This window comes from Simochromis diagramma, unplaced genomic scaffold, assembly GCF_900408965.1.
Source record: "Simochromis diagramma unplaced genomic scaffold, fSimDia1.1 OVJJ01000802.1, whole genome shotgun sequence".
In the NCBI taxonomy this organism is placed as follows: Eukaryota; Metazoa; Chordata; class Actinopteri; order Cichliformes; family Cichlidae; genus Simochromis; species Simochromis diagramma.
This window is the reverse complement of record NW_024387492.1, coordinates 20,467,697-20,535,663: the sequence shown is the minus strand read 5'-3', so window position 1 is coordinate 20,535,663 and position 67,967 is coordinate 20,467,697. Positions and strand designations below refer to the sequence as shown.

The 67,967-nt window shown below is 38.8% G+C and overlaps 4 protein-coding genes and 2 long non-coding RNA genes across 14 annotated transcripts; all 6 read left to right on the top strand.

The window, feature by feature from the left end:
- Window positions 1-13,431: 13,431 nt before the first annotated feature.
- LOC120724799 lies at window positions 13,432-14,596 on the top strand. Of its 2 annotated transcripts, XR_005694001.1 has the most exons (4): window positions 13,432-13,507; window positions 13,588-13,742; window positions 13,877-14,155; window positions 14,247-14,596. It is a non-coding gene; the product is annotated as an uncharacterized LOC120724799 (long non-coding RNA). The 2 variants fall into 2 exon arrangements; XR_005694000.1 differs by having other exon boundaries at window positions 13,446-13,742.
- Window positions 14,597-28,301: 13,705 nt separating this feature from the next.
- Window positions 28,302-30,716, top strand: LOC120725379. The gene is made up of 4 exons (XR_005694104.1): window positions 28,302-28,745; window positions 28,971-28,999; window positions 29,854-29,922; window positions 30,039-30,716. It is a non-coding gene; the product is annotated as an uncharacterized LOC120725379 (long non-coding RNA).
- Window positions 30,717-34,433: 3,717 nt separating this feature from the next.
- Window positions 34,434-39,773, top strand: LOC120724703 (cell wall protein DAN4-like). Of its 2 annotated transcripts, XM_040017026.1 has the most exons (8): window positions 34,434-34,504; window positions 35,541-35,639; window positions 35,726-35,836; window positions 35,989-36,075; window positions 36,189-36,250; window positions 36,549-36,614; window positions 36,716-36,858; window positions 39,630-39,773. In XM_040017026.1, the coding sequence occupies exons 1-7, from the start codon at window positions 34,444-34,446 to the stop codon at window positions 36,854-36,856; spliced, it is 627 nt and encodes a 208-aa protein (XP_039872960.1). In that variant the 5' UTR covers window positions 34,434-34,443; the 3' UTR covers window positions 36,857-36,858; window positions 39,630-39,773. The 2 variants fall into 2 exon arrangements, with proteins under 2 accessions (XP_039872960.1, XP_039872961.1); XM_040017027.1 differs by lacking the exon at window positions 39,630-39,773 and having other exon boundaries at window positions 36,716-39,122.
- Window positions 39,774-41,889: 2,116 nt separating this feature from the next.
- Window positions 41,890-46,157, top strand: LOC120725440. Of its 2 annotated transcripts, none has more exons than XM_040018351.1 (6): window positions 41,890-42,607; window positions 42,815-43,159; window positions 43,282-43,560; window positions 44,712-44,801; window positions 44,899-44,927; window positions 45,212-46,157. In XM_040018351.1, exons 1-6 carry the CDS (start codon window positions 42,547-42,549, stop codon window positions 45,287-45,289), a joined length of 882 nt encoding a protein of 293 aa, XP_039874285.1. In that variant the 5' UTR covers window positions 41,890-42,546; the 3' UTR covers window positions 45,290-46,157. The 2 variants fall into 2 exon arrangements, with proteins under 2 accessions (XP_039874285.1, XP_039874284.1); XM_040018350.1 differs by having other exon boundaries at window positions 41,895-42,607; window positions 42,812-43,159.
- A 580-nt stretch (window positions 46,158-46,737) lies between these two features.
- LOC120725438 lies at window positions 46,738-54,662 on the top strand. Of its 5 annotated transcripts, none has more exons than XM_040018345.1 (7): window positions 46,738-47,714; window positions 47,922-48,263; window positions 48,386-48,664; window positions 49,896-49,982; window positions 50,178-50,206; window positions 50,642-50,710; window positions 50,845-54,662. In XM_040018345.1, exons 1-7 carry the CDS (start codon window positions 47,654-47,656, stop codon window positions 50,959-50,961), a joined length of 984 nt encoding a protein of 327 aa, XP_039874279.1. In that variant the 5' UTR covers window positions 46,738-47,653; the 3' UTR covers window positions 50,962-54,662. The 5 variants fall into 5 exon arrangements, with proteins under 5 accessions (XP_039874279.1, XP_039874280.1, XP_039874278.1 ...); XM_040018346.1 differs by having other exon boundaries at window positions 47,919-48,263; window positions 48,386-48,652; window positions 50,845-54,661; XM_040018344.1 differs by having other exon boundaries at window positions 47,919-48,263; window positions 50,845-54,661.
- Window positions 54,663-60,998: 6,336 nt separating this feature from the next.
- LOC120725307 lies at window positions 60,999-66,336 on the top strand. 2 transcript variants are annotated; one of them, XM_040018110.1, is made up of 6 exons: window positions 60,999-61,466; window positions 61,665-62,003; window positions 62,152-62,424; window positions 63,294-63,395; window positions 63,475-63,503; window positions 65,362-66,336. In XM_040018110.1, exons 1-6 carry the CDS (start codon window positions 61,406-61,408, stop codon window positions 65,437-65,439), a joined length of 882 nt encoding a protein of 293 aa, XP_039874044.1. In that variant the 5' UTR covers window positions 60,999-61,405; the 3' UTR covers window positions 65,440-66,336. The 2 variants fall into 2 exon arrangements, with proteins under 2 accessions (XP_039874044.1, XP_039874045.1); XM_040018111.1 differs by lacking the exons at window positions 63,294-63,395; window positions 63,475-63,503; window positions 65,362-66,336 and adding an exon at window positions 62,559-63,029 and having other exon boundaries at window positions 61,000-61,466.
- Window positions 66,337-67,967: the final 1,631 nt, after the last annotated feature.

Below are 67,967 nucleotides of genomic sequence, written 5' to 3'. Positions count from 1 at the left end.
AGTTGTCACATAACACCCCTCTATGAGCAAGAACTTGGGAAAGAAAAACTATCTTTTAACAGGAAGAAAGCTCCAGCTGAACCAGGCTCAGGGAGGGGCAGCCACCCAATGGGACCAGTTAAGGGTGAGTGGAAAGAGAACAAAGAAGAGAGGGCGAGAGGATAAAAGGCAAACTATGGAACAGGGAGCCAGCTTTTTGCTATTGAACTGTTTATGTTTACATTTTTTCCCCAATATAGTCTGGAGAATGGCACTATTGAGCTGTAAACTGAAAAACAAGTGGATACACTTTCCTGCTGCATGATTTATTGTTAATGAAATAGAATAGAATAGAATAGAATAGAATAATGCTTTAATTGTCCCACAAGGGGAAATTCGGTCATGACAGCAGCAGAATAAAAGCACATATACAAACAGAAACAGAACAGGACAAAGAACAGAAACACACACAACTTTTACAGAAAAAAATATTTACTATATATATATATATATATATATATATATATATATATATATATATATGTAGTAAATTCTGAAGTGTAGTCGGATGTTAACCAAGAGAGGGAAGGTAGCCAGAAAAGAGGGGATCAAACTACCAGAAGGCAACATTGCAGACATAGAGGACAGTTACAAGTACCTGGGGATCCCGCAGGCAAATGGGAACCATGAAGAGGCCGCTAGGAAAGCTGCAACCACCAAGTACCTGCAGAGGGTCAGGCAAGTCCTGAGGAGTCAGCTGAACGGTAAGAACAAGATCCGGGCTATCAACACCTACGCCCTGCCCGTGATCTGGTGCCCTGCTGGGGTAATAGGCTGGCCAAAGGAGGAGATAGAAGCCACTGACATCAAGACAAGAAAGCTCCTTACCATGCATGGAGGGTTTCACCCCAAGTCCAGCACCCTGAGGCTGTACGCTAAGTAGAGCTGGGCGATATAACGATATGTATCGTGATATAACTTTTTCTCGATAGAAAAATTAAACTATCGCGATAGATCTCACCGCTCTTGTCCTCTTAAAAAAAAAAAAAAAAAAAAAAAAAAAAGAACAGCCAATCCAAATTAAGTAGCGCAGAGCCGAACCAATCACAGCCGCAGCGTCATGTCACGTGACTTGTTACGTACAGCACAAGTGCCAAGCCGCACATGTGTATTTGTTTGGGAAGCAGCCAGCCACCGTACCGCCCGGGTAATGGAGGAAATGAGTGTGCCGACTAGAAAAATCAACCGAGCGTGACCGAAGAGAAAACAGATGATGGTTCCAATGCCGGAGAGATTGTCGAACGGAAGAGCCATAGAAGTTCCGTAGTGTGAAGGTATTTCGGCTATTTCAAGTCTGACAAAAAACAGAGTAGCGTGCACTGTAAATTGTGCCGAAAGCAAGTCTGGAAATACAATAAACTGGTGCATGCTCAGGCTACGTCCACACGTACCCGGGTATTTTTGAAAACGCAGATTTTTCTATGCATTTGCACCTTTCGTCCACACGTCATTTTTGGTCACTGAAAACGAAGATTTTTAAAAACTCCGGCCAGGGTGGATATTTTTGAAAACTCCGTTTTTGCATTTACGTGTGGACTAGAAAAACACAGAAAACGCAGCGTCAAAGGTGTGCGCATTTTTTGACGTCACACTGTGCGCCACGTTATTGTTTCGGTGAAATGAATTTCTACAATACTGTTACTGTTAATTCTACTCTCTGCAGTGTTTAAATGCTTACATATACACACAGTTACTGTCCCTCCACACATACCACTCTGTTCTGCTTCTATGCCCCAGCTTTGTTTACTTTTTCCCCACCGAGGCTTCTAGAATTCTGATTGGCCAACATTTCTGCACGGTTAGGAATCTAGCTCCACCTGCTGCTTTGGCATGTTCATAGCGGCGTTTTCCTTCATTTCTCCCTTTATGTGTGGACGGGATTATTTTTTAAAATGAAAACGTAAAATCTCCGTTTTCAAAAACACCCGTGTACGTGTGGACGTAGCCTCAGTCTCTGACTGGAAGCGCTAATTCGTCATTCGGCTTTTGTCAGACTAAAGTAACTGTTAAAACTGTTTGAAAAGCTAAGCTATACAACAAGGAGAGATTGAGAATTTCCTTTTAGTTCTCAGTTTATTTGATATTGACAAAAGTTAGTCAGTATTGTCTGTTCTTCTGTAAAACAAACTAAGATTTATTTTTAGAATTAATATTTTGTTTCTAAGTGGAATTGACAATTTAGTCTGTTTCGTTTGTTCTATTTTGAAACTTAAACGCTTTAGCGGCTGCCTTTTGTGTAGTTTGCAATATTTGCCTTTATTTATCTGAAAAAGTCTCATGTTCCTTAAGTACATCTACCCTGTTGAACTTATTATGGGAAATAAATATTTAAATAAAAACAAGCTGCTGATTATTTCACATTTTACTTGTGAGCAACGGCACATTTAAATCTTACAAATATAGTTATTTGGCTTATATCGTGATAGATATCGTTATCGCCTGAAATGAAAAAAACATATCGTGATATGAAAAAATCTTATATCGCCCAGCTCTAACGCTAAGCGGAAGGAAGGGGGCCGGGGACTGGTGAGTGTCAGCACCACAGTCCAGGATGAGACAAGGAACATCCAAGAATACATTGGGAAGATGGCCCCAACTGACCGAGTGCTCAGTGAACACCTCAGGCAGCAGAAACCCAAGAAAGTGGAGGAAGGCGAGGAACCATCATGGAAGGACAGGCCCCTGCACGGTATGTACCACCGACAGATAGAGGAGGTGGTTGATATCCAGAAATCCTACCAGTGGCTGGACAAAGCTGGACTGAAAGACAGCACGGAAGCACTAATCATGGCAGCACAAGAACAAGCTCTGAGTACAAGATCCATAGAGGCTGGGGTCTATCACACCAGGCAAGACCCCAGGTGCAGGCTGTGTAAAGATGCTCCAGAGACAATCCAGCACATAACAGCAGGGTGTAAGTAAATGGTAAATGGCCTGTATTTGTATAGCGGTTAGTCCCTTAGGACCTCAAAGCGCTTTACACAACCTGTCATCCACCCATTCACACACACATTCACACACTGTAAGATGCTAGCAGGCAAGGCATACATGGAACGCCATAACCAAGTGGCTGGCATAGTGTACAGAAATATCTGTGCTGAGTATAACCTTGAAGTCCTGAGGTCAAAATGGGAAATGCCCCCAAGAGGGATGGAGAATGACAGAGCTAAGATATTGTGGGACTTCCAGATACAGACGGACAAAATGGTGGTGGCTAACCAGTCCCAGCCATTCACCACCTGAACCCACCCATCCAAGTTTTTTAATTCAGTTTACTGAAACCCACATAAAATGAATGAAGCAATAGGAGACAGTGAGCAGAGAATATTCAACCAGAAAACTGCATCAGTAAAACTTTTTTTATTAAGTCTCCTTGGCAGACACGTAGTGTAAACACACATAAACTTTAGCAAAGATGGAAACAGTAGCAGGTTTTTTTTGTCTGTGGTTAGTACATTTGGTCTTGAGCCAAACAGGGCCTGGGAATGCACTAATCTTAAAATAAACACCTCCGGATGGCGTCTGTCTGAAACCTTTGGCACAGATATCCACATTAACTATATGTCATTGGTGAAGCAGAGGCTCAGCTCCGAAGCGGCTTCTGTCTCTGATCAACCTAAAAGCCTCTCATATTGCATTTCATGTGTATGAAAGCTACACAAGGACAACCTGATTGTTTTTAGGAGATATAATTTATTTTAAAAGTGTGGGACTCCTGACTCTGTTTGGACACTTGCTCAAGTTGTTCAGCTTGCCAAGTGCAATATGGGCAAGGAATAAACACATAAATAAGTACAACAGTATTTTATTAATATAACTACACTAATAGTCTGCAACTACTTGCCAACAAAAAAAATAGGCAGCTGTGCATCACTGTTAGCCCTCGTGGCTTCATTTGGCTTTTAAAGGATGATGATTTTGCTTAATGTTTAAATATTAAAATCAAGGTCCAGTTCAGGTAATTTAATTTAGCAAAAATAACACCAAGAAGAGAATAATACAGCACAATACAGAAAGAAAAGAAAAACAAGAAAGAATTAGCTTGTAGCTAATTGCTGTTATGTTGTTAAAAATAAAAGGACTACAATTTGTTTAACTAAGTGATAGAAGATGGGGAAACAGAGATTTTAGAATGTGTTACTCTACAATTGTGTAATATAAGGGGGTCCAGAAAAAGAAACTAAAAGTTATGATACAGGAATACTGGGTTAAATCACCAGTCAGTGACACTTTGTTACTTTTATGGAGGAAAGTAAATTTAAGATGAGCATTTGTGTTATTTCTCATGGGACACTATTTGAATTTACTTTTGCAGCTCTCTGTTAACATAAACACAAAACACAGTAACCACTGGTGCAAGTGTTGCTATGAAACAATGAAAAACACATTCTGCAATAGCAACATGACTTTAAAGATAGATCATCCAAATACTCTGGATAATATTCTGGAGGAAACAGATATAGTTCACATTGGATCTGCTTCTTTGACGAGATCTGTAAAACAAACAAACAAAAAAAAAAAAAGGATGATGGAGCTGTTAAATCAAAATCTCGAGTTTCCTATTAATTTCCTCCTTCATCTACAGGTGCATCCAGTGAAAACCTGTGACACCTTTTTATCAGTGATCAAAATGTGAAACACGCCTTCATCCACAGCTTTTGACACAGTATGCACACTGTGATTTGAAGAGTGTGGGGCCAAATTGCAGTTACAGTAGAGCTTTTTGACATGCAAGTCGAGTCAGCTTGACACAGAAAGTTGTTATTTGCTCGCGCCACAACTTTGAGATCAGTGGTGAAACTGCCTTAAAATCTTGTATTTCCCATCATTCCAAGGATTCAGGTAGACATTATTTGTCAAAAAAAAAAAAAAAAAAGTATATTAGATGTGATTTTCTTGGGTTTTTTGTAGTGTATGTATATTGTCCGTTCTATAAACATAAATTGAGACACACAAGTATTTTTAATTTCAAGTGCTGAATGTTGCATTTGTAAGTATATACAGAACAATTCTCTCAAGAAGTGGATGCTTTACTAGTGTGACATACCCCAGAATACCATAAATTATACTAGAAAACAAACAAACAAAAAAATCCCAAACACTAACACGACAGGAAATGGATAGAAAACTGTGATCAGATTTTTTCTTAATTTTGAGAATATCTCAATAATTTAATTATATTTGACTTCCTTGCTTTAACAGATGTAACTGCATTGGTCTAACAGTGAGAAAAGTAGATTTGAATTTAAGTGAGACATTTGGACATTTAGGTAAATGATGCTTTACCCTACTGAAATAACTCTCACCCCTGCTCCCTTGAGCGAGACACTGAAGTCCATCTGTTCCTCTAGAGCTGCCCTGAGGTTGAACTCTGAGTTGTTCTGCTCTTATTTAGATTTTTTGATTATAAAGATGACAGTTTGAATGCTTGAAATGTCTGTGACTGTGGAGTGTTGTAAAACTGAAGGATCGAATCAAGTCTCATTGACTGTAATTGTGTTTTAATATTTACCAAACAAGGTTCTGAAGCAGGCATTGACTCTCTAATTTCATTTTCTGAAGTATTTTTAGCAGTTTCACAGGGGTGAGGACCCAGACGCAGGGCACAGAAAACTGGGAACAAGTCCAAAATAGATATTTTTATTCAAGAACATTCAGTGTTCATGTACAAAAAGACAGGCAGCATTGGAAAAGAAAACACAAACAGAGCAAGTAATTAATATATCATTCTAAAACAATACACCCATTTGTACTTACCTTTCATCAAATTTTCATAAAGTCTACATTTTAATTGTTTTTTTTTTTTAAATATTCTTTACTCTCAAACTCTTAAACACTACCACAGCTGTCATATGCACATCTAAACATTAAGTTTATGTAATAACAATTGTAATTCCTCAGATTCCCCCTTGTCTTAATGATAGAGCTGTAATACCAAGAATTCTGTTGACTTAAAATTTCCATACAGCCATACAGTGTTTTTAGGAGTAAACTACTGTACAGTACTTTTCTTCTTATGCACAGTGACACGGTTGATTTTTCTGCAGCAGCTGTATTGTTTTCAGATTGTATTGTATATTTAAACTCTTATTTTTTATTTTATTTTATTTATTCTTTTTCAAATTTTAAAGTTTATTAGCTGCACATTTAAAGTAGACTTGTCATGTTTGATTTTGAGGTGACAACATTAAGATGTAAACAATAGAAAGATGTACATGGGAGTCTGTTTCTTGTTGTCTTCCTGACATGAACTGTCTGTAGTTGTCCTGACAAACATCTTGATGTGTAACCTTCTTTGTAACCAGACCACAGTTTGCTTTAACACACTGTCTGTCTGATTTAGTTTCGGCTCCTTTGTCAGTCTGCCCATGTCCAAAGAGTGGTACTATTTCTAAACTCAGTGAAGAGCCATATAATACTGTCACAGTTATGCTGAGCAATCATCACGCTGCAAAGAGTCTTCATCACCATCTCTAAACAGTGAAAAAAGACTGTTTCCCAGATGCTGCTGTTGTCAAAAATGAAAGAGATATTTTACCAGCAAATTAATTATGTTTTTACCAGTTTGTGTCTCATATTTGGTTTAAATTTTAAAATAATGTGTGCTGTATCTCTCATTACGTGTAATTTTCAAAATCATTAAATGGAAAAATATATAAAGAAATAAATACACTGAATTCACCGGAATGTGATAATAGTGCATTCTCTCTTTCCCACATAGCAGACAGGTCTGGCCCAGATCTGGTGTCAAGCCGGCACTGCTGGCTGACTTCTGGCATGGTAAGCGGTCCGTCATCCAGATATAGGCCAGGCCTGGCGTAGATGGCACTGTTTATGTGATGGCATGCAATATCTGGCCCGATTATGGTTTGGTTTATGTGGCCCAGGCTCATAGAAAACAGGTCTTCCCTGGATCCGGCATCAAGCTGGCACTTCTGACTGACTGGTGTGATGGCAGGGTGTATGATAACCAGATGTGGGCCAGGTCTGGCAATGATGGCACTATTTATGTTTATTTTAGGAACATAGGAACATATAGTATTGCAACAAATATTGCAGCCAGCGTTTCAAACGCAGGTTTGACAGGTTTGTGAGTGCACACTTTATCCAAAACCTAGTGAGGGTTTACTTACAGTTACCACTGGGTGGCTGTAGCTCAGGAAGTAGAGCAGGTCCCCTACTGATTGGAAGGTAAGTGATTCGATCTCTGGCTCCTCCAGTCTGCATGTGAAGAGTGTGAATGTGTATGAATGTAGGTAGGAAGCACTTGGTTTGTAGAAAGTGTGTGATTGGGTGAGTGTGGCATATGGCACTTTAAGTAATCCGGGAGAGTAGAAAAGTCCTATATAAGAATCAGTCCATTCAGTGTCTGAACAGAGTTTTGTCATGGTGCTTTTGCACAATTATGTTCCGGCACATGTTGTTATTACATGGCTTGAGTAAGGTACACATTAGGCTGACATCTGGGGCCAGAGCTGAAACTGTTCTGGACCAGCACAAGACCACCAGTGTGTCTGCAACTGGCCTTGTGCTGGCCCATGTGTGGGCCACATCTGGCAAACCAGGTCTGGGCCACCAAAGGGCCATCAATGGGCCATACCAATTTTGCTATGTGGGTTCAGTCTCTACTCTAATGACGCATGTCTAAAATTTCATCTAAAGATATATCTGTGTTGCATGAGTAAGGAGGTGTCACTTCCTCATACTGACTTTAGTCATTTTGCTTCTGTTTCCAACATTTGTTGAATTAGTTGAAATCATCCATTTAATGTATCACAATTTAGGGTTAAACACAAACATTTTCAGTGGTCTGGTAAATGATGTAAGACAAAGTTGGAGATGTTAAGTTACTAGTGAAGATATAAGATGGCCCTAATGTGGCTGTCAATTTCTAGAGTCCATTTCTTGTCAGAAATTGTCAAGAAATTGAGTGTTAACACTCTGATGAAAGCTGCTCTAGCACTAGGTCCCCCTTTTTGAACATATAAACATGTTTCTGTTGTTATGAAATGGTTGATAACAGGTCTTGATGCATTCTCAATCATGCAGGAAAGTAAATCTCCAAAAGTTGATTCTGCTCATCGGGACGTAGCGTTTTGTGGGAGAAACGTTTCGTCACTCATCCAAGGTTCAAGGTTCTTTATTTGTCACATGCATAGTTATACAAGTATAACACACAGTGAAATGTAGCCTGACACGCTCCTCGACATGTGCAAAAATGGGGGGGGGGGGGTGTGTGTAGAGGAAGAACATATATATATATATATATATATACACATATATACATATATACACATATATACATATATACACATATAGTATATACACTGGGTGAATGTGCAGTAGTAGCAGCAAGCAGGTGAATTCTGTACATTAATATGAATAGACATCTGACTATTTTACAGGATAGACAATATAAACATATTTAAAATTAAAGGAATTTGAAATGTACATTGTGCCTTGGTTTAGAGTGTTTGGAAGAGAGTCCTGTCTCAGTCAATTATAGATGATGTGAGAGGGCGGGTGTGTGTGTTTAGGGCACGGATGGCTTGGGGATAGAAGCTCCTCTTGAGTCTCTCTGTCCTTGCCCGGAAGATGCGGAACCTTCTACCAGATTGCAGAAGTTGGAACAGTTTGTTGCCAGGATGGGACGGGTCCTTCAGTATCTGCGCTGCTCTAGTCCGGCATCTCCTGGTGTAGGTGTCCTGAAGCGGGGGGAGAGCAATCCTGCAGCAGCGTTCTGCTGTACGGATCACTCTCTGGAGAGCTTTTTGGTCCTTCACACAGCTGTTCCCAAACCACGATGTCATGTTCTGTGTGAGGATGCTCTCCACAGCGCCTGTATAGAAAATCCAAGTGACTTCTTCAGTCTCAGCTGACTGCAGGTTTCCCCAAATCTTATAAACAGTAAATTTGCATAGTGACTGAAACCAGCCCACTGAAGGAACAATTGTCACGAAGTGGGATAGACTCAAGTGCAGACAAGGCAGCTAGAATACAGTTCCGTTTATTACTATACAACACCAGGTGCAAATATATACAAGTGAGAGGGCGGGGGAAATCTAGGGCACAGGGAAATCCGGGAAAGGAGCTCTTCACACACACGAGGGACTTCACAAAAAACACAGCACACCAGCAGCCCGCACACCAAGGGTTCCAGGGAAACGGAATTCCTGTTTACAGACAACAAATGATTAATCCAAAGGGTCAGCGATACAAAAAGGCAACAAGAGACTAGTACTCTGGAGCTTACTACCGAGGTTACTCAATAGTCCAGCGACGAGATGTTTCCAGCCACTGCCTTAAGTAGTGGATGAGTTTAGGTGATGAGCCACAGGTGTGTGATTAACTTCAGGTGCGAGGGCCAGGGGCGGGAGCCCGCAATGAGCTCCGCCCTGGCGAGACACGGCAAGCGTGAGAGAGGTAGATGTAAACAAGAAACATATGTAGCCAACCTGAGTCAGCCGGGCAGACACGGGGACCATGACAACAATGGGCTGGGAGGTCAGTTCCTTAATCTTAATTATGCAAATTCTCATGACCATTGGTCAACAACCACTGACCAAAACCCAATGATCAAAGACCACTGATCAATGGCCATGAGTACCATTCACAGAGAGTTGAAGAGAGTCCCAACATGAACCTCAGAAATAAAATTTTAAGTAAAGAAAAACAAACATCAATTGTCTAAAGTGCCTCATTATGAATAATTTAATATCGACAGAAACAAACTGGTGCAGGTGAGTATTTATTGAACAGGAGTAGATACAAACAGAAGTGGTGGGTGAACATGAAACTGGTAAACCTAAACTGGGCAAAACTGACAAAACAAACCAGAATGAAGATGCAGGAGGGTACGGAGAGACGTAGGGAGACTGAGGGGAACAACACAGACAAACCAGCAACTAACAGAGGCAGACACGAGGTTTAAATACACAGAAGGATAACGAGGGAATGAGACACAAAAGGAGGGCACGGCTGGGAGTAATCCGACCTGACGAGACAGGGGAAAAGTAAATTGAACACACTGAGATCAGACACAGACCTCTAAAGTAAAACAGGAAACACATACACGTAATGACATAACACACCAACCTAACACAGACTGGGGGACACAGAACATAGGAACATGAACCATGAAACAGAAGAGTACAAACACCCAAGGTAACCAAAACCACAGAATAAAAATAAACTAAAACATAAACACGGAGTCACAGACCATGACAGGACCACCCCCCCAAAGGCTGGCTTCCAGACTGCCCAACAAGAAAAACAAAACCACCACAAAAACAGAAAACAACCCGACCAGGGCGGGCGGCGGGGATCCAGGAAGGAGGGCTCGAAACGAAACAAAACAGGAGCACCACGAGTCCAAAAAGAAAACGTGCACGACAAACACTGGCGCACAAAGAGCAGTTCACTAGTAAGCCAGGGGGCCAACCATGTGGACGGCAATGGCAGCAACAGAGAAACAGTTTAGGGGGCAGACCCGGAGGCCGCCGGCACAAAAGTTCAGTCAAACGGTCGGGGGGCCGACCAGGTGGGTGACACAGGTGACAGAGCTGGTCTGGAGGCCGGCCGTGCGGAAGGCAACGGCGGCGACTCAGGCACTGGTCCGGGGGCCGGCCGTGCGGACGGCAACGGCGGCGACTCAGGCACTGGTCCGGGGGCCAACAGCCTGGAAAGTGGCCGGTTAACTGCAGACCCAGACGAGGCAGGACCAGGCGACACGAAGGCAGGACCAGGCGACGCTGAAGGCGAAGACACGGAAGCAGGACCGGGCGACGCTGAAGGCGAAGACACGGAGGCAGGACCGGGCGAAGCTGAAGCTGAAGCTGGACCGGGCGAAGCTGAAGCAGGACCGGGCGACGCAGACGCAGAAGCAAAGGCTGCTGCAGGCGAGGATAATGACTCTGAAGGCGGACCAGACGAGGATGATGGCTCTGAAGCCGGACCAGACGAGGATGATGGCTCTGAAGCCGGACCAGACGAGGATGATGGCTCTGAAGCCGGACCAGACGAGGATGATGGCTCTGAAGCCGGACCAGACGAGGATGTCGCTGCAGGCGGCTGCGTGAAAGCCGGAGACGGAGGCGCAACAGGCTGGATGGATGGATCCCTTGGACCCTCCAGCGACGACAGGAGACAAAGGCCAGAGCGGTCCATCAGACCCTCTAGCGGAGGCCAAAACAAAGCCAACAGGCATGAAGTCCTTTGGCTGACATAAAGGCAACTGGCGCTGCACTGAGCACTGGCTCTGCCCAGGCAACGCTGACATAGTGCAGTTCTCAGGAGCCTGCTTAAACTTCGGGGTCCAGAATCAGCTGGGGACTGAGACCTAGCCTCTGGGGAAGCCCTGGAGTGGAAAACTCTGCCAACAGCGGCTAAACCATGACAAACGCACTGAGTAGAAACAAGATTTTCTCCCTGCATGGAGTGAATGAGTGAAACTGGGGACTGAACGAGTGACGGGGCTAGCGGTGACATAGAAGCCTGAGCTGAGGGTGACACTGGAGGCACCGAAGACTGAGCTACGGGTGACACTGGAGGCACCGGAGACTGAGCTACGGGTGACACTGGAGGCACCGGAGACTGAGCTACGGGTGACACTGGAGGCACCGGAGACTGAGCTACGGGTGACACTGGAGACACCGGAGACTGGACTACAGGAGACACCGGAGACTGGACTACAGGAGACACCGGAGACTGGACTACGGGTGACACTGGAGACTGGACTACAGGAGACACTGGAGACTGGACTACAGGAGACACTGGAGACTGGACTACAGGAGACACTGGAGACTGGACTACAGGAGACACTGGAGACTGGACTACAGGAGACACTGGAGACTGGACTACAGGAGACACTGGAGACTGGACTACAGGAGACACTGTAGTGTCAACAGAGCGGAAGTGAACAGCTGACACTGGAAACTGAGCTGAAGGCTGCTGGGCAGCGGATAAGCAGTTCTCATTGCCGTCTGCTGCACAAAACACAGCCCCTGAATAAATAGTCCCACAGTTCGAAAAAGAAAAAGAGTCCTCACTCACTACAGCCGGCGATTCAGAAGTCCCAACGTCCGGCTGTGGGGTGACGCGCCGGCGGCGCAATCGTCGTTTTCTCCCCGCAGACGGCTCCAACGGGCCGGGCAAAACCAGACCAAGGGGCGCAACACAGACGAATCAGCAACTAACAGAGGCAGACACGAGGTTTAAATACACAGAAGGATAACGAGGGAATGAGACACAAAAGGAGGGCACAGCTGGGAGTAATCCGACCTGACGAGACAGGGGAAAAGTAAATTGAACACACTGAGATCAGACACGGACCTTCAAAGTAAAACAGGAAACACATACACGTAATGACATAACACACCAACCTAACACAGACTGGGGGACACAGAACATAGGAACATGAAACAGAAGAGTACAAACACCCAAGGTAACCAAAACCACAGAATAAAAATAAACTAAAACATAAACACGGAGTCACAGACTCCGGACCATGACACACAGTGCCACAACATCACGATGTTAATGTTTTTTTCTAAAAATACTACGCTCTTCAAGCCTCCAACTTCCTCTTTTATTAATAACCCCACAACTGCAATTTCTAACCCCACAATAACACAATTCTCAATTACACAGGATTAGAGTAAACAAATGTATCCAATAATAATAACGTGTTAATGTTTAACTTTAAACTGTGATAGATTAAACAGATGATCGCAACTAATTTAGCAAATGCTGTTGACTGGAAGAAAATGATTGAAGTCACTAAAAGGAAGTGACACGTCATTACTCACAGGAAACAGATTTATTTTTAGATATCTTTGAGGAGAATCTTCAGAGATGTGTCATTAGATCAAGAGCAGGGGTGCCCAATCCCAGTCCTCGAGAGCTACCGTCCTGCAGCTTTTAGACGCATCCTTCTTCTGACACACCTGAATCAACTGAATGCCTTGTTATCAGGCCTTTGCCAAACTTGATGGCATGCTGAAGAGGTAATCATACCATTTGATTCAGCTGTGTTGGAGTAGGGATGCATCTAAAAGCTGCAGGATAGTAGATCTCGAGGACTGGGATTGGGCACCCCTGATCAAGAGAATAAGAAGAAGCACAATGTTTACAGTCAGACGGATTCAGATGGATAATCTGCTTTTACTGATTTGTTTGGTTGCAGGTAAGGATACAAATGACATAGATTTTAAACCAAAGATGACACAAAAACTGGTGTTTATTTAAAATGGTCCTCAGCAGTGTTGGTCAAGTTACTTGAAAAAAGTAATTAATTACTGTAACTAAATACTGATTATATTTAGACAAAGTATGAACAACACAGCCGTACTCTGAGTTTGCTGGTCACATTTCTCTTTCTTTCTCTCAACAGCAGCAAGTGGGCAACATTCATCTTTGATTGTCAGAATTGATGATGAGGCTACTTTACCCTGTGAAAATGTGAAACATGGTCAGCATAACTGTGACAACATTGAGTGGCTCTTCAATGACTTAGAAAGAAACACTGTAACACTTTTTGAACATGGACAGATGCAGAAAGAAGCAGACAGACTGAATGTTACAGCAGGCTGTGCTCTGGTTATAAAGAAAGTCACAGATCAGGATGTTGGTCGTTACACCTGCAGGTAGTTCATATCAGGAAGCCAACACTCAGACTCTTTTGTTTTTTTTATTTTTTCTTCACAGTAAGTATTTACATCTTAATGTTTTTAACTTAAAGTGTCTTTAAAAAAATTGCTGAAGCATTACATTAATTATAATTACTATGGCTCATTTTCTTTCTCTTGGTGTCTTTCTCTCTCACCTTCATTATCACCAGTGACTGAACAGACGGACAATGATAAACTCATCTTGTCCTGCAATGTGTTCCCACATCAAAACTGTAGTTACACAGTGGAGTGGCTGTATCAGGGTAAAGAGGAAATATCTAACTCAGATATGGAGATATCACCAGGTAACTGCAGTTCTACTGTCACATTTAGATCATCTACCTTTAAGCAGACAATTTATGAGTCACTGAAGTGTAATGTGACAAATAAAGGCACTAAATCAGCACAGCTGTTTCCCTTTACCTTGAAGTCCTCGGGTGACAAAACAGGTGAGAACGGTGCTGAACTAAAATTGAAATTCATAATTACAACAAATATATGTTCATCTTATGTAACATGGTGTATATTCTCATTGTACAGGTGGAGATGAAAGAACAGCAACAACAAAATCAACAACTACAGTTATGCCAACGTCAGCTATAATAAGTGGAGGGACTACTTTAGAGGACAGAACCACATCAAATGGAAGTTACATAACATTTACAAACAAAATAAAAGAAAAACGAGGTAGTGACTAAAACCACAAATACGAATGTCAGAGCTGAAATAGAATTCATTTGATTCAGTGTGTCTCACAAGGCTTACAACATCCAGCTCATTTCACAGTGGCAGCGACTGCGCTGATTTTATTCTGTTTCCAGGTTGGTCATGGTGGTTCATTGTTGTTCTTGTGGGTTTGGCAGCACTCACAGGGATTGCTGTAATCATAATCAGACAGAAGACAATGAAAGGTGAGACCAATCACAGATTGAAAGGTAAATTAAAAACGTTAATTGTGTATTTTCAATGTGTGTAGAAATATGTTTCATTTTGAGAGTTTCATGTATTTTGCTGACTCATTTAAGGCAGTTTCCAGACAGCTGTTTCCAGGTGTTGCACATCATAAATACAACATAAATAAGAAGACTGTGAGATTCTTACTCCGCTGTCCTGTATTTGTGCAGAGCAGAACTTCAACCCTGCAAAGGTCACATACTATGCCCAGTACTCACTGCTGTATGTGCTGTGTGAAATGTGTCTGTGTGAATGAAGACAAATACTTGAAAGCTGACAGTTGATGAGCTGATTGTCATAATATTGCAGACTGAACCTGGTGTTTCTTATGCTTCCATCAACTTCACCAGGAAGAGTAAGACGAAAGCCCAGGTAAAGTATATTTCTATCCAAATCATGACCAGTATATGTTGTTTTAAATTATAAGGTATGTGGAATTTAGCTTTCATGTTTTCTTTTAGGTTCTAGGTGATGGTGCTGATGATGGTGACACTGTGACCTACAGCACTGTGAAAGCTTTCTCCACTTCTGGAGTTTTCTGTGATCCCAGCAGCCTTTACTCCACTGTAAACAAACCAAAGAAATAAGATATTACTTACTGCATGTATGACGTTGTTTAAAATGTTGCATATATTGACTGACTGATCATCAACTAAGATGCAGGTTAGAGTAAACAGGGCTATAAGCATGCTCTAAAATAGTAAATCTAACTTTGTAACTGCTTGAAACTTGTTGTCTGTGGTCATGGGCACAAGGTATGATGCAGCTCATCTTATCTCATTGCTAGCTTATGCAGTCTTTATTTGATATAATCTCTGAAGAATTATTTTGTAGTTCAATAATACAATAATAATAATAATGGATTGGATTTATATAGCGCTTTTCAAGGCACCCAAAGCACTTTACAACACCACTATTCATTCACTTTCACATTCACACACTGGTGGAGGCAAGCTACAGTTGTAGCCACAGCTGTCCGGGCAGACTGACAGAAGCGAGGCTGCCATATCGCGCCATCGGCCCCTCTGGCCAACACCAGTAGGCGGTAGGGTAAAGTGTCTTGCCCAGGACACAACGACCAGGACAGAGAGCCCAGGGATCAAACCGGCGACCTTCCGGTTACAGATGCGTTTCCCAAACCCCTGAGCCACAGTCGATTTAGGGGTGATGAAACAGACAATATCAGATCTTCCAGGCATGAAGCCACTGAGAGAGCTGAGACTCCCTCTCGAGGTGGACAGTGTGAAAAACATCACCTAAAAATGAAGGTCTTGTAGAATTAGCTGCTTTGTTATTTTAGTTTTTCTGTTAAAAATAATTTGATAATTTTCACATCTGCTACTTAAATGAGTTTTTGTCATTTTTGTCTTTATTGTTTATTATTATTAGTACCACAACAATGCAAGTTTATATCAGTGTAAAGCTTAACACAATTAAAGTGAAATCAGTCTCTCTTATTGGTCTGCTTGTTTAATTTTTTGGCTTTGTTAATTATCTTTTATGTTTTGGGGTCAATAAAAGCCCATTTTTGAATTAAACATCTGTGTCCTCTATGCCTTATTGCTTGGTCCCTGACACTTCACTAAGAATCTTCACACCTCCAACTTCCTGTTCTGTCACTAACCACACAGGAGTACATGTAATAGCACAATAACACAATACTAAAGTACACAAGCTTAGAATAGGCAAACTATAAAAAATAAATTTTTACTTTTAACTCTAAATTGTAACAAACAGGTGATCTCAACTAATTCAACAAATATTGGTGATTGGAAGAGAAAGACTGAAGTCAATGTGAGGAAGTGACACCTCATTACTCAGAGGAAACAGATGTATTTTTATATGTCTTTACAAAAAAGGTTTAGAGATGTGTCATTAGAGAGGCGACCTGGAGAGCGTAAGAAGTTAATATTAAATTATTTCCTTATACTGATTTGTCTGCAGATTTTTCTGTATATACAGCAGAAATAATTTTACATTTTAAACCAAAGCTGAGACACACAATTGTATTTAAAATGGTCCTTATATTAAGTATCCATGAAGCAGTCATATTATTATTGGTAACATTTCTCTTCCTTGTTCTCAACAGCGTCAACAGGACAACTTTTATCTTTGACTGTCAAGTGTTGGTGATGAAGGCACGTTGCCCTGTTAAAGTGTAAAGGATGTTCAGCATAATTGTGATGGTGTTGTCTGGATCTTGAATTCTTTAAGGGGATAAACAGCAGTAGCACTCTTTGAATATGGGCTAAATCATTAATTCTGAGTCTTACTGAGTCTTATAAACAAGGCCATAGATCAGGATGTTGGTCATTACAACTGCAGGCAGTTCATATCAGGAAGACAGGAAGTATCAGACTCTCATGTTCATCTATCAGTGAATATTTAGATCTTAATGTGTCTCAAAGTGTCTTAAAGTTTTTAGAACAACAGACTGAGATTTTATATTGATATTGATTACAGTTTTGAGACTAATTTTCCTTTTAATGTCTTTCTCTTTCAAAATATCCGTCACCATCATTGGCCAAAAAAAAAGGACAATGGTAAAGTCACCACTCTGTGAGGACACATTAGCCTTGTAGACACACTGTGGAGTGGGTGTATGAGGGTAAAGAAAAAATACCCTCACAAATGGAGATAGCACCTACTTCCTGTGCTTCTGCTGTGGCATTAACATTTTTCTTTGATCAAAAGTCAAAGTTTGGTGTGTAGTTTGTTGGTAATTTTATTTTTTTTGGTCAACATAGGACAGTGACTAGTGCCGGGTTTGTCACTCATGTATTACACAGTACTGTTGTCTAAAAATTAATCTAATGTAATTAAACACCAGAGAAAGTAATTTGTTACAGTTCTCATCACATTACTTTTACATAACCCGTAACATAATCTAAGCTACCAATTATTAAGGCTACAGTCCCACAAACTCACACAGATCCCAATCCTAATACAGCTATGCAGAGTAATTCTACTGTAGAAACATGTACAGATAGAGCTGGATGTTGCACTGTTATACAAGTGATTGATTTGTTACCTGTGGAAGATCAGGATTTGGTTGCTGGGCTGGGGTTGGCATACACTCAGTTTTATCATTATATTATCATTATGTTAGATTAAAAAGGTTATTCAACAAATGTTAGAGTTCAGAAGAAAAAGACTGAAGTCACCGTGAGGAAGTGACACCTCATTACTCACAAGAAATAGATATATTTTTATTGCCATCTTTATTCTTTTTTCCTGTCTCTTGCATCTTACTGTTGCTTTTCTCTGAAGTTGTGGGCTAGATATTTTTGTTGGGCCCAACTGCTGCCAGAGCGCCTTACTTCAGCCTTCACAGCTTTTTTTAAATGTCTAATCAGCAGTACTTGGGTCCTTACTCAAGAAAAGTCATGTATTGCACATTTTGCTTGTTCCTTTAAAGAAAAAAGTATTGCAGTGCATTACTTTTGAAATTTGTTACACCACTTGTTTTGCATTGTAACATTAACACAATTTAACAGCATGAACTTATAGGTTACACACACCAACACAAATACCCATCCAAATGGGGGGACAGATACACTCTTTGTTTTAGATTTTAGGAATAAAACAAAGGCAACAATGCAAAGAAAAGATAAAAACATTTCAGTGATTTTAGTTTAGAAACATGAAGAGGTAGACAAGGCTGCAAGCCTGACTCCTCATCACTGCTTTGGTTGAAGTCCAGGGTCTGGCTGCTGGGACTGGGTATAAAATCAGCTTTATCATCACTCTGCTTTCCTGGTTAGCTTTGCATTTGGATGTTGTCAGTGCAGATGCTTGCAAAGAGCCAAAGTTGTGTTGGCAGCATAATGCGGTTGCTTCTGTTCTGGATGAAGTTTCTACTTTACTATAATTCTCTTCTGCTTTTGTGAATTAAAAAAATTAATAAAAGTAATGTTCATATTTTCACTCCCCAAGGCTAAGGTAGGGTTTCCAATTCCAGAAAGACCAGCAGCAGCTGGCTGATTTCATCATTTGTGTGTTGGTTACATAGGGGAGAAAGTTATGTCAGAGACAGACAAGATGCGTCACAGCACTGACGCATCTTGTCTGTCTTTGTTCCAAGTTACTGTGATGTCACCATGTTGGACTGGGGGGGGGGGGGGTTTACGCTCCATGTTAAACATCTCAAAGACTCTTCTTTTTTCTAATAATAACACAGTCTAACAGAAAAGGATTTGCATTTCTGTGAACAACTTATCTCAGCTGATCGTCTCTGCATTAATATTAAATGACTTCCTGTAATCTCATGTTGGCTAAGTGAATGACGTGAGAAGACGCAGACGTTAAGTCGTTATGAGGATGTGACACCTCACAGACCACAAGAAGCACATGTTGCATTTGTGTTTCAGAAGAACTCTCAGAGACTGCATAGTGAGCGTTACAAGGAGACACCAAAAGGCACGATGTTTCCAAGCAGATGGTTTAAGATTTCTTTTTTCATGATGATAATGCTTCAGTTTGCAGGTAAGGACACATATATGCTTAAATGCCATGCCGTTATTGATTACTTGAATCTTGAAATCTAAAGGTGAGACATCAGTTTGTTTTTAATTTCTTTTGACTTTCAGACTATTTCTCAACAGCAGCAACTAAGCAAAAACTGTCTGGTCATGTTTACATGTAATCATATTACTAAAACCCATCTTTGTATAAAGGACCTGGATCCCATTTTAGAGACTTTTTTTTTTTTTGCTCTGAGTGTAGAAAAGACAACCAGACATGTTTTCATTGTGTCCTGATCTCTGTAGAAATGTTCAAATCCATCAGCTCACAGAGACGAGACACTGATATCTATTGGAATCCTATTCTCTTTTACTTCAGTGGGGCATGTTTGTTCAGTTCAGTTCAAAAACAAGTAGGACCGTAAATAAGTGTAGGGCTCAGTCCCAAACATGTATGGTGAGCATTAAATGAAAGAATCGCAGGTTTTGAAACAGGTTGATGGCTCTAATCCTAATGGCAACTATTACAAATACATTTCAATACATCAAGAGCATATTTAATACATTGAATGTGCTTTTTTTCCTTTCAAAGATATGCATGACATAAATAATTTTAAACTGTAAACCAAATCTGAGACAGAAATGTGTAAAATGCAGTGTATTTAAAATTATCCTCACACTAAGTACTGTATTTAAAAAAAACCTGTCAATTTATCACACACTGAGGTTAATTATGGAGTTCCACAGGGTTCAGTGCTAGGACCAATTCTGTTTACATTATACATGCTTCCCTTAGGCAGCATCATTAGAAGACATAGCATACATTTTCACTGCTATGCTGATGACACCCAGCTCTATCTATCCATGAAGCCAAATAACACACACCAATTAGTTAAACTGCAGGAATGTCTTAAAGACATAAAGACCTGGATGGCCGCTAACTTTCTGCTCCTTAATTCAGATAAAACTGAGGTTATTGTACTCGGCCCTGAAAAGCTTAGAAATATGGTATCTAACCAGATTCTTACTCTGGATGGCATTACCTTGGCCTCCAGTAAAGCTGTGAGGAACCTTGGAGTCATTTTTGACCAGGACATGTCCTTCAACGCACATATTAAACAAATATGTAAGACTGCGTTCTTCCATTTGCGCAACATCTCTAAAATGAGAAATATCCTGTCTCAGAGTGACGCTGAAAAACTAGTTCATGCATTTATTACTTCCAGGCTGGACTACTGTAATTCATTATTATCAGGATGTCCAAAGAACTCACTGAAAAGCCTTCAGCTAATCCAAAATGCTGCAGCAAGAGTCCTGACAGGGACTAGAAAGAGAGAGCATATTTCTCCTGTTTTGGCTTCCCTTCATTGGCTTCCTGTTAAATCCAGAATTGAATTCAAAATCCTGCTCCTCACATACAAGGTCTTAAATAATCAGGCCCCATCTTATCTTAATGACCTTGTAGTACCATATCACCCTATTAGAGCACTTCGCTCTCGCTCTGCAGGCCTACTTGTTGTTCCTAGAGTATTTAAAAATAGAATAGGAGGGAGAGCCTTCAGTTTTCAGGCCCCTCTTCTGTGGAACCAGCTTCCAGTTTGGATTCGGGAGACAGACACTATCTCTACTTTTAAGATTAGGCTTAAAACTTTCCTTTTTGCTGAAGCATATAGTTAGGGCTGGACCAGGTGACCCTGAATCCTCCCTTAGTTATGCTGCAATAGACGTAGGCTGCCGGGGGATTCCCATGATGCATTGAGTTTTTCCTTTCCAGTCACCTTTCTCACTCACTATGTATTAATAGACCTCTCTGCATTGAATCATATCTGTTATTAACCTCTGTCTCTCTTCCACAGCATGTCTTTTATCCTGTCTTCCTTCTCTCACCCCAACCGGTCGCAGCAGATGGCCGCCCCTCCCTGAGCCTGGTTCTGCCGGAGGTTTCTTCCTGTTAAAAGGGAGTTTTTCCTTCCCACTGTCGCCAAAGTGCTTGCTCATAGGGGGTCATATGATTGTTGGGTTTTTCTCTGTATCTATGAAGCGCCTTGAGGCGACTTTTGTTGTGATTTGGCGCTATATAAATAAAATTGAATTGAATTGAATCAGTTTGTTGATCAAATTTGTCTCTGTCTCTCTTATTTCAGCAACAGCAACCTGGCAACATTTAGCGTTTATTGTAAGAGATGGTGATGAAGTCGCGTTGCCGTGTAAAAATCCAGTAGATGGTCAGCGTAACTGTGACAGTACAACCTGGATGTTCATGAATTTAAGAAGTGCAAAAACAGTAACACTCTTTGAACATGGTAAGTTTCACAAAGAAGCTGGAGCTAAGTTAGGTAGACTGAGCGTTACAGCAAACTGTTCTCTAGTTATTCAGAAGGTCACAGATCAGGATGTTGGTCTGTACCAATGCAAACGGTTCATATCAGGAAACCAACAAGACTCACCTGTTCATCTTTCTGTTATTCGCAGTGAGTATTTGTATATCAGTGTTGTCAAGTTAATGTGTTTTGTTTTGAGCAACATACTGAAATATTACAAAAATATTCATTAAAATGATGAGGCTAATGTTTCTGTTGTTGTCTTTATCTCTCGATATCTCCATCATCACCAGTGACTGAACAAAAAAGCAACGATAAAGTCATCTTTTACTGCTACCTGTTCTCATATGAAGGCTGTAGGCATTCAGTGGAGTGGGTCTACGAGGGTAAAGAGAATATATCCTCAGTCATGGAGATTTCATCACGTTCCTGTAATTCCAATGTGGCATTTGCGACATCTCACTTTAATCAGAAGTCAATTTTGTCTGAATTACTGTTTGTAAGGTGTAAAGTGACAGATGAAGACAAAAGAGTGCAGCTGTTTCCCTTCAGCCCTCCGTCCTCGGGTGAGAAAACGTAAAAACTGTAATTGACCTCAAACTGTTGCTTATAATTAAACCAAATATGCGCCCATGTGTTCCAGGTTGGTCATGGTGGTATGTTTATGTGACTGTGGGTTTAGCAGCACTCTTAATTATCATAGTGATCATCTCATGGAAGAAAATGAAAGGTAGGACCATTCACAGATTAAACATTAAAATTAAAAAGTTAAATGTTTCATCTTTTGTCTGTATCATTGTGTAGATCTTTGTATAAAAATATTTGATGTTTCAGCGTTCATGTTTGATGTGTTTTGCTGACTTTACATTGAGGAAAACAGTTTATGGCTTGATGATAAATACAACTGAGAAAGCTTAGCAACTGAGCATAGTTTGAATTTCAGCAGGCAAAGACGTGAGATCAGCAGATCACCTGATCAGTCATTTGTGCAAGTGTCTGAAACCCACTTCTGTGTCTGACTTATGTCATATCTGTTGTTTTTTCCAGGAAATAAAGAACAAATGGAAGGAAATAAGGTGAGTTTAAACACTACAATGTTTATTAGTACTAAATATTTGTACTGTCGCAAAAACCGATTTATAGGGACTGCATAAACAGCAGAAAAAGCATAATTTGAGTCACCTATGTTTCTGTGCCTGTGCAGGAACCAAGCTTAAGCCCCAAAGAGGCTCAGTCTGGTTCAGAAGCCAGTCACAACACTGTGAGATCACACACACTACACCCAGTTCAAAGTTACACTTACTGCTGTATAGGGATGGGTACCGGTATCCGGTGCCATTATGGCACCGGTTCTGACATAAACGGTAGTAACCAGACCGAAAAGCAGGGCACATTTCGGTGCTTCATTTCGGTGCTTTTTTTTCCCTGAGATGTCATACACTTTGGATTCTAGCCAATCATTTTACCTTTGCAAGTGTAGTAGGCAGGCCCAGGTACGTACGGTCTTTTAGAGCAGAGCTACAGATTAAAAATGTCCAAGGCGAAGCGGTCAAAGTCTGGCTGTACTTCACAGCAAAAGATGCAAACTCAGCAGCCTGCAACAAGTGCTTTAAGGTGATACTGTGCAAAGGAGGTAACTCCTCGAATCTGATGAAACACCTGGTGACGCATAGCGTTTTTTTAAAGGCTGAGAAATGCACCGTATTTGATAGCTTGCTGCAAGACCTCACACCGTGCACATCTACTGCGAGTGTGGTGCCTGTTATCGACCCGGAGTTAGCAACATGAACCCGAAGAGGAGAGTCCTGGCCCCTAGCCCTGCCAGTGTAGCAGAAATGATGACGGATGATGATGGCAGCAGCAGCCGTTCTTCTCTGTGTGAGTAGCTTAATGTTGTTCGTGTGTAAGCTAACCACGTTATTAAATAAATGAATGCATGTAAGGTGAACTAGCAAACACTGTTGTAGCTACATGCGTCTGTCTTCTTGTTTGATGGCAGATACTACCTTCACCCTGGCCAAAAAGGCTAAAATGACCAAAGAAAAAGTGGGAAACAGCTAAACATGAGAGGTTCTTGGACAAAGTTGGTGTTTTTTTTCCCCCCATTGTTTAAGCACTGCTTCCAACCAAGAGTGATACCATATATACCCTATAGCTGCAGAAAAGGCTAACATTGTTATCTTTTATACAAAAAACAGCTAAACATGAGAGGTTTTTGGACAAAGTTTGTGTTCTTGAATGTGTGAATGTGTGTGTGAATGGGTGGATGACTGGATATGTAAAGCGCTTTGGGGTCCTTAGGGACTAGTAAAGCGCTATATAAATACAGGCCATTTACCATTTCTTGATTCTTTAAGCACCGGTTCGAGCACCGTTTAAGCACCGGCACTGTTTCAAAAGTACCGGTTTGGTACTGGTATTGGATAAAACCTAAACGATACCCATCCCTACTGCTGTATTTGTTCATTCTAACATGTTTGTTTAAAAAAAAAAACCCAGTGCTTGACAAAGGTTTTGAATTCAAAATAATTTTGTATTCATTATAATGTCTTCAATGTATAGGCTGAACCTGACGACGATGTTTCTTATGCCACCATCAGCTTTGCCAAGAAGACCCAGAATAAAGCCAGGGTAAGATCTGTAATCAGTTACAATGAAGATGTTGGCATCCAAATCATAACTATCAAAACTTCTGACATGTATGATTAATTAAGGTAGGAATTTATTATTCATGTTTTCTTTAAGGTACCCTGTAATGGTGCAGATGATACTGTGACATACAGCACTGTAAACGCTTCCTTATCTTCTGCTGGATATTCTTCTTCCAGTGACCTCTATTCCATCATCAACAAACCAAAGAAATATACGAATGGATTATGATTTCTTTTCTTGTGCACTATATTTTATATTTTATTGTTCTTTTGTCTGTTTCTGAGAGTATTAACATCATCATTGCTTCTCATTGTGTCCTATTAGAACATAAAATGGATATTTTAAAAATAATTACACTGATGAAACTCATTTCTGTCTTGTTATTTCTAAAAACTGCTTTGCACTCAGTTTGCAATTTTGTAACACACACTTTGCAAAACTGTAGGCACAATTCACTGCACAACACTCAATTACCAAATTTCCAACACACTCCTAGCAAAAGTATACACATGTATGGCTATCATTAACACTAATGTGCCAACTGTCTGGCACACTTTCACATGTGAAAACTTTTTTAGATAATTAGTTCACTTTGCAATCAGCCTAAGCACTATAATACAGGTAAGCTGTGTGTGCGGAGTACAATGGAGGGAGCAGAAAGAGTGAGAAGTAGAGGAGGCCGAGGAAGAGGACGTGGAGGTGAAGAAGTAGGATGAAGAGGACGACAAGGACAAGGAGGAGCAAGAGGAAGACGAGGAGGGGGGAGAGGAAGACGAGGAAGGGGGAGAGGAAGGGTAGGGAAATAGAATTGCTGATGACATCAGAGCTACAATAGTGGACCATGTAATCAACCGTGGAATGACCCTGAGGGTAGCTGGCCAACGGGTCCAGCCTAACTCGAGCCGCTACACTGTAGCAAGTACCATAAGGACATCTTGAAATGAGAATCGGTTAGTACAGTCACTTCGCACAAAGATTTGTAGCACTGCCATATGCCAATGAGAAACACACCAATACCATTGATGTAAAAATACTGAAATTGTTACTTTACAGAATTGCTAGATGACCAGATGCTGGGGGCAGAGGAAGCATGTTCACTGCAGACCAAGTAACCCATATAGTCATTATGGTGATTGCAAATAATCCTATACTTGGAAATAAACACTTGTGTTTGTTTTGATGTGTTTGAATAAACACCAGTACTTGAAGTTTGGATCCCTCTATGCTTATGGATCTATGACAGAAGTATGAGCTCAAACTGACATAGCCTACCTTGTGCGCATTGTGTGCTTAGTAGATGATGGCTTGTGTGTACTGTTTGATACGGAAACACCATTTTTACGAAGGTGTGAAGAGTTAATCTAGCTGTGTTTGCTTTTGAAAGAGAACTACAGAGGAAAAATAGTTGAGTACACAAACATTTATTCTTACACTCATACTGACAGTATGAAACATCCAAATCTGAGCTTGTTCTGCTTTGGTGAGCTGATGTTGAAGTTTTCAGTCATTCTGTGAAGTCTGACAGAGGGAGAAGCCTTCAGCATTTTCAGACACCATCACGACATCTTCATGATCACAGATATAGGAAAATAAAAAAGCTGGGACATGGCTTTTAGCACCATTGCCACCACCTTCTGGCAGTCATGGGGCATCACATCCTACCAGTCACAAATAAGAAGACAGCAACTATACTCTGTATTTTCAAATAAAGATAATTCTGTATTTGATTTTTTTAATACTTTAATGACTATTTGAAAATTCAAAAATGTATTGTACCAGAACCAGAGGACAGTCCACTGAAGCACTCAGTCGGTCATGTTCTTGTCTTGAGCCACTAATCAGTGAGTTAGTACTGCCACATTTTTTAGTGTATGTGTGGCATTGCCACAAACAAAATATTACGTCCAGCTCTTACTTTAAATATAATGACATTATGACGACATTTTTTTAAATTATTAAATTAAATACAGCGGCATGTAAATAATAAATATGAAAGTCAGCACATCAGTGAGAGGATCATTTCATACATGTAAGTTTGTGTCTTATATTTGAATGTGGGTGCAATATGTCTTCCATCTTGCAGTGTATTATGCACAAAAACCATCTCACAGTAAAGTTGTCAAACATATCATTTTCAGTCATGGGAGAGTATTTAAACTAAAACATTAAAAAGAGCAGATGTGGGTAACCTAATTTGTTAAACACAAAGTAATATTTAGTTATATGATACAAGGTAACACATTATGTTTAACATTTAAAAAGTTTTAAAAATAAACAAGGAGATATGATACAATTTCCATTTACTCATGTTAACACAGAGCATAAAAGCAATAAATAGTATGTATAACGTATCTTTTTGTACTCTGTGTTGGTGGAAACTTTATGAATGAGGAAATGACATAAAGCATCACTCAGCTTTTTTCAAATGCAGAAGGAGGGGAGAGCTCAGAGGTTGTTGAAGAAAAATTGCCAACGAGGGACTAAGTTGTTCAAAGTTTAAGTAAACTCTCTCTCTGGAACTTGGAGTTTACCTCATCCAAGGGTTGACAAACCCACAGTAGTATCTTCCTACCCAGACACATAAAAGCCCTTAAACAGGGCCCAGAGCTCTGGTGCTATTGTATCACTGTTTTTACTAAAACACTTTCCCATTCACGTCAAAGAATTCTTCATGCAATGAAGAACCAGCAGGTCGCAGACCACAAAAGCATCTTATTTGTGTTTCACCACTGTGGCATGGTAGCTGCTACAGGATGCCTACTTTTCATTGCAAACATTTCAGTTTTTAATGCTGATGAATTATATGAAAATAATACTACATTGTCATATTCATATTCCCCTGTATACTCTATCTTAATGCCATTTATGATTCTAATTTTAGATTCTCCGTTGAGGTAAAAACGCACCACTGTCTACTGTGAAAATGCATTAAAAATATGAGAAAAACAACATTAAATGAAAAACTGTCTCTCTACTCATACGTACACTAAATTTGGTTAAAAATTAATATTTTTTAACAAATGATAGGTGTGCAAGAGGCAGACTAAAGTCACTATGACAGGACAACACCTCAAAAACCACATAAAGCAGAAGCTGTGTGTAACTTTAAGAAAATACAAGAGACTGTGTCATTAGTGAGCACGAGAACGAGAAAGAGATGGCTGAATTCGGGAGCGTTAAAATGACTGTATTTCTGCTTCTAATGCTTCAGTTTACAAGTAAGGACAAGTTTTGCTGGCAACTTTGTTTGACGCAATGAGACTACATTTGAGACCAACTTGTTTCGTATCAAAAATAATCCTCAAACTAAATTTGCGCCAAGTCACATTTGTGTTATAGTTTACGTGTCATATTTCTCTTTTTTTTCTCAGCACCAACAATTCATCTACTACACTCTGTCTCTATTGTCATAGTTGGTGATGACCTCACTTTGCCTTGTGAAAATGTGACACATGGTCAGGATGACTGTAACAGTACTACCTGGGCCTTCAGTGGTTCAACAGACACGGCAGTAGTGGAGTTGGCCACTCATGGGCAGATTCACAAAGATGTTAGAGCTAAGTCAGCCAGGCTGAGTGTTAGTGAAGACTGTTCTCTGGTTATAAACAAGGTCACAGTTGAGGATGCTGGCTGTTACACGTGCAGACAAATCAAATCAGGAAATGAAGTTTCAGAGTTTGATGTCTATCTGTCCGTTATTAACAGTGAGTATTTCATTCATAATTTTTTCAGCTCCAACTGTGCGTGAAACATTAAAATATTCAATACTGTGATTAAACTATTTTTTCTCTCATCTTTTGTCTTCACCAGCGACTCAACATGACAACAGTAACAAAGCCATCTTGAGCTGCTCCTTGTTGGCATATAAACCCTGTACATACACAGTAGAGTGGCTCTATGAGGGTGAAGAGAACATCTATACAGACATGAAGATATTACCAGGTTCCTGCTCTTCAGCAGTGACATTTAAATCTCAACTTAATCAGAAGTCAAAGATTTATGAGTCTCTGAAGTGCAATGTGACAGATGAGTCCAGTAACAAAGTGAAGCTGTTTCCCTTCAGCTCTCAGTTGTCAGGTGAGAAAACAAGCTGCTATTACCTCAAAGTAAAGAGTATCATTAAAAAAAGCTTCATCTGTAAATCTTTTTAAGTTTAAACAGCCCTTTCAGCCATAAATATGATACATGTTTTTGCCATTGATTGGGGAAAAGGAACATAAAACACATTTTCATTGTACAGATTTGATTTGGCTGCTGTTTTGTGTTTTCAGGTGAGAATGCAATGACAACAAAAAAATCCACAACAGCAAAAAAGTTAATAGTGACGCCAAATCCAGCACCGGAGGCAGAATAATTAAAAAACAGTAATGAAAACAGGATCACTCACAATAATTAGATTTTGCAATAGGCTACATCAGAAGGGAAATACAAAAAAAGTGCTAAAATTGTACTCATCACCACTATGATTTGAAAAAAACAAAAACAATATGTGTCAGTAAAAATAAATATTAATCCCTAGATTTTTTAAAAGTAAGTTCAACATGGATTAATTTTCTTTCCAGGTTGGTCTTGGGAGCATATTATATTTCCTGCTTTAGTAGCAGTCTTAGTTGCTGCTGTGGTGATGATCACAAGGAAGAAAACTAGAGGTGAGAACAGGACAAATGTAAATCAGCGTTTTAACTGTTAAATTTAATGTGTTTTGCTGACTCGTGACATGATGAAGTTCAAGTTATGTGGACAAGTCTTAGATTATTAAATTAGACAACCAGTCTTTACCAGTTTAATCAGTTGAGACAACACTGTTTTCTATAATAACTATAAGAACACAGACTCAGAACTAGAAGCGCAACTCAATTTTTTCCTCTTTGCAGGGAACATGGAAATGGATGGACAGAACAATGTGAGTTTCATCCATTAATCATTCTGATCTGATTCTTCAATAAAAAACTGAGTTTTTGGTGATTGTCTGTTAAGTTCTCTACACTTGTATGACCCTAAGAAAATAACAATTTTTAATATAGTGAAAGTAAAACTTTACAGAAAAAGTTGATTTAATGTGGAGAATCTAAAAATGAACAAACCGGGCCTGTAGTTGTCTGTGTCACTTTGTGACTGGTTGAAAAGGAGTGTGGTAATTTCAGCCATATTTCACATGGAAGATGTTGACTTGTCTACAAGCAGTCACCATTTACTCTCTGACATGTAGTGAAACTTTAAAAGTGCGATGGAAACTGCCATCAGAGAGTGTCCACCTTCAAATGAAAAGTTGTGCCTTATAACTATAAACTACACATTTCAAAAGGTGCAGCTTTTACTTCGACAGAGAAAATTCTCTGCTCCCGGTTTGTGTGCTCTTTTCATATTTTTACCACCACTTGCCCGAGTAGTTTGCAAGTGGTAGCCAATTGTTGTCTTCTATCCAAATTGCTCATGGAAGCAGGAACCTACTAGTGACCAAAGCAATTGTAAGAAGGTTTTTGGTGCAGTACTATATACCACTTTATGAAAAACGTCATATTATCCGATGCCAGCAACTCCTAACAACCACTCTCCAACCATTCACAAAATGCATATATTCAAGTTTCAGCAGAATACCTACACTTAATTTTATAAGCTGTGTTTGTGCAGGGACCGAGTTTAAACGCGGCAGAGACTCACATTCTCTGAACTGTGTCTATGTGCAAAATACTTTAATACTTAAACCAAGGTTTGGATTAATGTGTTAGCAATCATTATGTGATCGTCCTTATGTAGACTGAACCTGAAGATGACATTTCCTTGGCTTCCATCAGCTACACCAAGAACACTAGAGAAGAAGGCACAGTAAGCTTTGTGATGGGTTACAGTGAGGATGTTAATATCAGTTCTGTTATTATTGTTTTTGTTATTATTATTATTGTTTAAGTATTATTAAGTATAAAATTATTTCTTCTTCTAAGCTCTAGGTGGTGATGATAAAGGTGACAGTGTGACCTACAGCTGTGGAAGCCTTCTCGTCTTCTTCTGGAGTTTAATCCTAGCAACGTCTCCTCCACAGTCAACAAATCAAAGAAATAAATTCAGTCATGTTCACTCAACATATTTGAAAATGCTTTGAATGTTGCCTGATTGTTTAGTTATCGATGATCTAGATCTAAATTAAAGGGGCTAGTGCTATTATTAAGTAGTAAAACAATGATTTTTAACAACCTGACAATTGTCTTTACTTATCTCAGTGTTATATTATGTAATCTTCCTTTAATGCAACTTTTAAAGGATAATTATGTGTTTTTTTTCTACACTGAATAATGAAAACACATCCTGCTTTAGTGTTGATAGAGCAAAGCAGTTGCAAATCACCTCTCACTGTATCAGCTCCGTCATCCATAAAGCCACAGAGCAGAGACTCCCTCTAGAGGTAGAGAATGTGAATATATTGGGTCCTCAGCATTAGGAAATAAAATTATGGCTTTCAATATATTTTTGTGTTATTTACATCTACAACAATAAAAACCAAATAGGTCTCAGAAAAGAAAAAAACATCTTGTTTCATGTTTCTTGTTTGGCATGCTTTGAACATAACCACTATTAAACAATCAAAAAGTAACTGTTTATTTCACTGCTTTGTTGGGTCTCTATCTCCATCTTAGCCATCTCTTCCTTGTTGAGGCGAGGGATTCTGGTTTTGTGGCACAAATATAACGGTGTACAGTAAGAGTTGAGCGAGCACGGGCAGAAATGTTGAGAGCGCGAGCAACACATTGCGAGCGAACGCAAGTGCAAAAACTGAGCGAGAGGGGCTGCTATTGTGTGTGTGTGTGGATAATAGCAAACACTGAAATACATTTTTTGCACGCAGCAATGAATTTTGTTCACTCAAATTTAGCTTTTCTTCGCTCAAAATAAATTTCTCCTGAAAATGCAACACTTGCACCTGCAAATTTTTTTTACGTGCGCTCAATTTTTTTTTTTACGTGCGCTCAGACTAGTGGCACAAAAATAACGCCATAACATCCCTGTAACTAGTGGGAAACAGACAAATTCTGCCCTCTGGTGGGAAAAGGTAAAATCTGCATTCCACAATAAAAAGCAAGTGTATAATCATTGGATATTGTACTCTTAGAAGCTTCAATGTCAAAGCATCCTACACTTACAAACCGGGCTAAGCTGCAAAACAAAAAAACAAGCAAAAGGAACAAAGTTAAGTGATATGTAAAATAAGGCTGGCAATCAGATTGGCAACCTGTCCAGGTTGGATCTCACCTCTTGCCCTCTGGTAGCTGAGATAGCCTCCAGCCGCACTGTGACCCTGAGAAGGAAGATAATGGATGGCTATAAGTTAGATTTATACATAATGTTTATTTTAACAAACCATCTGACAGCAACATAAACAGACAAACAGGTCTGTCTCAGTTTAGTGATCATAAGTTTCTAGTGTTTCTCGGGGCCCCTCTCACGGGGGGGGGGGGCTATACCTTCTCCCTCAAAGAGAGAATTATGACCTTGTTTTCTGCTTGGCTGTCACCTAAGGATTTACATCCCTGATAAACAGAAGGAGTCTCACTATCTGTTTAACGTCTCCCATTACAATGGCCTCACTGTGTTAACATTCCCCATGCATGCAAACTAGTGACAGGAGTGCTCTTACTATAGTAAAGAGAGAAAGTGATATTACTATAACTAATGTGATATGATTAAATATGCGATTAATAAATGAGAAAAGAAATCTGCCACCACAACATTCTCTAGTCAAGAAGGTGAAGGTGGAGGGAGAGCTCCAAAAGAAGAGACTAAAGTCACTATCAGGAAGTGACACCTCATAGTGACTAATTTATGTCAGAGGTAAACACCCCTTAAAGCTCCCAGGCCTCTGGTGTGTAGAGAACCTTTTTATTATATTAAACCCTCTTTATTGTAAAGACATTTTTCCTGCTCCAGCTTTGATCCTCGGAACAAAATTCCTAACTTTCCCCGCATTCAAGTTGGCCCCCTGAAGTGTTCTTCTGCTCTGCCTGCCCCCCTCCAGGTCAATTCAGTGCAGTTGAGTTGTATTTATATAGCACCAAATCACAACAACAGTTGCCTCAAAGTGCTTTATATTGCAACGTAAAACCCTTCAAATGCCCTGAACTTCTGAACCCCCGGATCTGTCACCTGCTCCGTCTCCTGGTATTTGACTTGCATTTTTTTTTCTTTTTTTTTTTTTGCCTGTCCCATTTGGTTCTTTAGCCATCAGAATTGTTGTCTGAAGACCAACAAGGATACCCAATGGATTTACTTTGCCAAATGGATCATCGTGGCATTGCCGTATTGGTCCATTTGATCGACCTTTGTTTTTATTATTTATTATATTTTATTTTCAGATGTTACAGACGGGACAGACATGAGTGAGGGATAGGAAAGGGAGAAAGAAAGAGGAAGGAAAAGAAAAACAGAAGGGGAGAGGGACAGTGAGAAAGGGGGGGAGAAAAAAAAATCTCCTGGATCAACTGTTGAGAGAAGAAGAATAGAAAACAAGCAAAAAAAACCCCAAAGCAATATACTAAACACAACACCATCACATTAATCTAGCTAAGTGTAAACAGCAGTAAATACTAAATATTCAATGTTGTTGTGCAGCACGCAGGACAGACAGCGCACAATGTGCTTTGAAGTAGCAGCCAAGAAAGGTGTAATTTAAGTCTACGAGCAGTGAACACCCGTGTGCATATCTGTGTGGATCAGCGCGCTTGTATTCAAATGGTTTCCACATGTAATGGTCTGCAGGAGGATGTAGCGAGCCATAGCCCCGTCCCCCAGGGCATGAAGCAGGCATGGAGGAGATCCAGGCCCCAGACATCCAGAGGCCCCAGAATGCGAGAGCCCAAGGAGGACCACCGGAGGGGCATCCGTGCCACCCTCATGGGAAGGGCTGAGGATCCCCAGACGAGGCGTCACCCAGTAGCCACCGAGCAGAAGCTAGAGGGGGCTGCACCGGCGTGCCCGCCGGCTCTGCCGGCAGCCAGCTGTGCCAGAGTGAACCGAGCCGCAGGCCCAGAGGCCGGAGGCCCGAGGGCCCCCCGCACCCCGAAGGAGGCATGACCGAGCAACAGGCGCCAGGCCCCTGCCAGGTAGCCACCGGGAGTGAGCTGGTACATACCTGAGCGCCCAGCCCCGGACACCAAGAACCACCAATGCACCGACCCCTGAGGGCATCAGTCACCGGCAGGGAGTGTGGTGAGGGGAGATAGGCCTTGGAGGGCCTGGGAGTTCCCAGAGAGGTGGAATCTAAGACCCGACCTGACATATAGACACAGACAAACAGGCACACACAGACACAAACATGCATTCCCACCCTCATGCACACATATACAAACACTCAGCACTCACCCAACGTAAGGATTGACATAAATGGACATGTACACACAATCACACTCCCCAAACATACTCTATACCCCGGGTCCAGGTACCCTCGCCCCCAGAGGGGGAAACAGAACCCAGACCCAAGAGATGTTACCCTTCCCCCCCGGGGTGGAGGCAAGCAGACTGTCCCAGGCTCCGCAGCAGCAGGGAGGCCAATCGGACAGCCAACATCTCCTCCCAGCCCCCCCGCCCCGATGGCTAGCAGAGAATGGGGGTGTGTGAAGACCCCATACCTCCCTCCTCCCGCTCATGTGTAGTGTTGCTGCGTGTTGTTCTAAAGTACATTTAAAACAAGGGAGAGCATGGTGCTGCTGCCAGAGAGCAGCAGGTGTTAGCATTTGTCTTGCATTTGACCTTATTTGCTTATTGATTTTTATTTTGTCTTGAAGAAATAATTTTTGCAAAAGTTTACTTTCACAACAAAATAAACGGACATAATATGATGGGAAAATTGTAATTTTATCATGATGTTTATCTCAATAAATGCTCTTGTAGCCACATTCTCAACAAAACACCTATTTTGGTACGCAGAGAAAATGACATCAGACTTCTAAAGAGGTTTCAGACTACTGACACTTGTTCTGATGGCATCATTGTTTTGCATCAATGATATTAGGAGTTAAATTTAGGTGGCAGAATAAATGAACTCTTTATGTCAGTTAATATGCATTCTCAAACATCACAGTGAAACCTGGTTGTGTTTTTTTTTCTAATAATCACAAAATAAAGAGAAATAAAAGAGAGCTGCATTTCTCATTGTACTTATCTCAACTGACAATCTTCACACATTTGACTTCCTATAATCTATTGTTGGCCAAGATGAAGGCAGACGTGACAGAGGAGAATGAAGTCACTAGCAGGAAGTGACACCTCGCAAACCCCACACAGCACAAGTACTTATCTTTAACAAGTCAAATCTTTAGATGCAGTGTCATTAGTGTGTATGAGTACAGAAGAAGCACCATGGTCCTATTCAGATGGATTGAAGTGTTTTTATTCTCTCTACTAATACTTCAGTGTAAAGGTAAGGACTCATATTAAAATACAAATATTGCATCAACATGTAATATGACTTTACCTATGAAGGAGTATTATGGCCACATTAAGGAAAAAATATTGATGATTTTGATAAAAAGGAATTTCCAGATTCAAGTCGATAATCGATTTTTGATTTTTTTGAAAAAAAAAAGTCAAAAAGTGGAGATTACGGTTGTTGTTTGAAGACAAACTGCCACGGGTGCTATACTCTCTGCAAAAAGCCTTGTTTAGATGAGTTAGTGAAACAAACCGATCAGCTGTCTTGTGATGCAACATAAATACTCTTTATTGAACGAGTCTGTAACCACTGATAACCTTGCATCTATCCACTCCCATCTGTTTCATTTTGTACAAATCCACTCTTCCACATTTGTGTGGTTTTTCCATCTTACAGATTGCAGCTTTCTGCACCATTTTTTCAACGTCCTTATACTTATCGCCACACAGTGTTTACGTGTTAGAGCTGAGATAACAGAGAAATTATGACGAACTACCTCAACTTGATGTATATAATTACTCGACGTATTTGAGTTACAATATGATTTTTTGGTTATTGAAAATGTTTTTTTTTTCCCCATCTTAAAAATATAAAGTAATAATTTACCAGTTAAATAATGCACCACCTTTTGGCTACTGTAGCTGTAACATTAATATGTAATTGTAATCATAGATCTGACACACTGGTCTGGTATGTTTGTATACTTGGGGAGTGTTTATCAAGGCACTACACACATATGGCTGGATGTTTCTGTAAACAGTTCAATAACTTCCCAGTCAGTTATCAGTGCGCACTCCTCTCTCAGGTCTCTGGCTTCACTATATATAAAGAGAGAAACCTCATCAGTTAAATTAGCGCTCCAGTCTGTCCCTCCTGCCTCTTGGCTCTGCTCCCTTGAGCTCACTGCCTCACTCCTTCTCTGCAGCTGAGCCGGGGACCAAACCTCTGCCACGGTAATATTTTATGTCGGACAGTTTGTTGCATGTATTTATTTAATTATCTGCATTTTTTTTTATTGTTTCAGGCAACAATGTAACAACAACGCAGACAGTAACACACACATCACAAAATACAAGTATTATTGAACCTACATCAGTAAATGGAACAGTAAGGACTTCACCAGGTAGCGCCTGTCTGTTGTTACAGTCAACATTTGGGCAATAAAAGCCGAACTAAAGTTTTTTTTTTAATACATTTATTTTATTTAAGGTTACCACACAACAACACCAAACCCCATAACATCAAAATCAACAAATACAACTACTGTATCACCATCAAGACAACCTACATCAACAACAACTGAAATAAATACTTTATCAGGTACTGACTGCATCGCTCGCACCTTTTTTAAGCCTAAGGTCTGAACTGTAGACTGTAGACTCGAGCTGTGGCTCAATCATAAAGCTTTTTATTGCTCACAACATCCAAAGCTCAACATTACCAGTGATCGTGGTTTTAATTTTTCTTTCCAGGAATTTGGAAACGGGTTATCATTGTTCTTGTGGGAATTGTGGTACTAATACTTGCTATAGTCATCAACACATGGAATAAACCTAACGGTGAGTTAAAAAAAAAAAGACAGCTATAGTTGAAAGTATAATTGAGAACCTTGGATTTGAAATTCTAAACTGAAGTTTGTTTACTTTTATCTTGTATTTTCATCTTTTTTTAGGAAGCAAAACACAGGTGGAAGAAGCGACTAAGGTGGCGAGTGAACGCAGCTGCCAAAAAAATGTATGTAGCTACTTTTAGAAAACTCCCTTATTTGAAGTCCCAAAATGAGAACAGCTTGCACATATTTAAGAGACTGAGTGTAAACCCTGATATGACCCAGTCCAGCAGCCAGTCAGAACAAAGTGAACAGACATTATTCTCACAGCTACTGCATTTATTCTTTGAAATGTATTTTTATCATTTATAAGAATGGATGAAAGACAAATAGGACAAGAAAAACCCCAAAAGGACTGATACCTGTCAAACTGACTCCGCATATGCATTAGTGAGCAGTCTACATGTTGTCTTCACTCTTCAGGCTGATGCTGAAGATGTCTCCTATGTCTCTGTCAGTTTTATCAGGAGGTCCAAGTGTAAAGCCAAGGTAAGGTTCTCAAAAGAATATATTAACATTAAGATCGTGAATTTTAAACTTCTGTCACAGGTCAGAAAAAAATAATTGTGCTCCATCATATTTCATTCCAGGTCTGTAATGATAATGATGATGAAGATGACACTGTGACTTACAGCACTGTGAAATTTCCTTCCTCTTCTGCTGGCGTTTCCACTGATCCCAGCAACCTCTATTCCACCATCAACAAACAAAAGAAACACGTTCCAGCCTGAAGGTTACATTTTTTTATGATTGATTGTTTGCATTATATGATAAATATGTGAAAAACATTTTTAAATTTTCCTTTAACTAAAAAAAAAAGAAAGAAAAAAATGACCTGCATTTGATAAGATGACACACGTGATTGACACACTGGCTAAAGTTTCCCACCTTTTATTTAAGTTGAGTTGTTGTTAATATCTATCATATGTCAATGATAGTGATCTCTTTGGTATACAATTGTGAAAAAATTTGCTCTTAATGTACAATCATGAATACAAACAGCACCAAGCTTTCGAGGTAGTGAAACAAAGAAACCACTGACACTCCCTCTAGAGGTTGAGGTTAACGTTTTATACTGTGTGCTCATGTACTGTAGGCAAAGTCAATATTTTATATCTCTTTGCCTTTTTAATATTGTTACTTTGTTTTGGAAATGTAACAAAAACTTACTTGTTTAAGTCCAATTGAATTACCTGATCTAACTGTGTCTATGATATAATATTAATTATTACTCCAACTGTAAGTTTTGTAAGTTTTGCATCTACTAATTAAGATGTTTTTTGTGGAAAAAATAAAATAAAATGTAAAAAAATCCCCCCAAAAACATCCCTGCTTTTCCACATTCCATTAAGCTGCTATAACACAAATGAACACCTAACTATCTGCATATAAAACCAGAAAGTATAACATCTATGACTTAGTTTAATTTATACTGATGTTTTAGCTTACAAATAAATAAACACATGATTCACATTGTAACAAAACCTGAGCTGAGGAGAGTAAAATAACTATTTAGTAAAACTGTCGAAGCAGAGTGCTTCTAGGAAGCCAACAGAAGAGGCGAAACCCTTCAGAGCAATGGTACTGAAGAAGAGCATGGGCAGGCAGTCACAGGTTAGGAATCAGATGGCTGAGGCCTCATCCATCTTAGGAGTAAAAGAATGAGAAGCACTAGCTCTGGTTCAGATGCTGTCACTGGAAAGGGTGTGTCCAGTCACGACTCTGGATCAGAAGCTTGGGAGGTTGATCCAAGCAGGAACTTAAAAGCTAGACATGCAAAGGTTAGCTGTGACTTTGATACTGGAGCAGGCTGATGTAGGAGGCAGGCTGTAACACTGAAACTATGCAAACACCAGCTGACTCTGGAGCATGGGTGGCACGTTTGAGAGCAGTCAGTGGCGATGTTGGGAACAAGGCAACTGGTATGACACTAGCTTTTGGCTAGAAAACCTCTGTACAAAACAACAGTTGCATTGCTTTATCGTGTATCACTGTCTCATGTGCTGTCCTTGATTAAATAAACTCAAACAACTAACCAGCTGGGCGGAAAAAGACTTGTGAAAGAGAAGAGTGGTTTCTGAAGTGAAGACTGGACTCTATTGAGCAGAGCAGCGATAAATCAGCAGCAGTAAAAGCTGCGTGTATTATTGCCACTTCCCCTTCCTGTTATCTCATCACTATTATTAAACCTCTCTTGTTTGTACTAAGCTCTGACATTTCACTGCATACCTGTATATCATTTTACTTTAGATATATTATGATTCTAATTTTTAATTTTAGAATTTTACAAGACACACAGCAACTTTTCTGGTTGTAAGGGAACAATAAAGACTCAGAAACTTAATCTGTGACAATATATGTTAGAAAATGCTTATTGTTTGGGACAGATCTCATAAATAATCATGTAATTTATGTCACGTTAAAGTCATGCATATCTGGTTATTTTCAGAGGGCCTAGCCTCTGGTCATGTACTGCTTAACTGTCCTTCAGACTCATCTGTTCCATACCCAGTGTGGTAAAGTACCATTATGTCACATATACCAAGAGCCCTGTTTGCAGATGGTCTATAAAAGAAAAGAGTTCATAGATATGTTTGACTTCCTCTGTGCTATTTCAGATCAAGAAATTACTTTACTAAACAGCAAATGACAATTATTAAGTCTGAATTAATGAAGACCAGTGCAGTTTTGAAATTGATTAATCAAATAAAAAAAAACAAGCGCAGATGACCTCTCACATTTTCACCTGTGTCATTGTCCTGTCATAGTGACCCAGTGGTTATGTTTTGATTATTAATATTCTAAAATTTAGTGGATTTTCATGCTTTAGTCTTTTGTATTCTTGGCTCCCTTAGTTATTCTTTAGTATTTTGTGATTTCTAGTCTCTTGGTTTCTGTCTCTGTGCCTTCCGTCTGTTCCATGTGTCGCGTCTAGCCAAGCCCCAGATCCAGCGTCAAGTCCACCTCTCAGTCTGTGTCTCATGTTTCCTGTTTTATTTTGATAGTTCCTCGTCATGTGTTTAGTGTGTTTGGTTTTGCTTCCTCGCAGTGTTGTGTGTGCATGTGTGTGTGTGTGTGCGCGCGCGTGCGTGCATTTGAAGGCATTTTTGAGGCTCAAAATGTGGTTTTAGTGTCAGGGTTACAATTAGGTTGTGGTTAGGTTTAGGCTGAGGGTTAGAATTAGGCATTCAGTTTTGATGGTACTAAGATATGAAAATGAGTATGTGTGTGATTAGTCCCAGCTGTTTTTCTTTCCTGGTTCTCATTTCTTTGTTACCCTTTTGTGTATTTAGTCCTCTGTCTTGCTCTGTCTGTTGTCGGTTCATACAGTAAATGTAGCATTTATTGTATATGTTTTGTTACCTCCATTTTAGTCATTCTTTGCTTTTGTTTGTTGTCTTGTTCAGCCAAAATAACTGCTCAGTTTTTGTTAATGTCCACCTCCATCCCCCTTTGTCTGCATTTGGATTCGCTCTCTCATCTCCACGCTGTCTGCCTTAACAGACATGATATTATGAGACATGAAGCTACTGAGAAAGCTGAGACTCCCTCTACAGGTGGAGATGGTGAAAAAGGAAGGACGCTGACATAATGTGAGCATTACACCATGCCTCTGATACTTAAATAAATATTGCTTTCTCTGTGCAAAGTTTGATCGCTCTAGACATTTTTATGCATTCTCATATACAGTCCCACTAGACTTTAAGTTCACTTTATGCTTAAACACCTTTTAACCAAGGTAGACAGTTATTAATGCACAAATAAATGCATATGATCATCTGACCACAGACAAAAACTGGTGAAGGTAAACAAACCTTCCTGAAGGCCTGCCCATTTTTTAGCAAGATCAACTAAACATTCAGTCCAAACTCTGCTGGAAGTTTTCTTCCTCATAATCAAACAAGTGACCTCAAAAACACATCAGATTCAACTATTTTCTGTCAGAGTTGGGGTGGCTGAAGTTTTAACAGTGACAATGAAGAAGAGATCAGAGCTCTGCTGCTCTGAGCGGGCTGGTCAGTCATGCTTCTTTGCCACATTAAAATGGTATGAAAAATAAAATAAAAGGTAATATTGGATCTCAAGCATTTAATGTTAAGTATTTTTTTCTCAGATGTAATTTATTTTTTATTTTTTTGCATTGACTTTATCCACCCCTTTGTGACTAAAAATAAAATGTTCAAAGACAAACGTGCTGATGAGGAAGTCACACCTTAGTATTCACAGGAAGTACATACTGTTCTAGTCTGCAAAAGAAGCAAAATTTCAAACTCTGTCATTGATGAGTGTGAAACAAAAAAAGACAAAAACAGGGACAAAGAAACAAGATGGTTGAGAGCAGATGAATTAAAATGCCTGTAACTCTGATAGTCATGCTTTTGTTTGCAGATAATTATTCATATAACACCTGTTCAATTTTTTGAACACTGCACATAACTCCCTAAAAATAAAATAATTATGCTGGTTATTAAATTCATCTTAATGTTTATTGTGTGTTATCAATGCGAAAAGCTAGGAAAACATCTGACCACACATTGCTAGCATGATAATGTTTATTCTTTTAAATGCCATCTTTATCATAAGTATTGGTATTTTCAACAAACAACCAGTTAGAAATTTTTTAACAAAATCTGAGACACACAGAAACTTGAATTTTAGTTAATTTAAGCTCTTGCAAGGGAGCATTAACAAACACGGAGCTTATTGCTAGTTCTCATAGGGGAAAACCCTTTAAGTCTATTTTATACAGATATTACATCTTCATATTTGTTTTTTTTTTTCTATATTTGTGCTTTGGAATGTAACCAGATTTCTTCCAGAATTTTCTTGCCAGTCAGCAACTATCTTGGTAACACCACTTGAGTTTGTGTGTTGTATGCTAACATGCTTACATCCTTATCATGTATGTAATAATACTCAAGCTTCATCTTATAAATATCACAGTTACAATCAATAATGGTACGTGCAAACACAAAAAACAAATATGGCTCCTCCCTGCAGGGTTTTGTGGTATGTTTATTTATGCTTCACAATGAAAAAACAACTTCTTGCTTCGCAGCCACTGTGGCCATATCCTCACCATTTATTTGGGCAGTTAAATAAACATACTGTGAGAGTCATACGTTTAAATACAATACCAGCCAAATCTGATTAAAGTAAATCAATAATAAATAAGGTAAACAATGTACTTTTAAGACTTATCTCAAAACGTATGTCAAAATAAGTTTAACAACATTAAATCTGAATGTCATGGTCTTACCTGCAATATGTTTAACTGTCCATCATGGCTAATAATGAGACTGAATAGTGACAAACAAATAACATGTGAAAACGTTTTTGTATTAATAATTACTATTTGTGTATTTTATTTTATTTTTTTATTAAAAGCATGGTTTGTACAAGGTTGTATTTTTCTCTTATTTCTCCAGGCCTGTCCTAATCGGCTTACTCAGTCTGTATGTATCACTAGATCCAATCCTGCTCCCCCAGCAGACAAAAGTAAGGGACACCGGAGATGTCATGTCTTAGTTTGCTTCAAGGCCATTAGAGGGTGCTGCCATAAAACTATTCATCCATCCATTCTCTTCCGCTTATCCTTTTCAGGGTCACGGGGGTGGCTGGAGCCTATCCCAGCTGTCATAGGGCGAGAGGCGGGGTACACCCTGGACAGGTCGCCAGTCTGTTGACTGGGCTAACACACAGGGACAGACAACCATTCACACTCACACTCACTTGCACATTTACATCTATGGGCAATTTGGATTAACCGATTAACCTATCCCCACAAGCTGCATTTCTCATTTGTGAACATTTAATCAGTCTAAGTAATTTTGCAAATTCAAAACAAAAAAGGTTTACTCGTGTGTGTCATATAATGTGTGTTTTTGAATCCACAGCTCAGCAAAAATAAAATGTTGAGGACTTAAAGGCAGCTCTGTTAGTCCATCAGTGTGTGACCAGTGCAAAAGCAGGCGCATTTGTGTTTCTGATGTTTATGTGGTCAAAATTAGTCTCACACCTCCAAAGCGTTGCTGCTGCTGTACCCACATTCTCACAGAAATACTTCCCCTTCACTTCTCAGAAAAAAAATGACTTCATAAATACAATGATGCACAACAGGCCTCAGACTACTAACACATCTTATCTGTGTCCTTATCCAGCTGCTGCAGTATCAACATGTTTCATTGTGGCCATCAAGACACAAATTCTTGTTAAAAGCTCAATTATTCATTTTATGAATGAAGAGAGAGGGAGGACAAAAACATTTGAAGGCTGTAAAATAAATAAATTCAGAACAAGTGATGGAGAGTAAACCACTGATGAGGAAGTGAGCAGGAAGTTGAAGCTGTGTTCATGTCTGAGACTGTCTCATTTGTGAATGTGAGAGCAGAGAGTAGAGACAGACAGACAGAGAAGTACGATGGCTGCAGTCATGTGGATTCAAATGTCTTCATTCCTGCTGCTGATGCTTCAGATTACAGGTAAGGAAACACAGAACACACACACACAATAGTCTGTTCTTCCTTTAACTGAGAGAGACGTGTTTGCTTTGTAACTTTGAGTTTTCTGGACTCTTGGAAAGAAAAGATGAGAAATAAATGATGTAAAATAATCCTTAAACTAACTGTTAATCTAACTGCAGTGTTCATGTTATAGTTGGTCACATTTCACTCTCCTGTCCTCAGCAGAAACAACAGGACAGACTTTGTCCTCCTTCAGAGCTGCCAGAGCTGGACATGACATCACTTTGTCTTGTGAAAATGTGATAGATGGTCAACATGACTGCAGCTATACTACCTGGACGTTCACTGATTCAAGACAGACACCAGCATCAGTAGAGCTGGTTGTTCATGGACAGATTAAAGAAAATGTTAAAGCTGAATACACCAGACTGAGTGTTACAGCGAACTGTTCTCTGCTTATAAAGAAGGTCAAAGCTGAGGATGTTGGTCGTTACACCTGCAAACAGTACAAAACAAGAGGAGGACAACAAGAAGGTCCAGGCTTTATGATTGATCTGTCTGTTATTAACAGTGAGTATTTACATCATAATGTTTTTAGTTCAAACTTGGAACAAACTGAAATATTACAGCAGTATTTATTACAGTGATGATGCTCTGTTGTTTTTCTCTTTCCATATCTCCATCTTCACCAGTGACTGAACATGAGAACAACAATAAAGTCATTGTGAACTGCTCTGTGCTGACACATGCACACTGTAGACACACAGTGGAGTGGCTGCATGAGGGTAAAAACAAAATATCAGATGTGGATATAAAACCAGGTTCCTGCTCTGTGATTGTGACATTTAAAAGATCTCACCGTGATCAGAAGTCACAGTTTTATAATTCATTGAAGTGCAAAGTGACAGATAAACACACTAAAGAAGAAAAACTGTTTCCCTTCAAACTCAAGTCCTCAAGTGAGAAAACAGGTGAGATTATGTTCAAATCGCTTCACAGTGATGAGCAGACGTGTTTAACTGATTTGATTTGAACAACAAAATCTTCTCTAGAATCCAAAAAATCCTCACAAGGTAGTGACATCTGAAATTTGCTTTATAGTTCAGACCCTTTAAATTCTAGTTATCTGGTAATAAACTGTTAAGAATGTGTTCAAATCACCTCACAGTGATGCTTTGACTGGTTTGATTGTTACATATTGCACCTCTCCACATTATCTATTCTTTTAAAAACAGCTTGGTGTTTATTTTTTTCTTACAATCATTCTTTATTTGATTTTGTAATTACATTTCTTTAGGTGAAAACGTCACAAAGTCAAAATCAACAACAAATACCTGAATATCCGACTGACACTTGGGTGGAGACATTCAGTGACAGTTGTGATTATAAAACTTAAATTCTGAATGTCAGGGGGACTCTGGGCTTTGGGTGGACATTTAGTTAGAGCTCTTTCACACAGGCCTGCAGACTGTGAGCGCTGACAGGAAGAGGTCCCTACAGGAAAATGTGTGTTCACAGCTTCAAGGTGTACCTGGTTGCAAAGAGGTCTGCGGTGCTATGCTGAAAAACCTCATTGTGATTGCTTTGGTCACTAGCAGGTTAACACAGTTGGCCATAGTTTCCATAGAAGATGCAGACATGTCTGCAAATGCTTGCTTCTGTTTGTCTTCATGAAAACTGTGAGTGACCAAAGAAATCAGCAGGATGGTTTTTAGTGCAGCACTCTCTTTGCAAGTGATCTCACAAAATTACAGCCAGAAACCACTGAGGCAGATTTGTCTCTACAAAAACTGATTATCACTCTAATTCTGTGAACCTTGATCAACATCACTTTTTCAGCATTTTTATATTTTTGTTTCATGACAAACAATTTGAGATAAATGAAACAACAAAAAAAAGAAAAGAAATAAAAACTTTAAAAAAGAAACTAAATGCAAATAAAAATATTTTTCAGTGCCTTGTAAGCACATTTAACTTATTTATGTATTTGATTATCGGTCCTAAGAGCAGGCTTAATATTTTAATCTAATAACAAAAATATCAAAACTGAATGTTTTCATCACAACATTTATTCTTTTCACAGAACAAAAAGCTGAAATCTAAATGGTTTCATTGTTTTTAGGTTTTCTGTTCAGATGCATCATCGTGTCTGTGGGTGTAGCATCACTTCTAATATCTGCTGTTACAGTCAACATGTGGACAAAAACCAAAGGTGAGAACTTCACAGATGAAACGTTTATACAAGAAAAGCTTTGATAAACTTGCAGGTTAATTATTTCAGCTCTCTTTTGTGATTTTTGTCATTTCAGGAATAAAAACACAGATGAAAGGAAACACTGTGAGTTTAACTTTGTTATAACTTCACAGAGCAAACAACACGTTAGTGATATGTATTCGTTTTTAACTGTGGATGTACAAATGAAAGAAAACAAAATACACAGTTTTAACCAGGTTGCAGAAACACTTATAACCTTTTTTTGTTACTGTTATTGTTTATTGAGAAATGTGGAGAACTTTGAGACTAAATAATAAATAATTAATAATAAGATAAACCATCAGAGAGCTCATCAAAAGTAGCATTTCAAAGAGTGAATCTAAAGTGTGTAGTATTGTTTTAAACAGGTGCATAACGATGAAGATGATGACACAGTGAACTATGAAAACGCTGCAGACTCTCCTGCTTCTGTCAGACTCCACTGATCAACAACTTCAACATCAACTCATCACAAAAATGAATCATAATATCTTTAATATTTCCTGACATTTACTTTTTGATTTTATCTCATATGTAGGAGCAAAATTCTTTTCTTTGTGCACTTAGCTTCAACTATTAAGAAAAATAACTTCAAATAATCATTTATTCCTTTTTCATGATAATCATTGTATGTACACAGAGGAATCACAGAACAATCCACTCAGCCAATAAAACCCTTTAAGCAAACTGCACACGAGGTGACAAGTCAGAGAAACAGATCAGGAGAAAAACAGGTGGCAGTGATGTCTAAATGAAGCTTTCTGAAGTGCACACAGTCTTCTTTGGTGACATCTGGTGGACAAAAGTTTGAAGAGCAGCTTGAATCTACAACTGTTTCATCATGACTGCTCACTCTACAGAGCTCAGCTGACAGCTTTTGTGTGATATCATAAACTGTTCTGTTTTAACATATACAGGGTGTGGTCTCTCTTTTCTTTTTACTTCTTGATATTTGTAAACAAAATAAATAAAGAAAAAAAACATTCTTCAAATTAATGTACAACACAATCCTATAATAGGTTGGGAATAAAGTTTGTGAGGTCCTACCTCCACGTGTTAAGGAAATAAACCAGTTGACAGGCACATTTATATATAAAATATTATAATGTATGTGTAGTGTATTTTTATGTATGTTTTGACCTGAGATGTAGAATAAATTTACTAATAAATGGGTAAAATAAAATGATAACACACATAAGGTTGTTCTATTTGGTTTTTGTTTGGGAATAAACAGAACCTTCTCTTCCTCGCAGGCTCCATGTCTCTCATTACGTCGCATAAAATCACCAAGACATGTGAAATGTAATCAAGAGAAAACAAGAAAATGGGAAAGTCAAACTACATTTTTTCTTTGTTTTTAAATGAATCTTCTTTTAATTGAAGAGAGAAAAAAATATTTGATTATCTTCTTATTATTAGAGTAACCTCCAGATCAATGTAAAAATGAAAAACACATACTTGGAGCTTGAATGAGGGAGTGGTGCATTAAATCCACTGTGTACTTAAGAAATGGCAGATTTAATAACACTCTGACAGGGTGGTGATGAGAACTGGACAGACTGACCACGTCCTCATCACAGTCACCCAGGGAAGACTGAACCTTAATGAAGAGTGAGTGATTACTGATGTGGCACAGATGTGCACACAGTGTACGAGGTTCCTCCTATCAAAAGGTGCCTTCCTCACTCTCTCTCTCTCTCTCTCTCTCCCTCGCTTGTTCAGCTGGGATGAGGAGCCACGTTTTGTTGCTCCATATTAAACCATTAACATTATGTGTTACACTTTAGATGTGATGACTATCATTGTGTTTTGTAGTGCTGTCTCTCTCTGACACCTCACACACACCACAGCATTGCAGTGCTGACCACAGTACAAGTGTGCTTCTATTATTCTCCCCAGTATAACTTCCTGTTCTTTCATCTCCATATAAAACATTGACTCTACTAGTTTAAGCTCCTCTGTTTGTACGGACTGCTGACATTTGTCTAAATAACAAACAAATTCATCTCCTCTCACTGTTCCTATCAGATGATTCCAACTTATACTCACACAATATTAAAACACCTTGAAATGAATGTAATGAATTTGTATTCTAAAAACTGACTGATTTAAATCAACTTTCCACACGTTTAAAATGACGGCGACAATAACAACAGTCACTCTCTCATCAGTGTGTTAACATTTGTCATTTGTGAACATTTAATCAGTCTAAGTAATTTTGCAAATTTAAAAAAAATTTGACACGAGTGTGTCATATAATGTGTGTGTTTTCAAATCCACAGCTCAGCAAAAACAAAATGTTGCGGACTTAAAGGCAGCTCTGTTAGTCGATCAGTGTGTGAATCATTTGTGTTTCTGATGTTTATGTGGTCAACATTAGAGGCTCACACCTCCAGAGCGTTGCTGCTATGGTACCGACATTCTCACAGAAATACTTCCCCTTCACTTCACTTCTCAGAAAAAAAATGACTTCATAGGCACAATGATGCACATCAGGCCTCAGACTACTAACACATCTTACCTGTGTCGTTATCCAGCTGCTGCAGTGATGTTTGCTGCAGTATCAACATGTTTCATTGTGGGCATCAACACACATTCTTGTTAAAAGCTCAATTATTCATTTTATGAATAAAGAGAGAGGGAGGACAAAAACATTTGAAGGCTGTAAAACAAATACATCCAGAACAAGTGATGAAGAGTAAACCACTGATGAGGAAGTGAGCAGGAAGTTGAAGCTGTGTTCATGTCTGAGACTGTCTCATTTGTGAATGTGAGAGCAGAGAGTAGAGACTGACAGACAGAGAAGTACGATGGCTGCAGTCATGTGGATTCAAATGTCTTCATTCCTGCTGCTGATGCTTCAGATTACAGGTAAGGAAACACAGAACACACACACACAATAGTCTGTTCTTCCTTTAACTGAGAGAGACGTGTTTGCTTTGTATCTTTGAGTTTTCTGGACTCTTGGAAAGAAAAGATGAGAAATAAATGATGTAAAATAATCCTTAAACTAACTGTTAATCTAACCGCAGTGTTCATGTTATAGTTTGTCACATTTCACTCTCCTGTCCTCAGCAGAAACAACAGGACAGACTTTGTCCTCCTTCAGAGCTGCCAGAGCTGGACATGACATCACTTTGTCTTGTGAAAATGTGATAGATGGTCAACATGACTGCAGCTATACTACCTGGATGTTCACTGATTCAAGAAACACAGCAACAGTAGAGCTGGTTGCTGATGGACAGATTAAAGAAAATGTTAAAGCTGAATACACCAGACTGAGTGTTACAGCGAACTGTTCTCTGCTTATAAAGAAGGTACAAGCTGAGGATGTTGGTCTTTACACCTGCAGGCAGTACAAAACAAGAGGAGGACAACAAGAAGGTCCAGACTTTATGATTGATCTGTCTGTTATTAACAGTGAGTATTTACATCATAATGTTTTTAGTTCAAACTTGGAACAAACTGAAATATTACAGCAGTATTTATTACAGTGATGATGCTCTGTTGTTTTTCTCTTTCCATATCTCCATCTTCACCAGTGACTGAACATGAGAACAACAATAAAGTCATTGTGAACTGCTCTGTGCTGACACATGCACACTGTAGACACACAGTGGAGTGGCTGCATGAGGGTAAAAACAAAATATCAGACGTGGAGATCAAACCAGGTTCCTGCTCTGTGACTGTGACATTTAAAAGATCTCACCGTGATCAGAAGTTACAGTTTTATAATTCATTGAAGTGCAAAGTGACAGATGATTACACTAAAGAAGAAAAACTGTTTCCCTTCAAACTCAAGTCCTCAGGTGAGAAAACAGGTGAGATTATTTTCAAATCGCTTCACAGTGATGAGCAGACGTGTTTAACTGACATGATTATTAATTATAACAGTGCTCTTTTTTTGTTTGTTTTGTTTTGTTATTTCATTTCTTTCTTTAGGTGAAAACACAAAATCAAGGACTGCAAAATTCGCCTCAACAACAACAACAACAACAACGAGAACAACAACAATGAGAAAAACAAAATCTCCTCTAGAATCAAAAAAATCCTCACAAGGTAGTGACATCTGAAATTTGCTTTATAGTTCAGACCCTTTAAATTCAAGTTGTCGAGCAATAAACTGTTAAGAATGTGTTCAAATCACCTCACAGTGATGCTTTGACTGGTTTGATTGTTACATATTGCACCTCTCCACATGATCTATTCTTTTAAAAACAGCTTGGTGTTTATTTTTTTCTTACAATCATTCTTTATTTGATTTTGTAATTTGATTTCTTTAGGTGAAAATGTCAGAAAGACAAACTCAACAACAAATTTCTGAATATCCGACTGACACTTGGGTGGAGACACGTGTTTAACTGACATGATTATTAATTTTAGCAGCGCTCTACATTATCTATTGTTGTAAACGTAGTTTGCAGGCTGTTGTATTGGAATACTTTTGTTTTATTTTGTTATTTCATTTCTTTCTTAAGGTGAAAACACAAAATCAACGACTGTAAAATTCACCTCAACAACAACAACAACAACAATGAGAACAACAAAATCTTCTCTAGAATCAAAAAAATCCTCACAAGGTAGTGACATCTGAAATTTGCTTTATAGTTCAGACCCTTTAAATTCTAGTTATCTGGTAATAAACTGTTAAGAATGTGTTCAAATCACCTCACAGTGATGCTTTGACTGGTTTGATTGTTACATATTGCACCTCTCCACATTATCTATTCTTTTAAAAACAGCTTGGTGTTTATTTTTTTCTTACAATCATTCTTTATTTGATTTTGTAATTACATTTCTTTAGGTGAAGATGTCACAAAGTCAAAATCAACAACAAATATCTGAATATCCAACTGACACTTGGGTGGAGACATTCAGTGACAGTTGTGATTTTAAAACTTAAAGTCTGAATGTCAGGTGGACTCTGGGCTTTGGGTGGACATTTAGTTAGACCTCTTTCACACAGGCCTACAGACTGTGAGCGCTGACAGGAAGTGGTCACTTCGGGAAAATGTGTGTTCACAGCTTTAAGGTGTACCTTTCTCTTTTCAGGTTTGTTATTATGGCTCATTATCCTTCCCGTTGGTTTATCAGCACTCTTAATAACTGCTGTGGTCATCAGATGGAAGAAACATAAAGGTAAAAGCATTCCCAGATTATAGTTTAACAAAATATAACTAATGTTAAGAATGTGAAAATGGTGAATTAATGTGAATATAGTCAATAAAAAGATTTCTTATTTTGTAGATTGGGATCATTAGCAAACAGGCAAAAAAAAGGATTTTTAATGTGAAACTAATCGCAGTGTTTTTTGTTTTTTGTTTTCCTTTTCAGGAAAAGAAAGGCAGCTGGCCGGCAACACTGTGAGTTCAAATAGTTCCATTGTTTCATATGAGATTGAGCTAATAAACTTTTAGAGGTGACTTCATGCCTCTAAATGACTAAATAAAATACAGGATTTATCATCAGAAACAGAACATCTGACAAAGCTGCAAGTGAGCTGAATCAGCTCCTCACTGACAATGTTTAATTATCTAAGTAACATTTAGATCTTTACACAGTTACTCTTCTGTTTGTGAGCAGGGACTGAGCTTAAACGCTGCAGAGACTCAGTCTGGACCAGGAACCAATCAAACCAGGCTGAGGTTGCACACTAATCTCAGTATAAATTTGCACTAAATATTTGTTTCATTTTAACAGAAAAGTCATGGTTATGATGATGAGGAGGAACCAGAACTGAACTGTATTAAACCAAACTGACATCACTGAGCAGATGTTATTTTGTCTTCACTGTGAAGGCTGAAGATGATGATGGTGTTTCCTACATCTCCATTAGCTTGCCCAAGAGGATCAAGAGTAAAACCCGGGTGAGATTTTTAATATTTGTGGGGATGATGTTAGCAGTAAGACCATGATTTTCAAAGATCCTTATGTCTTGTCTTGTTCTGTAATGTTTTTTTTGTTTTGTAATGTTTTTTTGTTTTGTAATGTTTTCCTATAGTCCCGTGGTCATGATGAAGGTGACACTGTGACCTACAGCACAGTGAAAGCTGTCTCCTCTTCTGCTGGAGATGATCCCAACCACCTCTATTCCACCATCAATGATGTAAAGAAGTAGGATGATGCTCATGAAAAGAGATATGGTAGATGCTGTTTCACTTTTTAGGTGAGAGAGTGAATGTGAAAAGTCATGGGTTAATTTTTACAGACACCAAACTGAAAATCATTTATGTTTCAAAAACAGACATGTTACCACACATATATATTTCTGTTTTGACCTAAACTGTTTCTGCCAGAGGTGTATGTGTTGACGTTTTATTCCAAGAAACCTTTTCTGTTTGCAGCTGCTCATAAAAGTTTAACTGATAGCATCCTATCACAGTACATGACATCATTACTGTCTAAGGCACAGCTTCAAATGCATCCTGAACAGTGCAGAAAAAATTAGAAAGAATAAAAAGTACTAATAACATTTTTTTGCCACTGTAAATAAATGCTTTAAATAAAGGATCCAGATACTTTATTCACTTTAAGAAGAAACCGCTTTAAAGCCTGTGTCATTTTGTTATAACTGCACATATATAAGTGTTCACTGAAAAAAAGATAATGTTGGATTTATTTAATTTAATAGTGGACATTGGATAAACACAGATGTTTTGCTTTGGCAGCAACTTAAACAATCAACTTAAAATGAGGTGTTAAATATGACAAAGATGCTTACATAAATCCAACAGATGGCCAGTCTCCTTTTTTCATTGTTGGTTATAATAGTAAGAACACTAAAACTAATAGAAATGAAAACATTTTTAATTATTTTTCAGTCACATTAACCAGTTGCAGGACATTAGAGGCAGTGGTTAAGTATTGTTTAGCCTGATTCACTAAAACCTGTATGAAGAAAAACTGCTGCTAATCTGAATTTTGAACTGTAGTGAACATTTATTCAGTCTTAGCAATTTAGCAAACTCCAGAAAAATGATGAGGACCTAAAGACGCTTCTTATAGACTACTGGGTGTGTTAACCATTTATGTTTCTGACGTTTATGTGGTTATCATGAGAGGCTCAAACCTCCAGAGCTCTGCTGCTGTTGTACCCACATTCTCACCAAAACACTTCCCCCTTCACTTCTCAGAAAAAGATAAAATTAAACTTCAGAAGTGCAATGAGGAAGCATCAGCCCACAGATCATTAACACATCTTTTTTGTGCTCTCATCTAGCTGCTAGCAGTGGTGACTGCAGCAGTATTGCAATGTTTGATAGTGAGTAAGATAAATTCTTGAATTCTTAAACTCTTTCTACAAAAGAGCTGCAATAATGAAAGCATTTAACTAAACTTCTTAAATTTTAATTTAAGACAGTTAAGTGTTTTAGCCCTGCAACAGACTGGTGACCTGACCAGGGTGTACCTCGTTTCTCACCTGATGACAGCTGGGACAGGCTCCATCTCCTCCCTGAGACCCTGATAACGATAAGCAGAAGAGAATAGATAGATGGATGGTTAGGTGCTTTATTTTTAAGATTTTTACAACTTCCTCTTGCACAGTTTTGTGTTGATGTTGTCAAAGAGAGAGTGAGTCTTAGTAACGGAAGAGGTCCTCTTCCGTTACTAAGACAGCACAATGTTGGCAATTCACTTTACTTACCATGAGGGTCTTCAGGAAGTATAACCTGGACTCAAATGTGCTGCTGACTTTCTGCTGCTCGTCCATTGAGAGCCTGCTGAGATGCTGTATCACAGTAAGGTACGGCAACTGCACCATGGCAGACGGAGAAGGCTTTAGAGAGTAGTTAAGGCAGCACAGAAGATCATTGGCTGCCCCCTTCCCTCCCTGATGGACCTTTATACTGTACCTCACACTGCCTCAGCAGAGCAACAAACATCATCAAAGACAGCTCCCACCCTGGTTTTGAGCTGTTCAACCTGCTGCCCTCAGGGAGGCACAATGGGTGCAAAAGTACAAAGACTAACAGACTCAACAATAGTTTCTTTCCAAAAGCCATAACCACCCTGAACTTAAACATGCGCTGACTACTCCCCTCTATACACAGACTATGCAAATTACCATCATTACAGTGCAATATTTAATATATGCAGTAAGCCACAGTGTAAATATAAACTCCTTATTTATTTTTGATATATGTATGTAGTGCTGCAGAACTGCCATATAATCTATAAATAGTTTCTCCTTGTCTTTTATGTTTTCTAATAGCTTCTATCTACATATAGCTATGAAAACACATCCAAACAAGCTCCAGTAAGAAGAAGAATGAAAACAATGTATCAGACAGTTAGCATGCAGTTATATGCAGTCAGGAAAATTGATAAAACTTTGAATCTGTCCTTAAGTGCAGTCACAAAAACAATCAAACGCTAAGACTAAACTGATTCACACGAGGACCACACCAGGAAAGGAAGACCAAGAGTTACCTCTGCTGCTGAGAATGAATTGAGTTACCAGCCTCAGAAATTGCAAGTTAACATCTCCACAGATTAGAGCTCAGATAAAGTTCCAGTAGCAGACACATCTCTACATCAGCTGTTCAGAGGAGACTGTGTAAACCAGGCCTTTATGGTCAAATAGCTGCTAAGAAACAATGATTAAGGAAAAGCAAGATGCAGCAGAGATTTGTTTGGGCCAAGAGACACAAGCACTGAACATCAGACCAGTGAAATCTGTGCTTTGGTTTGATGAGTCCAAATTTGAGATCTTTGCTTCCATCCATCATGTCTTTGTGCCAAGCACATAGGGTGAATGGATTGTCTCTACATGCATGGTTCCCACTGTGAAGCGTGGAGGAGGAGGTGTGATGGTGTAGGGGTACTTTGCTGGTGACACTGTTGGGGATTTATTTAAAACTAAACCAGGATGGCTACCACAGCATCCTGCAGTGACATGCTGTCCCATCCGGTTTGTGCTTATTTGGACCTCTTTTTCAGGGTCCTCCTTAGTCCTCTTTTTCAACAAGACAATGACCCAAACACACCTCCAGGTTGGGTAAGGGCTATTTGACCAAGAAGGAGAGTGATGGAGTGCTGTGTCACATGGCCTGACCTCCACAGACACCTGACCTAAACCTAACGGATATATCCTGATGGACAGCAGGCAGAAGGGCCAACAAGTGTTCAGCATCTCTGGGAACTAATTCAAGACTGTTGGAAAACCATTTTAGGAGACTACCTTATGAAGCTCATCGAGAGAATGGCACAAGTGTGTAAAACAGTAATCAAAGCAAAGGGTGGCTATTTTGAAGAATCTAAAATATAAAACATGTGAGCCGTGAAGGATTAAAGGATATCTTCTAGTCCAATATCCTGGAGGCCCACACAGAGAAAAACATAATTAATTAATCAATTAAAAAGTAATTTAAATATTTTGCTAATTGGCAAGTAAGCAAGTGTCTGTGAGATTAATTATTGTAACAGAGCAGTTTCCTTTTGTTAACAATCTTGGACATCATGTGTGATTTAGGTGAGTTAAAGTCCAGTGTTTTTAATAACTGCTTTAGCAGAAATGAAAGACTTGGTCATTTCAGAGGGAACATCAGCTCCCGTCATGTCTGCTTTTCTAAAACAAACAAGTTGAACCAATACAGACACAGATACAGACTTTCAGATTAGCATATCTGAGAAATACTTTGGCACAATGCAAAAGTTTAACCAGTAGTTTTACTAAGACAACACCTTTTTTCAATTATATCCCTACATCCCCCCACATGCAGGCTTTTGAGTCATTCTGTTACTGCTACTGACTATGTCCTATGCCATATCTTGGCAGATGTACAATTACCATTACCTTAATGACAATATCCCTTCCACTCTTATGTATTATATATATTATGATGCCCTTGTACACACCCCCACAATGTTTCCTGTAACTTATACATTGTGTATATACAATATATACTTATAAAAGTGTTTTTACATTGTGTTCTTGTAACTGGCCTTTTTTTTTTACTGTATTAATAACAAAAACAGAAATTTCTACAGTACAAAGTGAAAAACAAAATCTTTTCTGCCATTTATTGCTTAAATACTTTGTGTAGTATGAATAGTTGTAAGGGAGGCTTTTAATAGTAGGAAAAACTGTCAAACATGAAAATAAAGTTAAAAGTCCAAAATGTCCACGTGTTTGTTTGTGGGGAGCAGCAGATCAAACAAGTTAAAATTTATAATTATCATAATAATTAAAAATGGTTTCAAGCGACATTCAGGCCTGTGAGACTCACTTAGAGACTCAGACACTGAGCCATGGCTCTGTGCAAAGACAGTTTGCATATAGTTTAAAACTCAGGGAACGTGCCAGCTTCAGTGCATAAAGAGGGAAACACATCATCATGTAGCAATTTCAAATATCCAGTGGCCTTGAGGTTTCCATTGATGAAGAATGGACCCACTATTGTTGTCCCCCGTATACCACACCAAACCATCACTTTTGTTGTTCCAACAGTCTTGGAGGGATCCATCCAATGTGGGTTAGTGTCAGACCAATAGCGGTGGTTTTGTTTGTTAACTTCACTATTCACATAAAAGTTTGCCTCATCACTGAACAAAATCTTCTGTGTGAACTGAGGGTCCTGTTCCAATTTTTGTTTTGCCCATTCTGCAAATTCTGTGCGCCAATCTGGGTCATCCTCGTTGAGATGCTGCAGTAGCTGGAGTTTGTAAGGGTGCCATTTATGAGTAGCTAATATCCACTGAAGGGATGTTCGACTAATGCCACTCTCCAGTGACATGCGGCGAGCGCTACGCTGTAGGCTCTTGCTGAATGAAGCTAGGACAGCCACTGTTGTTTCTTCATCAGTGAAAGTTTTCTTGCGTCCACATTTTGGCAAATCCAACACTGAACCAGTTTCACGCAACTTAGCGAGCAGTTTGCTGACTGTAGAATGGGAGATGGGTGGTCTCGTAGGGTGTCTTGCATTGAAATCTGCTGCAATGACCCAGTTACTGCGTTCACCAGATATCAACACAATTTCGATCCGCTCCTCACGTGTTAACCTCTTCAACATGTCAATGGCTGTAAACAAAGTGAAACTTGTAAATAACTCATGAAAGAATAAAGTTACGTTGAAACCAAGCACACCATTGTTTTTCTTGTGACATTACCAATAAGTTTGATGTGTCACATGGCCTTCCTATTGAAAAAACAAAAGTTGTATCCAAGATGGCCGACTTCTAAATGGCCACCGTGGTCACCACCCATCTTGAGGAGTTTGCCTCCTCACATATACTAATGTGCCACAAACAGGACTTTAATATCACCAACCATTCCCATGTTATTACGGTGTATCCATATAGATGGCCCACCCTGTAGTTTAGTTTTATGTAATATTTGATACTGAACTGCAAATTTAATCTTTTTCAAAGGAAAATGTTTTATTCCGTGTTTTCATAGAAGCCTTATTTTTTTTGCATTTCCCTTGTTAGGGAAAATATTCTAAAACACTTCTTCAGTAAAGACTCAGAGAAGAGAAACACACAGAGTTCTTGCTAGCAAGGGCAGTCTCAGAGACTCGGCGTGAGCTTTGCCCTGGTCTTTATTTATACTTCAGTGGTGTGTGTGTGGTGTGTGTGTGTGTGTGTGTGTGTCCTGCCTGATCAAAGGGTCAATAAAAACACAAAAGGTACATCCTTGGTCAGGATAAGGGTAGTCTCCCACTCACCCTCAAATAACATGGTTGAGGAAGTTCCAGCAGTTCATCTCTATGTAAAGAAGCCAATTAAACTAAAACAGACATAGCCTACGTTAATCCTGCCGTAAAACAATAAGAGAAAGATATGACTCTCTCGTGCTCCCAGATTGTGGGTGTGCATCTAGGGTGGAATTACACACCACGCCTTTTGCAGCCTGTTAGAGATCACACACAATTACTTATATGCCTCTAAGTTATACATGGTTGAATATTTCCTAATACAAATAACTACATGCAGTATTCTACCATATGCAAACTTATATCACTTAAAATATTATACTGACTACTAAATACAATTTTCCATTGACATCCCTATACTAAGGAAAACACACATGAGTTCATCTATCTATCTATCTATCTATCTATATCTCTATCTATCTAGATAGATAGATAGAAAGATAGATAGATAGATAGATAGATTGATAGATAGATAGATAGATAGATTTGGGTTTTTAAAAAACATTATAAATGTATACATAAGTGTCACTGCTCATCCAAGAAAAAAACACACACTGATCAGGTATGTTGAGTTTGGGTTGCAATTTTGTTATTCTAGTAGACTTAGCTTTGGAACTTAGACTTCCAAAATGAACTTCCTAAACCTAGTAGACTTACAAAACAGCTAAGAGACCGCTGATGTTTTACAATGGAGTTTACAATTTTAACATTTTTGGAGCATGTTTGACATCAGTCTTCAGGATCTCAACAAACCGTATCAACTTGCTGATCCAGATGTTTCTATTCTGGCTGAAAATGCTCTGACTATTCTCCCTGCATTTAAATACTCTAACGTCAGTTTTAATTAAAAAACAAAAACAAAAAAACAAACAAACAAAAAAGCTAACATAAACAAGTATGACACATCTAAATATCTGAAAATAAAGAGGAGCAAATAATGTAGGGCAAAATCTACTGATAGCTAAAGTAAAACAATCCTGTTGCAAGATTGAACTTAATTTTCACCAAACTTATTTGTGGTGAACATATAAAAATCTAAAATAAACCAAAAATCATCCATTAGATGTCGATATCAACATATATTCAGTGTTTACCCTCCACTGAAAGGTGTGGGTCTATGTTCTTTTATATTCTGAGATGTCTGAAAAGTATAGAAGTAAAAAGGAGCTCTTTGAAGGAAATTTGTCCCGGCTATTTAGTGCAAAGCTAACTGAAACTTACCATATTAATATAATAGTAAAATAATATTAATGCAAGAAAATATGAGCCTTATTTCAGCTTCTATTAATAATCGCTGCACTTCAATCCGGTCTTTTAGTCTGACATTAGCCTTGGGCAATCGTGGCTCAAGAGTTGCGAGTTCGCCTTGTTATCGGAAGGTTGCCCCGGCTTGGACAGTCTCAGTCGTTGTGTCCTTGGGCAAGACACTTCACCCGTTGCCTACTGGTGGTGGTCAGAGGGCCCGGTGGCGCCAGTGTCCGGCAGCCTCGCCTCTGTCAGTGCGCCCCAGGGTGGCTGTGGCTACAATGTAGCTTGCCATCACCAGTGTGTGTGAATGGGTGGATGACTGGATATGTAAAGCGCTTTGGCGTCCTTAGGGACTAGTAAAGCGCTATATAAATACAGGCCATTTACCATTTGTCTGGGACCAAACTCAGCTGCAGGTCCCTAAGTCACACGATCACTGCGGCATCACTGAGAGTTAAAAATTATCTAAATTCTTTCATCTGTAATAAAATTATCAGTGTGTAACAATTAGGTTTAACAGCCAGGTGTCCATGAAAACAGACATTTAACGGAGTTAGAAGTTATCAGGAAGTTAGCTCACTAGTTTCCATCTAAACACCATATTCTGACTGAGGGATTTCTGAAAAACAGCTCTGCTATCACTTCTGACATAGATGAAGACAGGAAAGTAAACAGCAGTGCTAGTGATCGCTATAAACAGTGAAGGTGGAGGATGAACGCTAACTTTTTTCCACTCGATAAAAGTTAACATGAGGATTCCTGATGGTTAGGAACAAGTGCAGTCGCATGGTAGGATGCTGTAAACGAACCAAACATCAGTCAAGAGAACAACTGAGATAATCCATCCACAATATAAGGTTAGTCATTAATATACTGCTGCATTGGCTGGGCTTTAGTTACATCGTACAGTTTTAAAAACGGATATTTAAAATAATTAGTGGTAATAAAAACCGAGAGAGACGGCAGTGATCACTAACTGTCTTAGGGATTTGTTGAGATTAAATAGAACAAGATACAAAGCATTAAAACATGTTAAATACACAACAACCATATTAGCATTTTCACGGAGAGCAGAAACAGCATGTTAATACATGGAGATCCTGAAATCTTCTAGAGAAATGATCAAATTAAGTTTTGAATATTTGTTCAATTCTCTTCCAAACACCATTTATCTGAGTGTCTGCTAAAAAAAAAAAAAAGCTGGATTAAGCTCATGTTTCTGTCATGTAGTGATTGTGCTTAACTGTTTGAACCTTGTTAGAAATTATGAAACAGATCATATGCCTAATAAGTTTGGCCAAAGTGCTTAAAATACTTTTTAAATGATCTTTTTTCCATACAAAATTCTATTATTTACATAATTTATTTAATTATTTATTTTTTATATCATGTGTAATTTCTATTGCAAATATTAATCACAGTTAAACTAAGGGGGGATGAGAGAAAAGCCACTGGAGCTGACCGGAACAGTGATGTTATTCCAATATTATTACTATTAGACCATCAGTACGTTAATGTAGATTAAACATTGATTTAGCACTGACATTTCAATCCTGACCATAATAGTGGCTCAGATGAAAAATAAGCATCAATTCAATGTCCTCTTGCTCTCTGGGATGTCATCAAGTACGCTGTCGGTCCTATTGTAGAATGATTGCGCTGTGTTCTGCCACTCCCTCGGGAAGTGATTGAGTATTGAGAAACGGCCCTGTATCATTCATCAGAATATCACATGACCAGAGATAAATACGCCCCCGTTTATCTGAAATGACATGACTGCCTTGTTATTTGAACAGAGCAGTTAAAAAGACACAGGAATTTTTATTTTATGTTATTTTATTTGCGTAAACTGGATCTGATTATTATCACCAGTTTGCAAGGAGATCGGTGGCTCCATAATGGTTATAAAAAGGTAAAAAAAATATCAGCAAAATATTGATAGTCTTAAATCAGTCCCAGAGAGGATGGTTAGTTTGCTGTATGTCTGTGTATTGACATTGTATAGAACCTCTTATAGGCATTCTATATCCGCTGGTATGAAGCCCACATTTATTATCAAACAAGAGCTGCTGTAAATTGAGTGCACTTCCAAATACCGATTTTTTTGGACCATAATGCGCATTAAGCAAAACAAAACAGTCAGATGATTCAAACTACTATTGACTCATTAATGTTGAATTCTTTCGCAGCTGCTCTATTTCCATGTTCTCCTGCGTGACTGATGGCCTTGAGTTTGAAATACGCTTCGTAAATATGTTTGTCTCTTAACAGGTGCCATTTCGGGGTCCTTATACACACACAATATAGTAATATTATGTTTAAGCATAATACGTATTACTCCGCTAGACTCCTGACATCTGTAGCCGTAATGTTAAGACAATCCATCAAGGATTCGTAGCTTACCAAAGTTTTATTAAAACATTTTTTGACAGATTTTTGAGCACCGTGTACGACATAAAATCGGTTCAAGGTCAGTAAGCACGGCCAGAATTCATACATAAGTTGCACCCAATTATAAGGCATACTGTCAACTTTTTGAGAAAACTAAAGGATTTTATGTGCGCCTTATAGTCTGAAAAAGCTGCTGAAAATTTGGACACATTCACAGAGCTTCATCACACCATCACTAATTTGATCAAATCAAGTAGATATTTAAAGATTACAAGGCTATATTCTGGCCTGAAAACTCTTAAACGTGTATCTGGTGACACAGAAACAGCGGCATTGCAAAACATTATTTACTCTGTGCTGGGACAATTTCCTGCACCGTTGCTGCTTCTGATTTCCTACGAAATGCATTCTGGGAAAACTGTCTGACCCAGGTCCACACCTTGCACCGCCTGTAACCAATCAGATGTAAGAGTAGTAGTGTGGGGTTGTGTATGTACTATGTAGAAAAACATGTCAAAACAACATTAACAGGCGTGCTGTGTTTAAGATGGTGGAAAGTCTAAAGACAGTCCAGTGAGAAACTCGTCAGTGTGTTCACCATTTGTGGTTCTGGTGTTTATCTGGTCATCATTACAGGCTCAAACCTCCAGAGCTCTGCTGCTGTTGTACCAACCGTCTCAACAAAACACTTCCCCTTCAGTTCTCAGAAATAAATGACTTCATTGGTGCAATGAGGTGCCAAAAGGTCTCAGACCACTAATACATCTTATCTGTGTTTTTATCTAGCTGCTCAAAGTGGTGACTGCTGCAGTATCACTATGCTTCATTGTGGACTTAAAGACTTGAATACCATCACAAACTAATTTGTGCTGCGAGAAACATGATCAAACACACTTTCTGCTTTTGCAGAATAAACTACATTTACAGAAGAGATGCATTCATGCAAACATTTATTTCAGCTCTTAGTTTTCACACGTTTAACTTCCTCTATTCTCCTCTACTGGAGTCCTCCCTGTGACGTACTGAAATAACAAAAAACTTGCAAATTGCATCGAATAAACGTAGAATGTGGAAAAGCTTTTTCATATTTTTGATGTTTAAAGGCAAGTTAGAGATCTTCCATACTGAGAACCAAATTCATCCAGCAAGTGTGTTGTTGATGTCACTATGAGGAAGTGAGCAGGAAGTCAGTGCTGTATTCATCTTTGTTACTGCCTCATTTGTGAACGTGAGAGCAAGAGTAGAGACTGAGAGAGACGGAGAAGCACGATGGCTGAGTTCAGATGGATTCAAATGCTTCTGTTCTTGATACTCATGCTTCAGTTTAAAGGTAAGAACACACAACACATTATAAATGAATAACCTGATGTTACATCATTCATCCTCTAACTGAGGCAGCCATGTTTTGTTTGCAACTTTCTGTTGAACCTTTGAAACCAGAGGTGAGCTAATTCTCACACTAACTATGAACATCACAGTCATATCCATGTTAAAGTTTATTTTCCAAATGTATTTCTCTTTTCCACAGCAGCAGTAACTGGACAACGCGGCCCCACATTCCTGATCAGACTTGGTGATGAGGTCACTTTGCCTTGTCAAAATGTGACAGTTGGTCAGCCTGAGTGTGGCACAACTGACTGGATCTTCAAACGTTTGAATGTTGCTGACACAGTCAGGCTGATTCATCTCGGTTTGATTGAAGAAAAGCACAAAAATACATCAGACAGACTGAGTGTTACAGCAAACTGCTCTCTGGTCATAAAGAACATCACAGTTCATGATGCTGGTCACTACACCTGCAGACACTACACATCACAAGACCAACAACACTGTGGAAAATCCTGTTCTTCTCTGTCAGTCATCAACAGTGAGTATTTACATCATCCTTTCACATCAAAATGTCCTGTTAGAGAAACAAACTAAAATCTTACAGTAAGTATGACCACAGTGATGAAGTTAATTATCTTTATTGTTTGTTTTTCTCTCTCAACATGTCTCCATCTGTACGACTGAAGTGACTGAACATGAGAACAATGGTACAGTCATCTTGTCCTGCTCTGTGTTGGAGTATGATCCATGTGCACACACAGTACAGTGGATCTATGAGGGTGAAGAGAAATCCTCAGACATGCAGATATCACCACCAGGCTGCACTGCCACTGTGACATTTACAACATCTCACCTTAATCAGAAGTTTTTTGAGTTATTAAAGTGTAATGTGACGAATAAGTACAGTAAGAAAGTGCAGCTGTTTCCTTTCAGCCGTCAGTCCTCAGGTGGGACAACAGGTGAGAATATTAACTTTAATAACACAATAACACAAAATAGAAATACCACACCTGTGTTTGTCATGACTGTTGTAAAGATAACAAAGTTTGTCCCAAGTGAACTCTCTTCTTTTTAAATTTGTGTATTTTTTCAGATGGGGATAAATCATCAGATGGCAAAATATTTCTTTATGTCCATCTCTTTGTGTTATCATTCATTTTTTACCTTGCTCAGTCACTCTCAGTGTGTTTCAGTCTCTTGTTACAAGTTGTTGTTTTCAGCTCATCATAACTGCACCAGTGACCACATTAACATCATCATTTGGTTTTACAGATTCATTATATCTGTCTGTTATTGTTCCTCTATGTTTAGTAAACTCTTAATTGTTCATCATTCATCATATGGAAGAAAATGAAAAGGAAAAAATGAAACAAATGAAAAGAAATCCGCAGATATTACTTTCAGGCAGCGCTGCCACCGTGACCTTTACAACATCTCACCTTCATCTGCTTTTTTGAGTTATCACTGTGTAATGTGTGAGGTGTGACACATAGTGAGCATATTAACCTTAATAACACACAGTGACACAGAGCAGCAATATCATTATTGTTTTAAAGGTAACAAAGCTTTTTCTAAAAGAACACCTTTTTAAAAAATCTGTATTTGTTCTGCTGGAGCTGTACAGCTGAAGGTGTACTAAATGTTTATATTAAGTGTTTATTTTTGTGAGAACAATTCCACACTTTGTAATGATATTTAAATATTGCAAATAGAAAGGTAAACACACAAAACGTATACTCACAACAACCTATAACACTGTCTGTATTTATAATATGTGAAATCTTTGTTTTTTTCTCCATAAAACAAAAATCTGAAACAAAACCTGAAGATTCAGATTTTCCATCATTGTTGAGATGCATCATTGTGTCTGTGGGTTTAGCAGCGCTCTTAATATCTGCTGTTACAGTCAACATGTGGGCAACGACTAAAGGTGAAAACATTCAGAGATTAAACTTTTATACCAGAGACGCGTTGATGAAGTTGAAATTTACTCTCTCTTTTTCTTTTAGTAAACAAACCACAGAAGGAAAAAAGAACTGTGAGTATAAACACTGAATATTCAGATAATTGATCATGATTATGGTTTTTATGTTTTTGGATTCTGAAATCTTCTTTAATTGTAATTTATTGGATGCAACATAAAGATAATTTTAAAGAATTTCCACAAGTTTACATTTAAACAACATTTAAATCTATTTGGAGTTTTTTGTTTCCAAGTGTTTTGTGTTGTGTGTCGGGGTGGGTTTCAGTAATCAATTTTCCAATTAAAATCGATTTTAGCTTGAATAACGTGATATCGATTCATTAAAATCCTAAATAACTTTTTAAATATAAATGTATTTTGCCAGAAACACCAGAATCTCAGGTTAAAACTTTAATTTCAACAACCACCACACAGCAAAAACAGTAAATGAGAGCAGATAAATGGATTCCACACAAAGACGTAAACACAAAGCGTGGACCTGAAACATCAGAATCAGCGAGCTGTCAGCTTTTTCACCCGACGCCACGTACACGGACACGTCGCCGGCTCACAGATTCTAATGCTACAGGTTTCATTACTTCCTGACCAAAAAATTCACTGAAAGAAGATACAAACTACGCTTCACATTTGATAAATATTGTTATTAATTCCCACCACGATAAAATCCCACTTCCTACACCTCTCTCTCTCTCTCTCTCTCTCTCTCTCAGTGTTTCCCATTTCAAATCTCTGTTTTCTGCTTTATTCGTTTGCTTATTACGCACCAGCCTACCATTGTGTACAGTGCTGACGGCCGCTGTTTTTGTTGTTGTTGTTGTTGGTTTTCTTTTCAAAAATGACCTCCAACAAGAAAGCCACATTTCTGGTGTTCGATACAGAAGAAATTGAAACTTTTTAAAATTCTGCCAAATTGTGAAATGCTTAGCTGTGTCCCTATTAATACCTCTGTAACTTTGCTCTGCTTCACTTCAGCAGCATTTGGTAATGTTCACATGCGGATTCATGGTTTTCTTCAGTTTATGTTCTACTGCAGAATATTTTTAGCCAGGCCAGGAAACTCTCCTTCATGTTTTTCTGTGTTTTATCCTCAGTTACTTGGACACAAAGACATTTGCTGTGATGCTTACACTTCTGATAAAGTCTCACAAGTGTCAGCTTTCTGTTTATAGATGTAAAAATATGGATAAGTGGTCAGAATTATAACAATTTTGACTGAGGTAAAATTTCCCTGATTCAAATCGACTTAAATAGAAGAAATCAGAGACGATACCCAGCCCTAGTTTTCTGTGTTCTCTTGTATCTAGTCAAGTCTTCATCTCTGCATTAAGTATTTACTTGTTTATTTACTTCATGTTTTATTTTGTTAATCTCGTGCTTCAGTTAAACTTCCTGTCTGTGATTGTGTCTATTTATCCGTATCGCATCTCCACTTCCACAAGTTTTCCCTGTGTGTATTTATCTCCTCTTTGTTCCTTTTCAGGTATTCTGTTGTTTTCTACCGTGTGTTCTCAGCAAGTGGGATTCTGTTTTTTGTTTGTCTTCACTGGAGCTTTGTACTCTTGGACTGCTGTCAAGCATGTGTGAATATGTCATGTTAAATCCTGCCTGCTTGTTTTGTAGAGTCTGCTTTTGGGTCGCTACAGCTGATAAATGCAGTTATTTGTTCCAATGAACTGTGAACATACACACAGGAGAAGACTAAAGAGAAGAATACACTGTGCTCACTGATAGAGTGAAATTACATGTTATCTCAGAAAATTTTTTTTTTTTTGGGGGGGTGACGGTTTTCTAAAGAAAAAATAATCGGTGCACGGAGATGATGCAGACACAAACCTGAAAACTCCAAACAGTCCAAACATATGAATATCAGTTATGTGAGAGAGTGTAAAGTGTGTTGTGTTGTTTTCCACAGGTGCATAATGATGAAGATGAAGGTACAGTGACCTATGAAAACTCTGGAGACCCTTCTGCTTCTGTCAGACTCCACTGATCATCAACATCAACTCAGCAAAGAAACAAGGTGACTTCTGCTGAAGATCATCTCATCACATTTTATATGTGAAGAACACAGACTCACAAGATCATTTTAATATTTTCAATTCCTTACACTCCACTTTTCATCCAATAAGATGAGGATTTTATCATACAGTGTTTCCTGCCATGTTCACATAAACCTCCCGTGTCGAGCTGAATACCGTCTCTCTCCCTCTTCTTTTACTCTTTTTGTCTCTCCATATGTTGTGTTTGTGAGAGAGAGACTGATCAGCTGGTACATCTGTCTCAAATACCTAATCACAGCCATTGAAACACAGTTTCATCCACTCAGTCATTTCTAGATTGTTGTGTTAGGTGTGTCTGTAGCATCACTCAGTCTCCATAGAAGAACCTTGACTTCTTTGCATTTCCTGTTTTCTCCTCTGACTAATCTTAAATTTCTTTAATTTTCCTCCTGATCAAATACTCAGTTCTGGAATAACTGCCTGCTCTTCCTCCACCGCTCACCAAACCCAGCAGCAGGACCCATTCAGCCTCACCTGCATTTTCAAAGTCTTTGTCATAAAACTCTCAACCTGATTCCAGTGTTACAGCCTGCTTTAAAGTCCACTTCTTCTGTTTAACAATAATAATAATCAAAAAGGAAATGTAATTTCTAACCTGCATATAAATCTGAATGAAACAGTTTGATCTCACCTTCATCCAACATGAACATGTAGATGCATCATTTACCTGTCAGAGTCAGAATGACTGATAGTTCTTAAATCATCCGTCACTCTGCGTTATGTGATCTGTAACAACTTGTTTTTGTTATAACTCGTGAAAATATAACTGAAAGTATTTATGAAGCATTTTCTATCATGTGTGTACATTTGTGTGTGGACAGCTCACATTCCCATATGGAAAAGATATATATATAAATCTTATAAAGTTTGTATCTGTGTTGTGTGAAACTTGTATGAAAAGCATACAAGAGTGAAAACAGATATAAGATTGCTTGAAAAATCATATAAATGAAACATGTATGTTTTGGATACTTACTAAAACAATATATGAAAGTAATGAGAAAGTGGCCACTTTCATGAGTAAATCATATAAGCTTTATATGATCCATTATATGAAGTAGGCCACATCTTATGCAAGTCTTTTATAAGTTTTTACTATTTCTTTTCCATATGGGTTGTGACAGCAATGTAACTGATGACAAGAGTTTGACTTCACTGTGTGCTTTATTGCCATTTTGCCCTCATTATTATGTTTTACTATAAAAGTATCACATGAAATACTTAACTGCCTGTTCTGTTTAAATACATTTACATTTTTATGAGCACACTGGTAGGATGCTCAGCTATAAAAGGCACATTACTGTGAAATAGTTTTAAAAGGTCAGTGGCAGTGACAGTCCAATCACATTAGCCTGTGAAACAGCCACACCTCGATTAGTTATGACCAGATTTTAGCAAAAAGAATTTCCTGTTTCATGTTCAGTTCACCAGACAAGACCTATGCAGCTGTTTGCATGTTATCATGTATGTTTTTGGTTTTATCTACTGAAATTAGGGTAATTTTAGTAGTAAAAAGCTGCAAAGTTAACTGAACCTGGTCACCTTCACATAATAGTGCAAAAGTCTGAATAGAATGTTTAGATGTTTGCATTGATTGATTTCATAGACCATTTATAATGAAGCAGTAAATAAAAGCAGAATGCAGAATACAAAGATCACGTCTGATGTATTGAACATGAAACAGAAAGTTTTCAGCTTAGAATGAAATCAGCTTCAGATGTGTCACAGGTTCATCTAGCTGTAGTGAATGGCACTTTGCCATAGATGGCGCCATAGTTTAGTTGTGAGGATTTTTGTCTTTAAAGCATCCTAAGAAATGTTTTTTTGTTTGTTTGTTTGTGCACAAAGTATTCTCAGTATTTACTTTAGTAGCAGTTCCTGAAAAGTTGAGTCCACAGCACATCTGTCTCACCCTCACCGGTTCATCTGGAACACCAGGAGCGGGCTGCTCTCCGAGGTCATGAGGTCATCATGAGGTCAGCTGACCGCAGCAGAGCAGAGCCAGGCAGCTGTTACACTAACGGGACCTGACATCTCCGAGAACACTGGAGATTTTTTTTCAGACAGGCTCTATGTTGGCAAATCAACCGGATATTTAAAGATCACACCTCTTCACTCTGCACCTAACAACTCTTCACAGTGTATTTAGTGACACAGAAACAGCAGTAATACAAAGGTGTACTGTGAGGGAAGGTCCACGCCCTAAAGCGCATGTAACCAATCAGATGTTACGGTCTGTTCACTAGCTAAATTATTTCATGATTCAAGCACAGGAGCAATAAAATAATACATTAAACAGGACACTAGTTGAATATATTGATAAATAAAAAAATAATGACAGAGTTATTCATTTGTTTGTGTATTTATTTTATTTTAATGCTGATGAGGGTACATTTGTTTGTGATGAGTTCTGATATTTATCTAAAACATATAAATGCACCCGTAATTAATGTAACTG

What these genes read in the sequence shown, in the direction of transcription:
- LOC120724703 (XM_040017026.1), top strand. Translation starts at nt 34,444, where the DNA reads ATGGTCCTATTCAGATGGATTGAAGTGTTTTTATTCTCTCTACTAATA. An exon ending in TGAAATAAATACTTTATCAG is followed by an intron (nt 35,837 to 35,988) that starts GTACTGACTGCA and finishes TTTTCTTTCCAG; the next exon opens with GAATTTGGAAACGGGTTATC. An exon ending in CACATGGAATAAACCTAACG is followed by an intron (nt 36,076 to 36,188) that starts GTGAGTTAAAAA and finishes ATCTTTTTTTAG; the next exon opens with GAAGCAAAACACAGGTGGAA.
- LOC120725440 (XM_040018350.1), top strand. Translation starts at nt 42,547, where the DNA reads ATGGCTGCAGTCATGTGGATTCAAATGTCTTCATTCCTGCTGCTGATG. An exon ending in CATGTGGACAAAAACCAAAG is followed by an intron (nt 44,802 to 44,898) that starts GTGAGAACTTCA and finishes TTGTCATTTCAG; the next exon opens with GAATAAAAACACAGATGAAA. An exon ending in CACAGATGAAAGGAAACACT is followed by an intron (nt 44,928 to 45,211) that starts GTGAGTTTAACT and finishes TGTTTTAAACAG; the next exon opens with GTGCATAACGATGAAGATGA.
- LOC120725438 (XM_040018344.1), top strand. Translation starts at nt 47,654, where the DNA reads ATGGCTGCAGTCATGTGGATTCAAATGTCTTCATTCCTGCTGCTGATG. An exon ending in TGATCTGTCTGTTATTAACA is followed by an intron (nt 48,264 to 48,385) that starts GTGAGTATTTAC and finishes CATCTTCACCAG; the next exon opens with TGACTGAACATGAGAACAAC. An exon ending in GGATCAAGAGTAAAACCCGG is followed by an intron (nt 50,711 to 50,844) that starts GTGAGATTTTTA and finishes GTTTTCCTATAG; the next exon opens with TCCCGTGGTCATGATGAAGG.
- LOC120725307 (XM_040018110.1), top strand. Translation starts at nt 61,406, where the DNA reads ATGGCTGAGTTCAGATGGATTCAAATGCTTCTGTTCTTGATACTCATG. An exon ending in GTCCTCAGGTGGGACAACAG is followed by an intron (nt 62,425 to 63,293) that starts GTGAGAATATTA and finishes CAAAACCTGAAG; the next exon opens with ATTCAGATTTTCCATCATTG. An exon ending in CATGTGGGCAACGACTAAAG is followed by an intron (nt 63,396 to 63,474) that starts GTGAAAACATTC and finishes TTTTTCTTTTAG; the next exon opens with TAAACAAACCACAGAAGGAA.